Raw genomic sequence first — 72089 nt, forward strand, 5'->3', positions numbered from 1 at the left:
ATTGGGTTATTGGTTGAGGGGAGTGGAAGCATCACTAAAGCAACAGCCACAATTCTTGTCAGGGTGATTCACAAAAGTCATCGTAGTAACCTGTGTTTAACCCTCTGGTAGGTTGGCACAAAAGCAGTCAGGCTTTACAGAAAGGCAATGTGTAAAGTATTTATGCAGCACATGACCCATAATAAAGCGAAAGCAAAGCACAAGAAAAATCTCAATTTAGGAAATAGAGTAAATTTTAATAAATACAGTAACACCAAAATAAATGATATCCCTTAAGCAGAACAAGAGTTATGAATTTTAAGAGTTTTTAGTGAAAAATAGCACCAAAAAACCCAAAATGCTTGCCGTGGGTATCTGGTCATGCGGTACTGTAGGAAACCCACAAGTTCAGGTAGAGTGCAGTGAAATGTGGGTCACATACAAAGATCAGGTTAGTCCTGCTGAAAATTGAAATGTTAACGCAAGGAGGAGACTGAATGTCACAGATGTCTATCGCTGTAGCATGAAGAGCAGATTGGGCATCACAGATGATTATTGCTTTAGCATGAAGAGGCAGTCAATTTTTGTAGATGGTTGTTTCTGTTGCTTTACTTCACAGGCAGCAAGGCAGCCCCTCAAGCTGCAAGATTGTCCCCTGACAGTAGGGCAGTCCTTTTTCTGTGACTTTCACAGGTCCTGGAGTGTTCTGAACAGTGTCTTTGGAGATCTGACCTGGTGCCAGCCTTTGTGTGGGGACAGACTCCCTGTCCTATCCCCATTTATGGTTCTGGAATGTTAATCCCCTTCCCTGTCAATACTTCAAACTTTCTGAAAAAAGGCAGGGTAGACTTGGTGTCATGTTCCTTTGTGTGTGCTTGAGGCAAAATCCCTTTGCAGTGTAAGTGAGGCTGGGTACAGCTCCTTCCCAGTCATCCTGCCCATTCTATCTACATCTAAGCCCACTTTTTGTTACTGTGAGGACATTTTGCAACCTTGCCTTTTTATGACACCGGTCTTAATGGGTTTATCATAGCCCTAATCTTTCCGGTGTATGCGTACTTCCCAGAGAGGCAAATGGCATTTAATTTGGGACTACTGTTAGTCAATTACCAGTTTGGATGCGTGTAACAAGCCTCTCCTCCACTATTTTTGAGAGGTCAGCAATTTCCCCTTAACCACGTTTATTTGTTTATGCAAATCCCCATGTCTTGTTCAGTTAATCATTATTATATTTATTCTTTTTTTACTTTGACCAATTTACTTTACATTACATTGCTACCATAGCCACACCTAGGATCTGTACTCTCTTCAGTTCACGGACTTCGTCATTTCCTACCACACTCGTCACCTGAAGCCACAGCTGATCATTTTGTGAGTAGCACATTTTTGTCTCATATCCAAATTTCAATGTCTATGTTCAGTCTAACCCTGGGCATAGTTCGCGAAGTAGCACTACGCGAAGCTACGCAAAGTGCACTTCGCACTACGCGAGCTACGCGTAGCACTTCGCGAACTGCATCGTACCCTGTTCGCACTGTGCAAGATGTCGTTTTCAATGATTGCACAGTGCGGACAAGCAACCGGCACTGTGTAATCATTGAAAACGGCATCTTGCACAGTGCGAGCTGCAGTTTTCTGCTGCTCAAGTAGATTTTTACTCGAGCGGCAGCTTTCTCAACGCGGACTAGTAGTTTCTCCTCGCGAGCGTTCGCGACCCCTCGCAATGAGAAACCTGACCTCCTCGCGTTGAGAATCTCGCCGAGAGGTTTATTTTCCACGCTCGCGATCGCCAACTTGATGTTGCTGATCGCGAGCGAGGAAAAAGTCTCGTCGGGATGTCATTTTGCTTGCTCGCGGTCTCCAACTTGACGTTGAGGACCGCGAGCAAGCAAAAAATGACCGCTGCACTACGCAACACTACGCTACGCGTGTTCGCACTGTGCTACGTGCATTTCGTGTAGTGCGAAGTAGCGCAAACTTCGCAAACTACGCGAGCGTAGCGTAGTGCTTTGCCCAGGCTTAGTTCAGTCAAGAAACCATATTGGCATCCCAGTTTATTTTTCTAATTTTTTTATTGTCCTCAGCAATGTTTATGATCACTCGCCTTTTTATTTGATGCTTCACATGCTAGGTACAAACACCTTGTCCTCTATTTAACTTTTCACAATTGAAATACCTAGGATGACACAATAAGTTTTCAATAGGCTTTGTAATCACTTTTTTCAGATCCCTAATGAAGGACAATCACCAACTAACGACTATTTCTAGACACGTGACCAGCATATAGAATCTACTTGTCTAGATGGGTTTACTGATTAGAGTGTACATCCGGTACTGATTACTTTGCTAATAATGTATCAATTGAACAAGTATTTGGGACAATAAACACAGGTTTTTGGGACAGCTGGATCCTATATCTTTTCTTACTGAGTTAACATTCACCATTAGCTGTCACAAACACTTTTGTCATGATTTGGATGTAGCCCACTGAGATAATGATTGTATTGTTGGATTTTGCTACATGGTATATAAATATCCAAAAATCTTTTATTGAACCTGATTTTCTGATTTCAACAATCTTTACCCACTGCTTTTCTGTATGGGTGCTCTTTAACTCCCATATATTTTGCTTATATTGTTTATGTAGATATTGGACATGCCTGATGTTTGCTGAACTAACAGGTAGAGTTCTAACTTGTTTAACCACCTTGTTTAAATTTTACTTTAATAGTTTGATTTCCTGATCGAACCAAGTATTCGGGGGCTGAGTCCTTGAGAGAAGTAGGGTGTGCTTCTTACATTGGGTGGATAAGAGTGTAATAAGGAGTTTACAAAAGGAGACTAGATTACAGACTCATTTAGCTGGGAACCACTAAGTATGCATAAGACCTGTGTAAGAATAATAACTAACCTCTGAGCCGGCCTATATAATTTGATAGTAGATCTATTAAGATTCCGCATTACCAAAACAACATGCCAAATGTCACTTTAGAGTTTATCACTGACTTTATGTAGACATATAAATCTTTTTCAATATTTAAGTTAAGGAAAATCTTTTATTTTTAATAAGAATCAGGTCAGAATATATTTTTTTCTTTTCCGTTTTTTTGTATATATACACTTACATTTTTTTGTTGTGCAAACATGTCACATGATTGGTATGATAAACAAATTAATCATAACATCCTAGACATCCAAGACAATAAATACTACCACATCCTAAACAACAATGTGAACATTATTAATCATTCATACTAGCATTCATTCACAAAAAGGAAATTTTAAATATAAAAGGAAAAGCAAGAAGAGAGGGATAAACACCGGACCGCTTGGTTGGTCAGATTGGATTAGATTGACAAGCTGGAAATCAACAATCTTCAATAACACTGTGGTGGAAACAAAATCGCAGTCAACGCGCGTTTCAGTGGGAGACCACCTTCTTCAGGACCGACTGTTGTTAATTAAAATTTGTAATATGTACAAGGGAGGTCTGGATGTCTGCAAAGAAGACAAACAAAGTGGCATTGGCAAGCTGATAGGGAATGCATTTAATTTTGTAAAAAGTTTCCTTATTTGAATTAGAGATATTTGGTAGGTTTCAAATTCCTAAAGTGCCATAAAGATTACGTAGAAAAGCTCCAAACAAAGTTGTGTGAGTCAAATCAGAAAAAGGGTGGCAAAGCAAGGAACAACCATTGTTGTGAGGACCCATGGATGTTATTAAGGTAAGGTTTGAGGAAATGTGTTAGAAAAGGATAGAACATACACCATAGATGACCAAAAAATCTAAACAGCTGACCTTTTAATCAAAGAGGAAGGTGCACAAAGTGCATGGTGAAGTCAATCTGTACACGTCAGTTCAGTATTATTAATTTCTATAAGAGAGAATGTGTGTGTTATAAAGACTATTTATTTACGAACTTTGTTAGCTAAATGTTGAATGAAATTGCCATCGTACCTGAAAGTGTCCACCATATGGTAAGGACTCACAAAGTATGGTATATAATTTCTAGGTACGAACTGAGATCCCAGTCATGAAAAATGCGCTGTAAAGAAGGATATAAATGTTTTAAGCTTTTTAGACAAATGATGCAAATTACTAAAGTCTGATGTATACCGAAAAAAGAGGTTACCTTGCCTGGGCGTGTGGCCATTCAAAAAAAGCCAGAGTCTACTGTTTTCTATGAATCAATAGTGGGTTTTTCCTCTTTGTTTATAGGGCTAAGAAGTTCCTTAGTGTCTATGAAAAAGAGAAAAGGGAAAGTTTTTATCAATCTATTGTATATATGAGCGTATTTCAGAGGAACAGCTTTGCGCTAGCAGTCTATGTTAACATGAAATATTTTACAGTGCGGTCAGTATATAATGGGTCTGGTGCATGTAATACTTCTTGTAACTGTGGGGTTTAGTAGCTTTTCTAGATACCATTGAGGTTACTGATGGGTCTTGCTATGGGAGGCATTAAACCAGAGCAATAGCCTCTATGTAGCGACAGGTTATTCGTTGTGAGTGGAATAGAATGCGGCACATCTGATCTGAGGAAAACAACACTACATTTTCTATGGCAAAAGTAAACCATATCCAAAGATTTATATAGGTTTTTGGACAGGATCTAGCCATATGCGCCGGACGAATAGGGTATTTAGTGTTAGGTGGATGGGGCTGCCGCTCAAGGATTCCCATGTGGCGGTAAAATAGTGTGCCTTCTGGAAAGTAAACGAACTCACGTCGAAGAAACGACCCAAACATGTAAGCGTTCTTTCAGGTACGATGGCAATTTCATTCAACATTTAGCTAACGAAGTTCGTAAATAAATAGTCTTTATAACACACACATTCTCTCTTATAGAAATTAATAATACTGAACTGACGTGTACAGATTGACTTCACCGTGCACTTTGTGCACCTTCCTCTTTGATTAAAAGGTCAGCTGTTTAGATTTTTTGGTCATCTATGGTGTATGTTCTATCCTTTTCTAACACATTTCCTCAAACCTTACCTTAATAACATCCATGGGTCCTCACAACAATGGTTGTTCCTTGCTTTGCCACCCTTTTTCTGATTTGACTCACACAACTTTGTTTGGAGCTTTTCTACGTAATCTTTATGGCACTTTAGGAATTTGAAACCTACCAAATATCTCTAATTCAAATAAGGAAACTTTTTACAAAATTAAATGCATTCCCTATCAGCTTGCCAATGCCACTTTGTTTGTCTTCTTTGCAGACATCCAGACCTCCCTTGTACATATTACAAATTTTAATTAACAACAGTCGGTCCTGAAGAAGGTGGTCTCCCACTGAAACGCGCGTTGACCGCAATTTTGTTTCCACCACAGTGTTATTGAAGATTGTTGATTTCCAGCTTGTCAATCTAATCCAATCTGACCAACCAAGCGGTCCGGTGTTTATCCCTCTCTTCTTGCTTTTCCTTTTATATTTAAAATTTCCTTTTTGTGAATGAATGCTAGTATGAATGATTAATAATGTTCACATTGTTGTTTAGGATGTGGTAGTCTTTATTGTCTTGGATGTCTAGGATGTTATGATTAATTTGTTTATCATACCAATCATGTGACATGTTTGCACAACAAAAAAATGTAAGTGTATATATACAAAAAAACGGAAAAGAAAAAAATATATTCTGACCTGATTCTTATTAAAAATAAAAGATTTTCCTTAACTTAAATATTGCAAAGGATTTATATGTCTACATAAAGTCAGTGATAAACTCTAAAGTGACATTTGGCATGTTGTTTTGGTAATGCGGAATCTTAATAGATCTACTATCAAATTATATAGGCCGGCTCAGAGGTTAGTTACTATTCTTTTTTCATTGTCCTCTCCCTCCTCTGGGGCCTAAAAAGTACAGAGGGAGAACCTTTGCTCTCAATGTTCTTCTCTCGGTTTTTATCGAAGGTTATATCTTTTCCAAATTAATATTTTCTTTTCCTATTCCTCTATGTGCCTTTTAACGCTCACACAGTATGTGATTCCTCCATCAGAGGGTGTAGCATCTTGGATTAACATATAAGACTGAAAAATACTCACTCACCAACTCTTTGTCTCTTACTTTTCCTTGCTAGTTTCAGGTTCTGTCAAATACAGGGTAATACCCCTTACATAAAAATTAAAGTGCCTTCACATTACCCCTTATTCTACTCCCTGATAGGCACATTTACTTTGCCGTAAGCAAATACTTACCGTATACGAAATGGAAGGTTTGAAAACCTTTGGATTCACTGATGCAGATTTTTCAGCATTAGTGGGACAGATAGCAGGCACCATGGGCAACACTGGCAGCTTGGCCAAAGATAGTGGTGAATGGAACAAACTCACCAATTTAAAGAAAAAGGCTAAAAGAATGGAATCCCATGCCCACTATATGTTGGAATACCTCAAAGCAGGAGTTATACCCTCAGGCCTAAGGGTCAGAAACATCCCGCACTCTTTGTTCAGGTGCGCCAGTCCCTGGAGCGCTGGTCGCACATTGCTAACCGCTGCTCCAGGGACTGGATGATCCTGATCTTTGAAACGGTAAAGAAAATGATACAGGTCTTAAACCAGGAAATCCTGGAATTGGAAGAGAAACTTAAAAGTAACACCAGTGTAGAAGAAGGAAAAAACAAACTCATGACTATGAACCAAGAATTACAGGACTTTGAAGAGTATCTTATAAAGAAAAAAACAGAAAAACTAAAAAAAGATATTCGTTGGTTCTCTCAAGAGAAAATTTATCCTTATCTCCAGAGTAATTTTTACCAACAAGAAGAATCTGATGTTGGACAAACAAATATGTATCCCCAAAAGAGACAGAAAGTTGTCACTTTTTCAGACACCAACTCATCAGATTCGGACCATGAAAGTCCGTATCTGAATGAAGAATTCGAATACAATCCAAGAAGTCGTAGGGGATCAACTTACAATCATCAGCAATATGGCCAAACTTCTTTTTTAGAACAAGGCAGGGGGAGAGGACGAGCGAGGTTTCAAAGGCAAGGCAGGAACAATTACCGCCAGACAGAGCAAGTACATCCTCAGCCATACATGCGAACGAGAAACCAACAATATTGGAAGTAGCAAATTTGGTAGAGAGAGATAGTATACCTATTTTTAATCTCTCCAAACACCCACTGTCAGCTGCAGAAAGCATGCTTTTTAGCAAAGGCCTATCCTTTGTCCCCAGCACTTCTCCGGACATTTTCAACATGAATAAAGATCTGTTTTCCTTCTTTAGGAAAATTCGCCTACATAAATTCGTGTCGGACATAACTCCCCTAGGGGAAGAAACTAACTACTCAGGATGTAAACCACCATCCAGATTTACTCCCACCTTGGAGATGGTTGGACCTGAAGTCGCTATTTTTGAAAAAACAGTAATCAAGGAACTAGAGAAGATTACTAAATATGTCCGTAAACCCACACCTAATCTTACGAAACCGGAAATTAAAGCACTCAAGGACCTAAGTAATAATAATACCATTATAATTAAACCCAGTGACAAAGCAGGGGGCATAGTGATCATGGATAGTTGCTCATACTCTCAGAAAGTAAAGAACATGCTTCACATACCAGAACACTACCAACCAGCTCGGAGATCGGCCCTAAAAGACCTTCAGACCAGAATAAAAACTAGCACATCCAAAGCATTCATGGATGGTTATATCTGTCAAAAAGAACTGGACTTTCTAAATAAAAGAAATGTGGTTACTCCAGCCTTATATGGGGTCCCAAAAACCCACAAAAGTATACTGGATCCACCCTTGCGTCCTATCATATCATCTATCAATTCAAAGACAGAGCCCCTCTCACAATATGTAGACTCATTTCTCTGTCCTCTGACTAAAACATATCAGTCATACATCAAGGACACAGGTCATATGATCTCCACTGTGGAAGGTATGCCTTTCAACAAAGAATGTCAACTTTTGGTCACCCTCGATATAGAGTCTCTCTATACAAACATACCCCAAAATCGAGCCTTGGAGGCAGTGGCAGCCCTCCTTAATAGATCACTGGGTGAGAGACCCAATACCTTCATCTTGGAATGCTTATAGTTCTCCACTATAACTTTTTTGAATTCAAGGAAAACTTATATAAGCAAGTCCAGGGTACAAGTATGGGTGCTTCGTGTGCACCGAGTGTGGCTAATACATACATGGGGGAATTTGAGCTCAAGCATATCTACAACGAAATGGCTCCGTTCTATGAAAACATCAACACCTGGCATAGATTCATAGATGATATCTTCTTTGTGTGGACAGGAACAGAAGAAGATCTAAACCAGTTCATTGATTGGCTGAACCACAGCGAGTATAATTTGAAATTTACTGCGAAATACTCATCTGAAAAGGTAGAATTTCTGGATATCTGGATCAAAAGTGGCAATGAGAACATTGAGGTTAGCCTTTATCGTAAACCCACGGCAAAGAATACAATTCTGCAACATGCTAGCTTCCACCCCCCTTGTCAAAAGGATTCCATCCCCTTTGGGGAGTTTCTCAGGATCAGGCGAATTTGCACGAACATACACGACTACAACACACATGCGGAAGACTTGAAAAAAAGACTCATACTCAGAGGCTATCCCAAACGCCTCATTAAACAATCTATGAGAAGAGCCAAACATTACAATCGGGACACCCTTATCTTAGGTCAAGAAAAAAAGCCCATGGCACGACTAGTATGTGTGGTTAACCACACATGCTATAACCAAAAACTACAACAAATACTAAATAAAAACTGGAAAATCCTAAACACCAATGAAAGCTGCAAAACTCTGGAGAAACCCATTTTGGCCTTCAGAAGAAATACTAACCTGCGAGACAAACTTGTCCACAGTAGAATGAAACGAAAAAACATCTCTATATCACAGAACACCACTGACAGCCTACCACAGATTCTAGGAAATCACAGATGTGGTACATGCCATGCATGTCCCTCAGCAATCACAACGGAAACATGGACATATGGCACAAAAAGTGGACGACTTAAAAGCCACACTAATTGTAGAAGTAACAACGTAATCTACATGATCTTTTGCCCCTGTGGCCTGGGCTACATAGGTGAAACTGGACGGGAATTCCGAATCAGGCTCTCGGAGCACAAATCAGCCATCAGAACTCGAAAAGAACAAGCCCCCATGGTCAAACACTTCTTAGATCATAACCATGTGGAACATGATCTGAAATGGCTTATCCTTGAGAAAATAACTGTAAGACCAGGACAAGAAGTCAGCAAGGTGCGAAAAAACAGAGAGACTTTCTGGATTTTCCACTGTGACACAGTCCGCCATGGTCTTAATGAAGAGATAACTTGGATCATCACCTAATATCATCTTGGACTAGACAATGTTTATTTTTAGAGTGCCCTGTAGTATAATTTTTTTTTTTTTTTTTTTTTTTCTTTGCACCTACATTTCAGGTTTCAGATAAGCCTTTCCATTGCTCTGATACCACTGCCTTTAAGGCCACGGTATTAGGCCGCTCTAATCATAGCAACAGCATCTGTCCTCTTTTGTCTGAGCTATCAAGAGGAATGGGGATCTTTCGATGGCCTAACAACTGTGCTCTAGTTTGCACCCTAACTTGTGCCCTTTCCCATGCACGACGGTACAGTTCGAACACCTCTAACCAACTATACTCCCTGGCTGGGCCTCCCCTTATGCATACGTGGGTATCTCGAACTCACCACCTCAATATATAACCCATTCAAGGAAGTAGACACACATGTGTCTTATCCTTTCAAATCATATTAGTGCCCACCGGGCCTTTATTTATTTAGGTTCTTCCTACACCCTCTTGGTGTTTCAGAGATGGCGCCTACAAAATACACATCTTTGTACCATAAGCTATGCTCTCAATATCCTCTCTCACGTAGACAACCCTTACCTTACCTCAGACCGGCAATGATATTAAATTTCCTTCGAGGGCGCATTATCATTCTCTGAATTAATACTCATTTATATTTCCATAACACATAATATATATTCCGGCAAAGTTCGTTTTGCTTTGTAAATTATCTGGAATTCTATCAGCTCTCTTTATAAGATGGCGTTTAAACACAATAACGTCATGCACCAAAGTTAAAAACATGGCGCCTTCCAACACACACATTTTTTAATTTAGATCGACAATGCTACTCTTCACACTATGAAGGACTTTCTCTTCTTATACCATCTTGAAAGTCGGGTCATTACCCCTTCAATACATGTCAGTTCAACAGCATGTTGCCCGGGATCTCTTAGAAGGACAGTAGACCTAACTCCATTAAAAGATGGCGCTTAAACATATTAATAGAGATCAGCACCAGAGTAGGACCTCCCGTCATCTCGCGAGAACTAGATAAAGATATAATGCGTTCAAACTACATCGCACACTTCCGCTTGCCTGCCTGGCCTGTTTCTCGGCGAGACTTCGGTTTGCGAAAGGTATGTCCCACCACTGCTACACAGGGAATGTTGTGCCATAGCTTCATTCTATCCTATACTAGATTCTCTAGCCGTTCGGCACTTCTGCTAGGCCCCAGTAAATTATACAATTTTAAATTTAGACCAGGTTCACTTCTGTCGTAGCTAATGCAGAATTGTTTCCAGCAGACTAAGTGGGCTTTTTAGAATTTTTCTTGCAAGAAATAACCTGCCGTCACGTAGAGAGTATTGTTTCGGCCTAACGTTCCTCTGAACAAGACCTATCAGTTACTTGCGAGAACAGGATAATGATAGACTCAGCCTAACTCACACCCTGTTTCTCTCGCTTACATGTTTGGGTCGTTTCTTCGACGTGAGTTTGTTTACTTTCCAGAAGGCACACTATTTTACCGCCACATGGGAATCCTTGAGCGGCAGCCCCATCCACCTAACACTAAATACCCTATTCGTCCGGCGCATATGGCTAGATCCTGTCCAAAAACTTATATAAATCTTTGGATATGGTTTACTTTTGCCATAGAAAATGTAGTGTTGTTTTCCTCAGATCAGATGTGCCGCATTCTATTCCACTCACAACGAATAACCTGTCGCTACATAGAGGCTATTGCTCTGGTTTAATGCCTCCCATAGCAAGACCCATCAGTAACCTCAATGGTATCTAGAAAAGCTACTAAACCCCACAGTTACAAGAAGTATTACATGCACCAGACCCATTATATACTGACCGCACTGTAAAATATTTCATGTTAACATAGACTGCTAGCGCAAAGCTGTTCCTCTGAAATACGCTCATATATACAATAGATTGATAAAAACTTTCCCTTTTCTCTTTTTCATAGACACTAAGGAACTTCTTAGCCCTATAAACAAAGAGGAAAAACCCACTATTGATTCATAGAAAACAGTAGACTCTGGCTTTTTTTGAATGGCCACACGCCCAGGCATGGTAACCTCTTTTTTCGGTATACATCAGACTTTAGTATTTCGCATCATTTGTCTAAAAAGCTTAAAACATTTATATCCTTCTTTACAGCGCATTTTTCATGACTGGGATCTCAGTTCGTACCTAGAAATTATATACCATACTTTGTGAGTCCTCACCATATGGTGGACACTTTCAGGTACGATGGCAATTTCATTCAACATTTAGCTAACGAAGTTCGTAAATAAATAGTCTTTATAACACACACATTCTCTCTTATAGAAATTAATAATACTGAACTGACGTGTACAGATTGACTTCACCGTGCACTTTGTGCACCTTCCTCTTTGATTAAAAGGTCAGCTGTTTAGATTTTTTGGTCATCTATGGTGTATGTTCTATCCTTTTCTAACACATTTCCTCAAACCTTACCTTAATGACATCCATGGGTCCTCACAACAATGGTTGTTCCTTGCTTTGCCACCCTTTTTCTGATTTGACTCACACAACTTTGTTTGGAGCTTTTCTACGTAATCTTTATGGCACTTTAGGAATTTGAAACCTACCAAATATCTCTAATTCAAATAAGGAAACTTTTTACAAAATTAAATGCATTCCCTATCAGCTTGCCAATGCCACTTTGTTTGTCTTCTTTGCAGACATCCAGACCTCCCTTGTACATATTACAAATTTTAATTAACAACAGTCGGTCCTGAAGAAAGTGGTCTCCCACTGAAACGCGCGTTGACCGCAATTTTGTTTCCACCACAGTGTTATTGAAGATTGTTGATTTCCAGCTTGTCAATCTAATCCAATCTGACCAACCAAGTGGTCCGGTGTTTATCCCTCTCTTCTTGCTTTTCCTTTTATATTTAAAATTTCCTTTTTGTGAATGAATGCTAGTATGAATGATTAATAATGTTCACATTGTTGTTTAGGATGTGGTAGTATTTATTGTCTTGGATGTCTAGGATGTTATGATTAATTTGTTTATCATGCCAATCATGTGACATGTTTGCACAACAAAAAAATGTAAGTGTATATATACAAAAAAACGGAAAAGAAAAAAATATATTCTGACCTGATTCTTATTAAAAATAAAAGATTTTCCTTAACTTAAATATTGCAAAGGATTTATATGTCTACATAAAGTCAGTGATAAACTCTAAAGTGACATTTGGCATGTTGTTTTGGTAATGCGGAATCTTAATAGATCTACTATCAAATTATATAGGCCGGCTCAGAGGTTAGTTATTATTCTTTTTTCATTGTCCTCTCCCTCCTCTGGGGCCTAAAAAGTACAGAGGGAGAACCTTTGCTCTCAATGTAAGACCTGTGTAAGATCCAGAACACATTCATGATTGAGCCACGTGCCGATCTGTGAGCCTATGGTGAAAGACCTTCTGATGCGCCTTAAAATGGTCGGTGAAAAAACCTCAGCATCCCTCTGAGCAGATATTATTTCCATGCTACCCCTGAGCTGTCAAACCTTGATTAAGGGTTGTTGCCAGCCAATCCCAGTCCTCCTCAGCTGCTGAGATTTAGTCTGATGTTGATCAATTGAAACTCATGTCTCTGAGTCCCTTGTACAATTTATTACCAACTAATTGAATGCGTGTGATGGCTCTGTTGCACCTCTATGATTTTGTAAAATTGATATGGTGGAAATAATTGCATAAGTGCTTGCCATGGGAAAGTTTCTAAAATGGATCGGACACTTGACATCAGTTAGCAAAAATACAATGAATCCTTCGGCCTGTAATTTATCCTTATGTTTCATAACCTTCTCTAAATTGTCTTTACTCCTCCAAGTGACCCTCATAGACCCTTTTTTTGGGACCTCTACCCATGCACAAAATCCATAAAAACAATGCCTTCTGTAGTATTTGGAAAGGAATCAGATACATAATTTATCTGTTAAGAATGTTTCCTCTCTATAGTATGTCCTGTTGTCCACTTGTCTTGTATTGTTAAGTCAGGAGAAGAATGTAGAGCTGGAACTCTGTGGCACTGCAAACATTTTGCCAGGCAGTAGGGGCAGTAGTAATGTCTCTCTGAAGATGGTCCAGTAAACCTAGACTGGGGGCAAGGCTCTTGAGAGAGTAGAGCTGTCTTTGTTTTCGTTGAATACTTAACTTCCCAAGGTAGTACTAAATTAGGGACTTCAACACTCATATTTTCCATATGTAGGTGGCCTGCCGCTCCCCCTGAATGGCCTCACTTTTCAATTTATAGGGGATTACAAATTCCTTAGAAAATAGTGGTTCTGTAGGGACTTGCAACGGTGTTAAAGCAGCAGCTGCCTCGGGTTCCCAAACATCTGTTAACTGAACATTGTCATCTTTACTTGCTGAAGTTAGCTTTGCGGCTAATACAGCTTGTGGTCCCACCATTCCTGGAGTAATATGAGTTGCATATTCATAGGCAGGGTGCTTATAGATTGCAACTGCAAAGGGGGAGGAGTTGGGGAATTAGATGGGAGGCCAGTGATGGCTGTACTGGTGGAAGGCAGAGTAGAGCCTATTTTACTGTGACAGAAAATAGAATAGACATTAGCATTAGTTGTTATAGTTAATAGGCAACTTGGCAAGGTCTTCCCACAATGAGTCTTTGAGCGCTTGTGCAGTTTTGTCTTCTGTTTCCTTGTCAAAGGTTTAAAAACCTCACTAGGGTCTGCTGTGGAAGGTAACTCCTTATCATCCGCACATTATTCTTGTGAGAGGGAGCAGTCATAGCCATTGGGTCATAATCAACTCCTGTATCAGATCAATGTGATATTGAAGCAGCTGTACCAAAAGGTGACTGCTCATGGTCCCCAGTTTGGTTCTAGAGTCTGATTGTAATAGTGAGGGACAGTTAAGACTTCTCAGGTTTTCCACCAAAGCACCTATAAGAGTAGGAAACCCAACCAGAATGTCAGTAATGGGACAACAACTGCATGAAGGCTGTATGGATTTTGAATCAGCTAATGTCGATGTAATGAGGGAGCTCAAACTGGACATTCTGTCATCAATATACGCAATGAAGGTGGCCATGGTTTGCAACAGCTCAACCTGTACCTCCAACTTGTATGATTGCCAGTTTAGTGCTACATGGTGGCCTCCAAGAGTGGCATAAGGAAATCAGTGTATGTCTGAAATCATCTGGGGGGCTAAATCAAAGCTTTCGCTCCCCTTAGTGGCTTTAACACTGCTAGCAGAGCAGGTCATTCAGTCAAGAGAGATAAATCTAAAAAAATGATGGTCATGTGGAATGTCACCATCCTCGAGTGAGAGGCCTGAGCCCCGTAGGGAGCACTGTACAGGTGGGCCCCCTGGGGAAAATGCTGCATTAATCCTTCGGGGCATTGCATAAGCTCTTTGCCAATTGTTGCTAGTTGTTGTCGATTGCATGTGTCATTCACAGTTGAAGCTGAAGAGCATTATTGCTCATCTCCTATAGGAATTGGCACGGTCTCTAATAATATAGTTTTTTTGCTGTTGTACCGGCAAGGGAAGTCCAATGAAAAATAGTCATAGGGGCTCGGTTGAACATGCACTGTGGCCTGTACTTTCATTGGTATAGTTTGACAGGCTACCTGCCCCTCTAAGTCCTTGTTTTCCTGCTGCCCTAATTCTAGCCTAAACTCAGAGGGCTCAGAGTGCTGACTGTTAATCTTATTTCCTTAACAGCCTCTCCTGGATCCTGGAGAGGCAAATCAGGTGCAGCTCATGCTGCACAGAAGGAAGTAGCCTAGAAGTTTTTGCACACATCATAACTGATAAAGAAAGGAGCTAGAGGCAGTTAAACAGCAGGAAATCAAATAGAAATATTGTCTTTGATTACCACAGTTGCTTTGGAAAGTGTACCAGGACAAGTATTTGTATTTATGAGAGTTTTGTAAGGTTCATATTCAATACCTGGTCTAATATTAGGATTGGCAAAAAGACATTGAAAACTCTTAGCTTCTCCAAATTTATTTGGGGTCATAAATGATCACAACAAAAAAACTATTGTGAGGCACAGCCAACACGTGTTTTGCCCCCTGCGGCCCGTGAGCCGGGTCTTTCTCAAGGCTGAGATGAAAAACACAACAGAACAGAAACAGAATAAAACAATATTTCCACAGTTCCAGAATGTCACGTATGCAACATCACATAAAAGATTGACCCATGAGATATTTAGTATGTTGTTGATAATCAGAGAAACACAACCTATTATCATATGGCAGAACCAGGGAAAAGAGAGAAATCACACAGTTAATAGGTTAATGTTTTTATGTGATGTTGCATGTGTGACATTCTGGGAATGGGGACATATTGTTTTGTTCTGTTGTGTTTTTCACCTCAGCCTTGAGAAAGCCCCAGCTCATGGGCCGAAACATGTGCTGGCTGTGCCTCACAATAGTTTTTTTCTCGTGATCATTTATGACCCCAAATAAATTTGGAGAAGCTAAGAGTTTCCACCGTCATTTTTGGCAGTCCTAAAAGTAAACTAGACTTTGAATATGGACCTTACCAAACTCTCATAAATACAATTATTTGACCTGGCACACTTTCGACTGTTACTGAACTAATGGGTAGGGGGTTTCCTATTTCCAAGGACAAGTGATACCTGAATTATCCTCATTGACAAAAAGGTTGGGCAAAAAACTGGACCCATTACCCCTTCGAGCCATTACCACAGTTGTTGCCTCTGCCCAGAGTAGAAACTTAGAATTAGGAAGTTGCTGCTGTAATGATGACCTTGGTATACTTTATGAGGTGTTTACAAGTTCTTTAATTTATGTGTACGCCATCTCAAATCCTGGCTAGTCAAAGGCCAGTCTGTGGTTAGGGTACACAATACCACAAAGAGGCAAAATAGCCCCTTAAAAAAACAAAAGCCCCCAAGAACGGCCATACTGCACACTCCTACCAGGCCCGACTCCTCGAGCTTGTGGGAAACGGTGACAGATGGGGCAGGGTTTGGAAGCAGCTCCCTGGGGGCGTGTGTGGACTGCGGGCCTCCAAAGATCTCAATTCCCTGGCATAGTGTCCAAACCGCAATGGCCAAACTGAGCAAACAGCACTGAATCTGCTGCTTCCCAGTCCTTGAGGCTCCACTGGGACTCCCCAGGACCCCATGTGACTGTTCGGTGATGGAGGCTGAAATAGACAAAAACAGGAGCCAGAGAAACCAAAAGCAGGTAAACTCTACCGCGACTCAACCGAGACTCACCGCTGAAAAGCACTAGTATCTGTATCTGCAAAAAAAAAGCAGTGTATAAGGGAGTCAAGTTCAATTCCAGTGACAGACTGTGGGTTCAAGAGCTATAGGCCAAACTGTGGGTGGGCATGAGCACGAACAGCGTGATGAAGACATAGCAATGGTACTAGAATGTCAGTTTGGGTAGTGATAAAAAACATTATAGCAAACCACTTTACAACATACCAACCACCAAATAACCCTGGACAGTATTCATTTACATTTGAGAAACCTTGTGAAAATTATAAATTTCACATCATTTGAAACTGGTGAAAATACTTGAAAATGTTACGCAGATTTCTGTGGGAGGCTAGTTTGAGCAGTAATTGAATCACATACATTTTCCGCTTGTGGTAATCTCCTGCAGACATCTCATGTGATATTTGTACATGAGTTATGATCTGAGGAAAGACTTTGAAGTTCATCAAAGAATGGAGCGGAGGTGGAGGTGTGCACCTTATCTGTTATAAACATTATTTTCCAAGTTATTTTGTTCAATGAAGTCTTCAACTTCTGCTGCCTGTCTGGGGGTGAATCAAGTGCTGATGAGGATTAGTGTGAAAGACTGCAGATGCCACGGTTTTTGAGGAGTGCAAATCAACAACTCAGCTCTGGCGAAACCCAAGCGCATTTACAAAGTAAGGACTGGTGGACGCGCCTTCTCATACTTGGCGGCTAAAAGATGGAATGAGTTACCTGTGGACCTCAGACATACCACTAACTACCTCCAATTCCGCCAAAAATTAAAAACTCACCTCTTTCCAAAAAACTAACCCCCCAGCACAGTTTCAGTAGTCTTCTTTTCTTACAGCGCCGTGATATCCCATGGGATGAGTGTTGCGCTTTATAAATACCAAAAATAAATAAATAAATAAATGTGATGTGATATAAGGGGATTGGTATTTTGTGGAGATGCATTTCTTGTAGTGTTGAGTGAGTGAGTGCTTGTGCGCAGCTAAGAGGGTGGGGCTAGGCAAGGCTTTTGTGTACATAAGACACATTATGGCTTCTCTGGTTGCTCTTGGATAGGGATTCTAGTCTTATATCTTGTAAGCGATTACCGGGCCAAACAGAGCCTAGCATGAGCCTAAACCCTTAGCTCAGTAAACTTAGGCTTGTACGAGCTGGCTGGCTTGCCAGGGTAGACTCCCTGAAGGAATGACCTAGCATCAGCCAATCAGACAAATGTATAAGAGAATGGGTGAATGAGAAATTGTGTGAGAAGAATGAAGCTGTAGAGGGAGTGAACACAATTGACATTGCATCCTCCAAGAAGAGGTGAGTAGACCTTGTTAATTATCCTGCCGTTGCAAGGTTGAAAAAAGTTCTTTAGTGAAAGGTGAGCACATGTTCAATATGGCTACAAAAGAAGTAATAGTCACTGTTATGTACATGGTATTAAACACCCTGGGGCAGATTTACATGCCCCTTGCGACACATTTACGCTGCCGTAGCGTCACTTCTGTGACGCAGCGGCGGCATAAACCATGCGCCATGTTGCGCCTTATTTACAAAGTGACGCATCTAGGGAGATGCGTCACGTTGTAAAGCCCTGCGCCACATTAAACCTGCGTCAGGTTTAATGTATGCAGGGTGGGCGTTCCATCGATTAAAGCCTCGGAAAAGTGAGGCTGTGGAATCTACAAGATTTCACAGTGTCACTTTTCCGACGCCGCTGCGTCAAAACCCTGCGCCTGCTTGAAGCAGGCGTAAGGTGTGACGCAGCATGTTAGATATGGGCAGCCCCTGAGCATTGCTGGAGTTGCGTCGCTCTTGCGACACGACTCCAGCAATGCGCCGCCCTTACGTCATCAGATGCATCACGCATCTGTTTATCCTTGCGCCACGATGCGCCACATTGTAAATGCGGCGGATCTGTGGTGGCGCAAGGGTAAACCTGCATGACGCATCTCACCTGGCGCATCCCTGCTGATATGCAGGGATGCGCCAGTCCTTGTAAATCTGCCCTCCTGTTTATACTCTCCCAAGCCAAATGAGTCACATTTAAAACGGTTTAAAGTAACAGCAGCAGGCCCTTCATATAGTGAGCTATTGTCCAATGTTGTCAGCTTGTGATTCCATATAGAACATCAGACGCCATTTTTCAGCACCTGTCTTGTAAAAGCTGTTATATTTGGGACAAAGTACCCCTTTGCCAGGATATTGCAAGTCACTGAGGTGTTTCAAGACTATATAGTGATATGGGACTGAAGATTGAGTTCCTGTTTCAGGTTGTGGAAGTACAATGTGATTAGCAATAGCCTAATTATGTACGACGGGGGTAATTTAGCCCTTATAATACATTTTATTACCATCAACTTTCCCACAAACCACTAAAATGCTTGGTACCTAGCCCTTTCATATAAAAGATATGGAAGATTGCACACATGAAGTATAAAAATAGCGTCTCTATTGCAAGAATAAATACATTATGTATTACAAACAGATCACTTTACACTTGAAATATCTGGTGATTCCGACTTAAAGTGCTTGGGAAACGTCTTCACTTGTAGACTTTTTGCAGTAAACAAAAGACCTTTCAACAAAATATTTTTAGTACTTCAGATATCCAAACATTTACTTGTAGGTTGTTTTTCTTCACATAAAAGATTTTGAATAAACGTGTATTTTTTTATTTTCTGGAAATTGTTTATTGATGATCTCATTCATTACTTAACTCAAACATACAACTAAAAAGAAACTCTTTCCCCACGAGCTCACTAAAACCCATTCCCAATTGCTTGCAACAAACGTTTAAGAGTTAAACCATTTTCTTGTTACAGGACACAAAATATTTATACCCATTGAAGGATTGTTTGCATGTTATGCAAAGTTATTTTTGCTTTTGTAATTTATGTTTGTTTTGCTTATTTTATCTTTATACAATTTTATGTTTATATTGTTTCAAAGAAAACTGCTATAGAAGCGTATCTATTTCGTTATTTGTTTGGTACCTCAAGAGGATAAATTGCACATTTAGTAACATTAAAATATATATATTTTATCCTGGAGGCTTAAATGCACCGTATTATGGCCTGTATCTCCACAACACAAAATATAAAAATCAAGATGTTCGTCTTTTGCCCCAATGTAGTATAATCATTGATAAAGCCCAAATTTTCAAGAAGGTTTTGATCAGTAGTGCAGGTGAAATACAAAACTTTACACAGAACCACCGGATCCATGTATTTAATCAATTGTATCAAGAAAGGGTGCTCCACCTTCGATCACTTCCATGAGATAAGCACAAGTAAACTGCGCATGATTAAAAAAAAATATACACACCCACTGCTTTTCATTTTATAGCTTATCTATGTCTCCTAGCAATGTCATCTTTGTACTTGGCTGATCTGCATACTTAATCAGCATTTCCAATCTTAATAAATACAGTGTCTCGGATGCATGTCATCTTCTGGCAAAAATAAATGACGTACATATTTTTAATGCTACAACCACCAATGCTGCATATTACCAGTGGCACTTAATAATGTATGCAAATGCTTGGAGACGGAATAAGATACAGAATAATAAGCACAATAGACACGGTCAGATATCAGCCCTCTTGGCAAGAAATGAATTAAACAGCAAATATATTTACCATTCTTAAAAATCAAATAAATCTGCCTTCTCCTTCCGGTTATTGATAGTAACCATATACTCAGCTTTTATTAAAAAATAAATATATCTGGAAACGATACATATGCCTAAAAATTAGCATTTTTACTAGTAAGGCCTGGGAGGAGCTCAGGGGCATATGTACAAGCCCCTATCGCCATGGGAACGTCACTGTTTGTGACGGTCCTGTGGCGATAGGGGCCTTGCCTCATGTACAAGGTAGCGATAAGCTACTTAACGTGGCTTAACGCTGCCTTGTACATAAGGCACCCTTTCAGTTTAGCATGGAAGGGTCGTGCAGTGGGTGTCATGGGGGGCGTTCCACTGCAACACACATTGTATTTGACGCTGCCCCCTGTGTACAAGGGTGGCAAACATAGGAGGCAGCGCCAAAATTAAGACCAGGAAAACCATGGTTTTAAGTTGGCGAAACGATGAGAAATGCATTATTTCTCCTCGTTTTCCTTTTCCATGTGTGCTTCCTTGTGCAGCACACATGGAAAAAGCAAAATACCATGGTTTGTTTATGTGCAGGAAAGTGTCCCTTTCTGTACATAAACAAACCTTTTTAAATAATGACATTTTGTAACTTTCATGTGTGCTGCATGAAGCAGCACACATGAAAGTTACAAAATGGCATTTTAGGATTGTTTATGTACAGGAAGGGACACCTTGCTACAACATATCTGATCCTCCCCTGCACACAGACACCCTCACACTCTGGTGCAAGGTGGCCTGCCTTGGCGCTAAGTTGTTAAACTTAGCGCCATTGCAGGGGAAACGCAAGGCTGCACCACATTCTTTTAAATATTGTGCAGCCTTGTGTTTCCGGAGTGGCGGAGCGTGTCGTTAAGCCGAGGAGGCTAACGACATGCTCTGCCACTTCTATTGTACATATCCCCCTCAATGTCTAGATTAACTATCATTTATGTAAAGTGCTATAGCAAGTGAATGAATCTATCACCGACGAACATCTAGGTGTAAACCATAGAATCAACCATTCATGAAAAATTCAATGAAAAATATTGACCATACACAATTATTAAATGGAAAAATATATATGTATGATATTTATTTAGTCATTTTTTTATATATATATATATATCATTCATTAAATGTTTTGATATTGTTGATTATTCTTTTTTGTACAGATATATATATCATCACTTAGACAATCAGACAGACAATATATACAGATACAGTTGATACAAGCAATGCGGCAGATGGAGAACTACGCGCGTTTCGGCAATGTAGCCTTCGTCAGGAGACCGTCTATTGCTTTGGAACTGTATAGAATATATAAAAAACATACAATATAATGATTACATTTTACACCTAGATTGGAGAGTTTAGTCTTTTTTTCGTTTTTTTACATATTAGATTAACTATCATAAAATTCCAATGCATGAGACATTTATTAAACAGCCATTGAGGAGCAAGTTGGTATATTTCATTCTAATTGGAGTGCTACAAATGACACATATATTTTAAAATTCAGTAGAGCAGCCTGTGTACACATGCCAACCTTTTCCCCTTCCTAGTACCATGACCCACGACATTCCAGGATTGTATCAAACTGAATCAATATCTGATTTGAGGGAATGTGTAAAAGGCACCACTTGATAACTAATTGCCGGACACAATTTAAAGCATATTTAAACAGAGTGGGATGATTGCAAATAAATAAAAACCTCCCAATGACTGGGCGTGTTCTGCCGGTAAAGCTCTCTTTACCTGCACAGATAGCAGAACTATGCAACAGCTCAAGTGTTTGACATACCCAAGGGTGACCAGTGTGAAATACAAACTCCTTCACACTCTTAGCTGACACGTCATTTCATTCACTGAAAGTTAACAGATCAATTTATAATATCCCATCAATTCCCAGAGATGAACCCCTCAATAAGAGAGTGCATGCTTTGTGTAAACCTGAATAATATATGTATGCTATCATGGAATGTCATAGGAATTGGCTCTATACTTGGCAACCCTGATTGGGAATCTTTTATTGATCACTACGATATATGTCTTTTTCAAGAAACTTGGCATTGCTCTCTAATAGACTGGTCGGGGTATGTCTCTTATGGTATCGTAGCTGTAACAGGTACTCGGGGTAGGCCATCAGGAGGAGGCTTGTTGACTAGGGTGGGTATGCATGTTGGATGTTTGGTGTTGAGTTCTGAGGAGAAGTCCAAAGACATATTGTATGTTACTATCAAATTCCCCTCCGGTCTTCTCTTTAGCATAAATAATGTGTATCTGAGACCTTCAAATAGTAAACAGGAATCACCCCTACTAAGTATTCTTGCTTCTCATATGATGAAACTACCCCAAGATATGGTTAAACTGGTGGCTGGGGACTTTAACTGCCAGTTTGAATAACTAGATATTTCTTGTTGTGCTTGCCTTTCAGAAGAAGATAGACTCTGGGCTTTTCCCAGTCTTAATTTCCGACCCATTATATAATGATCTCCGCTAGCAATTCAAATGAATGCCCTAACATTGAATCAGGGCATACGAGCATGGAATGGAAGGACGAACTCAGATATGGTTGGGAAACCTACCTTTAACAGAGCATCTAGTTCGAGCTTAATACATTACATCTTGGTGGATGTCAATTATGGTATTGCTTTTCAGGCATGACTGTTATCAAAAGATAGATAGCGACCACAAGGCACTGGATTATTATTACATTATAGATGCCAGTTATCAAATAACAAACGAAGAATGGAAGACTGTGAGTACCTCAGAGGAACCTATGAGGCACATATACAGCTTATTTGAAAGGGGCCTGGTAGCTTATTGTAACATTGACCTTGATTTAAATCAGGCAAATTGTTTAAAAGCAATAGGAGAGATTCACCTCAACCTTTTTGAGGACCTCAAAAATGTTTTTTACACAGAAAAGAAATCCGGGTAAAACAAAGGAAGTACCTACCTGGGACAACAGTAAGCAATGCAGATTGGCCGATAACCCCTGAGAACAGCTTTAAAAAGAAAGGATAAAGGGGAGATAAAACAAAGTGGAGCTGGCTACAATAAAATACTAAAACTCGCAAAAAAGAGTGGGACCATGCTAAATGGGAGTTGCTCTTGACTGCAACAAGGGGAAAAAAGCACACAATTTTTGGGAACCTGGTTGCCAAGGGCAATGTAGATGGACTTGTCAAAATAGTTAACAACATAGTAGCAGAGGTCTGGATTTCCCACTTTTCGAGTTTATACTCAACCCCCAAAGGAAGTGGACCCCAACAGGTGAATGCCTGGGTTCCTACTGTTACAAAAATAACTAATTTGAACAGTTTTTATGTTTAAAGTCCCATTACCTGTGAAGAAGCTGAACTTGCCATCAGGAGGTGGTTCCCCACAAAGCCCCAGGTATAGACAAAATTCCAGCAGATCTATTTCTGCCAGAAATAAAAATATGGGGCCCCTACCTCACTCTGATATTTAATGCTATCCTTAAGGGTTTACAGGTTCCTCACTCTTGGGGTGGAGCAGACATTTTTTCAGTGTAGAAAAAGGGTTCTCTTTCAGACCCTGTGAACTACAGGCCATTAAACCTAATCGATACTAACCAGAATTTGTTTAGCAGGGTCATTTTTTTCCGGCTCCAGCAATGGCCAGATGAGCATGAAGTTTTATGTCCATTTCAGGCAGGCCTTTGCCCCTGTACAACAACCATAGATCACATTTTTATGTTTCCATTTATATACTGGAAGACTGTTACAATTGGTGATGGCAGACTTTATGCTGTATTTGTGGCCTTCAATCTGGTGCTGACGGCTACTCTCTGGAAGGCCTTAGCAGCGATTGGCATTCCTGATTATTTATGTAGAATTATAGATGGAGACTGCATGAGTCAAACTTTGCCCAGGTTCGATGTGGCAAACTGGTTGAAGTGACTGAACCCTTCCCTGTAAACAAAGGTGTACGACGGCGTTGTGTGATGGCCCGACCCTCTTTGCGTTATTTATTAATGGTCTGGTTAGTTATTTAAACAAATGTGATAATGATGTGCCCAAACTAGCAAACTTTAGGGTTCCTGCCCTTACATTTGCAGATGATACTCTTCTTCTAGTTAAATCACCAATGGGGATCCAGAAACTACTGGGCCAGTTTAGCAGGTTTTGCTCAAATATGGGGCTGGAAATAAATGTTCCCAAGACCAATTACATGGTTTTCAAGCCATGAAAATCAACTCGGTCAAACCCAATGTTTAATGGGCTACCCCTAGAACAAGTCCATCTGTTTGAATACCAGGGTGTCACATTAAGTGGGACGATGGATTGGGCTCACCATATCTCAAAACGAAGGATTAAATTAGAGCAACAGATAAGAGGGCTGTTAAATATATATCAGGGACTTTATTTTAAACCATACTCACTGGTCAGCGAGCTCTATTCCTGTCATGTCTTCGGGGATGGCCTTATACAGGGCTGAACTATGGGGACCTAAAAATCTTAATACCCTAGAAGTGGTGGAAAACAGGTTCTTGAGGCAGGTGTTAAATGTGCCCGTTAGTACTTCTTTGATTCCTTATAGATTGGATGCCGGCCTCAGACTAATCACGGAAAAAGCAGCGGTCAGACCCTTAATATTTTGGAGAAGATTATGGGATACTCCTGAATTGATATTTTAGCATATTGGTCCTAAGGAAGTGCTTAGATACACTGCTGCGGTTTAAATTCTGTGGTTAAAATATATTAGAGATACTTTTATTGAAATGGGTTTACCCAATATGTGGGAAGATCTGGGGACCTGCAGTTATACTATTTCAGCCAAGGAATAAAAAATCCGGTTCAGATCATACAGGCTGAATGAGCTTTTAACTTCAAGGACACCAGGCAATCTAACAGGCTCCTTTTTATGTTAAAGGATATTTAGAGCTCTGAACCCTTTGTAGATGATATTGAGTCGATTCTGGCAAGAAAACGCCATCTGCACTTACGATATGGCACCTTGTCATTATGCACCTTTACTTCAAGATGGGCAAAGTCAATAGATATAGCTGCAATGGGATGGCCAACCTACGGACATGAAAGGGAAACCGAAGCCCATATGCTGTTTATCTGCCCAACCTAAAGTAGGACTAGGGCTACGGGGCTGATCCCTGTATGTAGGTGTTTAGGAGTTACTAGACATCTGAAAGTGTGTAGAATTATGCAGACTGAGTTGACAGCCCCTTTGGTGTTTGCTTTTTTTAGATTTTTATTGAGCAAGTGGTATGCTAGGAAGAAATATGAAGTAGTATAATCCAATGCCCCCCTATTATTTTCTGATATATCTGATTTTACAGATTTTAGTATACGTATTAGGAAATTGAGCATATTGTTTTTAACTTTTTATTTTTATCTAAATTTAGGATTACATTTATACTTTTTGAAGCTCTTTTTGTAACATTTAATGTTTTGTGTTTTATTGTAATTGTTTGTCTCTTTCATGGTATTTTACCGAAATAAAAAGTATTGAACGGAACTGAACTGAATATTTTTACAAAATTGCCTTCTCCTTCCGATTATTGATAGTAACCATATACTCAGCTTCGATTAAAGAATAAATATATTTTGAAACAATACACATGCCTAAATATTTGAATTTGTTCTTAGTAAGGCCTGGCAGGGACTCAAAATCTAGATTGACTATCATAGAATTCCAATGCTCAAGGCATTTATTAAACAGACACTGAATGGCAAGTTAGTATAGTTCATTCTAATTGCAGTGCTACAAATGGTACATATATTTTAAAATGTAGTAGATCACCCTGTGTATACATGCCTACCTTTTCCCCTTACTAGTACCATGACAGACGACATTCAGAGATTGTACCAAACTGATGTCAATGTCTGATTGGAGGAAATGTTTAAAAGGCACACCACTTGATTATATAACTACCGTGACACAATTTGAAGCATATTTAAACAGAGCAGGATGATTGCAATCAAATACAAGCATTGGCATAGCCAATAGGTCTCGCCTTTGGGACCTTATAAGTGTTTAGCCATGAAACAGTTGCATAACTAAATACTTTTAAGGTCCCAAAAGCGAGACCTATTGGCTATGCAAAGCGGCCGTGCGGCCGCGAAAGTGAAAGTAATCGCGGTAAAGCGCGGCGTGCGCGCCCGCGCACATGCACTGTAGCTCTAGGCTGGCCTGGTAGCACTTTTTGGAGCCCTCTCAATAAGTCTCGCCAGACCAGCGCATGCGCTGGGTCAGGCGAGATCTAAAAAATCACTCAATGACTGGGCGTGTCATGCGGATACAGCTCTCTTTACCTGCACAGAAAGCAGAACTATGCAACAGCTCAAGTGTTTGACATACAGAGCCAAGGGCGACCAGTCAAAGACAAACTTCTCCACACTGTCAGCTGACACATCATTTCATTCATTGAAAGTTTACAGATCAATTTACAAAATCCCGTCCAATCCCAGAGATGAGCCCCTCAATACGAGAGTGCATGTGTTGTGGAAACTAGAATAACATACGTTTTCCACTTATTAAACTGCCAGCTGATCACTTTTGAACGCTTCTCTAAAATTTCTATTGCAGTTAATATACTGGATTTTATAACTGCAAAAAGCAAAGCCTTAACATACACATGTAAACAGATCCTTGGAAAAAAAAACGCATTCACATTACCTGTAATCACGTCGAACCTTCAGGTAAAAGCCTCGGTCGCTGTCGCCATGCCCTGCGTTTCCCGTTGCAGCAGTGGAAATGGCTTCTGCTGCTCGTGTCCTGCGTTCTTTTAATAAACAAAAACCTTGCGATTTTTATACACTGCAAACCTTGGAAGGTCTTTTATAAGAATTTACACTATTGTGTCTGAGGACTTGGTTGAGATGTTAGCTGCCGATCACCTCAGCAATGACTTTTGACTAGAGGAATCTTGCTTTTAATGCAAAGATGCATATTTCTCCTCGCACTTGTTTATAAAAAGTACATGTTTTTGGTCACTGAATGCCTAATTGGTGTCTGCACATAGTACTTTCTTTACTTGGACCTTGCCTTGCTCCAACTATGTTTGCATTAACTGCACTCATACAATTGTACCACATTTTGCATTGTTGTCTATATCTATTAACTTCAAGCAGCAGGGACCAATAGTCGATGAACATGGACTTCTTTTCTTCAGACTAATGGTCCATGCCCATGAGATTTCTCTACCATCAAGTGGCGCCCCTATTGTTCCACACCTGTATTGTCCACAGATTCGTATTTACAGTCATTCTTTGATCTTATTTTCTGAGTTTCTTCTCTCGAGACTAAAATATTTAGTTCATTGGGGTGCTTTCTCCTCCTTCAGGTTTGTGGCACCTCGCATACGTCGCCTCTTGCTGGACTTTTCTGTATCACACCTGTATTATTACCAAGTGTGATGTGTAGTCACAGCCACAGCCACATAGGAGCAATCTAGGCTTCTTTCTTCATGAGTCCTGTGCTAATGCAAACCTGGAAGCAATCAGGAGTTCATATTTTTTCAGATGAACATGGTTGAATTTGTGCGGCAAAACACTGCAACATACTGAGATTCATAGTAAGGAAGCGATAAAAACATGCAATATTACCGTCAGTCGTGGGTGGGGGTTCGGGTGGATCCCGTGGGGAGGTCGCACGGGGGGGTGTCATTTAAAAATAATTCTAAAAAAACTCAAACTTACCTTTCTGTCGGCTGGGTCCTGATTTCCTGCCTCCGGCAGGAACAGGAAGCAGGCAACCAGGCTCCCTCCCCATGGCCAATCACAAAGCTGCAAGCAGCGTTGTGATAGGTTGGGACGCTGCCCAGCCAGCGGCTTTTGGGGAGGCCATCTTCTCCATGAGGCCTACATGGAGAAGGGCAGAGTACACATGACTGGTTTGGGTCCCAATATGGATTCGAAGAGGGAAAAAGAACAATAGACCAATGCCTGAATCTGTCATTGATCATGGATAGATATGTCAGAGCCAAGGGTGGGAAGATCTATCTTGCCTTCATGGACTTATCCCTCTGGCAGATAATGGAGGAGATGGGAATAGATCAGGCATTGGTTTACTTCACCAGGCAGTTGTATTCTGACGCCTCCTCCTCAGTACGCTATGGGAGGAACAGAGAGTGTACCCGCTCATTTAAGATCCTGAGAAGGGTAAAACAAGGCTGTGTCCTGGCACCATTTTTATTTTCCATCTACACTAATGGTGTGGGAAACATCTTGAGGGCATAGCCTTGGATGTTCCTGTGCTTGCTAACCATCAACAGTTACCAATGCTAGCATATGCGAATGACTCCATATTGATGGCGAGAACTGGGAGGGGGCTACAGTATCTTATATCTGCCTATGCAACTTTCATGGAATCATTAGATTTAAAGGTCAACCAGAGCAAATCTTTTATTATCCTTGCGGGGGGAGGAACATGACAGACCTACTTCTTTTTTATGGACTCCGGTAAGATTGAGGTGGTGGACTTGTTCCCCTATTTAGGAGTCCTTTTTTATAGAAACCAATCATGGTATAAATTACTAGAGGGAAGAGCATTGGGCATGCAGAGAAGCCTTATGGCACTGAAGAAATTCTCTGGGAGTCAAACCTCTGATCCCAATGAAAAACATTGTCCATGCAAAAACTAAGGCGGCAGTAGTATATGGTGCAGCGATATGGGGGTTGGCCCCCTGTGATTCTCTGCAGTCCATAGAGGACAATTTTTTTAATCTTTTACTTCCGTTCCACAGTCATATTCAAACTATGTTTTACATATGGAATTGGCTTTACCATACATCATTGACATTATTAGAATGCCATCACTCCTACTGTGTCACTCCATCTGACACAGGGTGACAGCTCCCCTCACGCAAAACTTGATAACACTCATTCTAAAGTCAGATAATTACAGTAGGGTTAAGTGGCTACAGTATGTGGAGTCGGAATTATCTGCCATTGGTTTAAGCTGCCTTTTTAAAGACCCCTCTACTTGTAAGTCCATGTCTAAGCAAAAACTGGTTGAGATATTCATTTTGAGGGGACAATATCTGAGAAAGGAAAAGAACTCCCACACCCAGATGGCTCGTCTGTATGAACTAATACCAGTGTTGATGGGGGCAAGTTTTCTGTATGTGGCTGATGTCATACTCTCACACCACAAATACATTTAATTGAGATTTTGCTTAAATATGATCCCTTTGATGATAGGATTTCCAGGGAAGCAATATAAACATTCCGATCTCTCAGTATGTCCTTGTGACAAGTCCCCACAAAATGATCTCCACGTTTTGTTTTTTTAAGGTTTTTATTGTCAAGAACGACACAAATTTATTGTACCAATTTGCGAGTCATAATTTCAAATTTTGCCATGTAGCTCTCTTCTTCCTCAAATCTTTGCAGAACCCTTATGTCTATTTTTCTCTAGCCTCATTTCTCTGGGAATGTCTGAAAAAGAGAAAGCAGCTGGGCCCTTAAGATATAGCAGGATGGCTTATCATGTTTTTTATTGTATTCATATTGATGAATTAGATGTTATGATATAATGAATGTTTGCATTCTTTTTACACCTGGGTTTATAATAAATGTTACTATGTCTTTTATAAACTTTGACTGTAAACACTTTTATGATCTTATGAGTAAGATCAAATAAAGGACATTGAGATTTTGACTGGTTTGGGCGGCCCAGGGGGCCGACCAAACAGTCTTTGCGCACCAAGGAGTGGGCAGGCACACCACTCCTCCCTTGCCCTGGTTGCAGAGCAGCCCCGCCCACTTTCCCGTTTGCAACCATACATAAAATGGTAGTAACTGGAAGTTATTACCATTTTATTTTACTGCTTCTCACGCTGTGAGAAAGCAGCGGGGTGAAGCTCCTCCCCCCTTAGAGGAGGAGCCTCCCCTGAGTTACTGTGTTTTTTTCCTTTGAAAGGTATGGAGCTTGGAATGTGGAGGTAACAGTGGACAAAGTAAATACCACACCAAGTGGCATCACCATTTACTGGGTGCTGCTGTATTATCTATCAAAATACAGGGACAGTCATTATAAGGCCTTAATAGCTGTAGGCATATTATTGATTGTCCCAATGCACGCATTATTCAGGAGCTTGTTAATAAGATAGTGTTAATATTGCAGGCCTTTTCTTCAAACTTTTAGCAGGTTTGGCAAACAATACTCTCTTTAGCTGGTTACAATCTGGTTAAAACCTGCTACTGAGACATCTTTCAATTTATAATGGCATTATATATTTATTGTAGAATAACCTAGAGTTTCATCTGCAATTGAGACAGCTAGCATAACCTCTGGTAAAAAGTAGTCAAGAAAAAAATCTATATTTCCTATGCCAAATTCCACACAGTTCCCCCACCACCTTCATCCACACAAGTGTTTTTTGTTAACAATTATATTACATGCATGGTACACATCCGTATCTCAATTTATATGTCTTCGCCCAACCATCCTTCTTTTTTTGCAGATGTGGTTTTTCTGAAAAAAAATGATCCAACAGCTATTCCAAACTTGTCTCATGTGCTCTGTCTCCTCAACCCAGTCCCATTTACTTATGTTCTTATTCTACTCTTAGTGAATTAAGGGCCATATGTATTCATACTTTGTCCCAAAATACCAGTCGCAATTTGCAAACAGTATTTCTGAGTCATGGATTTTTTTTGGAGTCTTAACTTATGTAGTAATAGTTCGGTTCTTAAAAAAAAGAATGGTAGTGGATTGGAATTTGACAGTCCTCATGCATAATGATGAGTTAGATAGCAACTTATGACTCACTAGGATTGGAGGAAAGGGGATGGAGGACTGCTGGGGCAGCAGACCAGCATGTCTGTGATTGCTTTTTCATAAAGTATGCTTCTTTATTTTTTAACCGCAGCCCATTTTCAAAATGGGACTGTGTTTAAAAAGAAAAGTTTGTATTATTTTTTTAAGAGGGGGACTGTGGTCTTTGGATCACTGCCTCTTCTTATACAAACTTTGAGGCATATTTCCGAGAGGCTTGTGCCGGCATTCCATTACAAATTTTGATGCAACAGTGGCGCAAGCAGTACTCCATATTGATAAGACATTGTATTTACCAAAATACGTCCTTTTTGAAGGATTGCTTCAGACAAAAGCTGTGCCTAAACCAGCTGCACCACCCACAAATTAAAACAAGCAAGGTATTTAATGCAGTGATATATATGGGTTTGACAATGTGTGACACATCATTGGAAAGCGGTGTGCAAATTCTGAAATGCACCTAAAAACCTGCGCATCCAATATGATGCAGTGGCTGTAGGATAAAAAGAGCAAGCACTCAAAACAATTTGACACGCTTAACATGCCATGGAGGTCGTCATTTTGCAGCTAAGAGTCATGAGACCAACACCCCAATCTTGGCAGCATAGGAGGAGGGAGCATTTGTTCCGGCAGTGCATATCCCTCATTTACCTATGGGAGGATGAGGTCATCAAACTCCACAGACTCAGAAGGGAGTCTATTATTAAATTGCTCCACAAGATTGGGCCACCAACTGTCAGGCCCAGTAACATCCCGCCACAGCTCAAACTGATGGTTGTGCTCCACATGCTGACATCCAGTTCCTTCCAGATCACAACATCCAGAGAATCTCACAGGCATGATTTTCTGCCTTGCTGCCCTCTGTTCTGGATGCCATTATCAGGCTCACTCCTCAGTACATCCTCTTCACCAAAGCCCAACAACAACAGGACACCATGCAAGGCTTCTATTTCTTTTCAGGATTTCCCCATGTCTTAGGTATTATTGATTGCGCACATGTGCAATTGGTTCCCTCTGCTGAAACAGCCCGCCTTTACAGAAAATTGTAGCACATGTATTCCATCAACGTCCAGGCCATAGTGGACCATCTGGGGATGTTTATCAGTGTGCTGTCCAAATACCTAGGAAGTGTGCATGATGCTTACATCATTAGGCACAGGATCATCAATGAGTGCTTACACAATGGGCAATATGGAAATAGCCTACTTGCTGGTAAGAAAATCTGAAGTATACAACATGGCAACTCAAATTTGAAATGTATGACAATATAGCCCTCTCTGTGTTTGTCCATTGAGTTAGGGGCATAAGAGGGGTGACTCATGCTTGCACCATGCAGTGAGGTACATGCGTGATGCAAATCTTTAAGTCCGATTATTGAAGACACACAAAGCCAATTTTTGTTGCTTTGAAAGCTGTCACAAATGTGGTGTGATGCAATGCAGCGCAAGATGCTGTGTTGCATTACAGTGTGGAAGGGAGGTATACCACAGGAGTTTTCTGGGTATTTATATCCAACTCCCATGGTTTATGACGAGTATCATGTATACCAAACCAGGTAAACCTGGCACTGTGTCAAATAAATATGCATCCCCAGGTGATGCATAACTCATCCATTTTTCTTTCTCTTCCAATGTGTGCTGCATTCGGTGGCACACATAGCTGGGGGAATATGCCTCTAAGGATTGTTTTTGTGCAGGAAAGCAACCCTTTCTGCACATAAACAATCTTGCATGAAAGGCAGGCACCCTTGCACTATGATGCAAGGGTGTCTGCATTTGGGCTATGCAGTCCATTGTGTGCCAACGTGTTAGAATTGAAATGTATTATTGCCATATTACTCGTATTTTACCCAATATTATGTTAGCATTTATGTAGCTAATTCATTATATATTCTTGCTGGATGCATATACAACTAGTAAATGAATATGTCACGTTAGTTAGGTTCCTATCTGTGCCACCATTTTACCACTCGAAGACGCGATTTTGTATTATAATCGAAACTGTTACTGATCATTTACGAGAAATGGTCCGTGGTAAGTTTTGTTGTTTCAAAGCTGAATCTTGCTCATTAACGCATGCCTTTCCTGTTACATAGAGGCCTTCTCCCACCTGTCTAGCAGGGAGGATAAGACAGACGAATGTGGGCAGTAGATACTTTGTGCCAGGCTGTTGAATTGAAACTTATGTTCTGTACCCCCATTGTATTACGACAGCTACCAGTGTTTTTCCATAGTAGGCGGGTCTTTGTGGTCTCCGCAACATACATAATGTAACTTTATGTTTGTTCGAGTAAGTCCCTCATCAGCCATCATAGGAGGCGGATGAGATTGGACTCCACTGCAGTGTACTTTGTGAATAAACTAGTTTGCTTATTTTCTCTACTGTGTCATCGACTCTTCATTTCTTGGAAGGCTAGAGGAGATCAAGAGTGTCCTAGGTGGCCCTAATCAAGTCACTTCCTTTAAACCCAAGGTGAAAGGACAGAAATGTGCTGTATGCCTGAAATACTTTGCATTCCTGCCCTTTTCAGTGACGCAGCACAGCAAGGTGACTTGCTGCACTGCACTGTGCTACTTTGCCAAATATCTGGACCATAATAATGTCATGTGCACATTCTGGAAACAACTCACTGCCACATGAAGACAATTATTTGCCATTGTGTCATTCCCTAACTAATCCTGCAATGGCAGCAGCAACATGACATCTGTGCCAAGCATTGTGTCGTCTCACTCTGTGGGAATGGACCGAACCACATCATCTGCACTGGTTAACAAATCAAGACAAAAATCATGTGGTACACAAGAAAAGCCAATATGAGACAAAGGGTAGATAACAGCTAAGGGTCCGATTACGATGCAGTCCCAGTCAATGGGAGTCCAACAAAATCGTATCTGAAAGCCCCCAGAGGCTTCATACTCTGTCAGTCGGGCTCTCCTGATCTGAGTCGGTCGGTAACCATTTCAATACCGATTAGATCGGAAAGATTTCCTAACTGCATCATAATCGGGCCCTAAGTGTGAGATGAGTGTTTCCTCCATGGCGTACCTACTCTCTGTATCAGTTAAAGTTCCAATAAATTAAATGTGTTTGAGCAAATCCTGTGTTCATAAGTAAGTGTGTCACACATGGCAGTATACTTGTATGTTGCCCAAAGGTTCTGCAGCAACACTGGAAGAAGTAGATGCAACTTCCATTTGTGTAATTCAATGTAAGCATATGCTCCTAATTATTTGTAAAGGTCAATTTTAAGTATCAATGTCATGCCAACAGTACAAAACACATATATGCCATACTGACAGTCTGGTTACACACATACACATAGGCATCAAGCCACATTGACATTATGTAACCAATGGATATACATCCCCGGTTTTGGGGTGCAAGTTGACCAAACGTCCTGATTATGAGTCCATCAATTTTAAACACACAAAGTCAAACACAATACTGTCAAACATTTCATACACCAGGAACTACCATAGAATGAAATGGAAATCAGGGCAAGGTATCACAGTCTTCTCATGATCCCTATTCAAAGTTCTCTTGCCACATCAATGATGACAGAATGGAGGCATAGAAGTACAGAATACCCTACAAGTTACAATCAAATACATACACATGAAAACCTATAAAATTGTGGCGAGGTCTGTAGTAACAAAGCTACCTATATCTACATCAGTGTGTCCTAAATAAACATGGCCAATGTTGCCATACCTATGTGTCAATCTAAGTTCAGCATTAACTTGTCGGACAAAAACCATTAGCTCAAGGCTGACAAGAAAATGTGTAACTATCCATGTCACATGTTGAAAATCCACTATATGTACGCAGAAAATGCCCAGGCTCAAGTAAGGGAACTAAACAAAGGCTGTGTCAATGTCATGTAGGCAAGTAACAACATCAGAGGTTTCAAATGGACATAGTATGTGTGAGTGTCAAACATGTTAGCACTGTCCAAACCTACCTAGGGCTGAATATATGGCAGAAAATTAGATCATTACTTTGTCATTTTGCACATGTAGTGATTGCAAATAACTTAGAGAGGTCAAGAGCTTTTCGAAATACATTTCACATGAAACTACTGCTTGATAATGAAATTCAGCATGTAGAAGTGTCCAAATTATCAGGACAGGGTCAACAATTGCACTGACAGAGAGACCTGGTAAAGACATGTGTTAACCAATGGTCAACTGTATACGTAACACATATAGTTTAATACTATAATAAATGTGCATGAGTGAGTCAGTATACATAACATATATGGACAGGTATATGTCTCTAACAATGTGCATAATCATTAACAGTTGTCTTTGTCCTACTTTCATGTGACCAAGGATATGGTTTTCTGCCTTGGGTCATGAACTTAATTGTTTCTCCCCCAACGGAGTCAGACAAATGGTACAACCAGGCGCTGATCAAGAAGAGGAATTTTGTCGAACAGACACTTGGAGTAATGAATTGCAGGTTCCGATGCATGGACATGTCAGGGGGAAGATTGTTATACTCCCCTCTATGGGGTGCAAAATAAAATCTTGTCTGTGCGATCCTCCATCATAAATGTAAAAGAACAAATGTCCCAGGGGACTTGGAGCCTGAAGAGACCGAGAAAATGGAGGAGGATGTTGATGATGGAGGAGAGATCCACCACACAATGGCAGGTAACCGGTGATACAACCACTTGTGGCCAATTTCTTTACCTAATGATTTTGACTTGATGGACAAATTGTCTGCAAGTGTCTGAAATGTTCAACATGAGAATAAGTGTTTGAACTCATTCATTGTGTTGTTTTTATAGCACAGTCAATGTAAACATTAAGTCACTCACATATCAATAGAGGAGACAAGGGCAGCAGCAAATTCCACATGCGCTGCTGCTAGCTGCCCTCCAGTGACCTCACTCTTCACTATGTGCGGCAGTCTGCTTTCGGGTTGGAGGTGATATGCCGCGAGGACAGCAGCACTTCGAAAGAGGTTCGCTCCCCTTTGCTGCTTTGGCTGCATCGGGTACATCGGCTCGCTATAATTGCCAAGACGGGGGCAGCATGGCCTGAGGGGGTGCATTCGGCCATTCGCCTCTTAGCAGTGTTGATTAGCCAGGAAATCCAGAAAAAAATAAGCCGCTAGGCCGAAAGGCTGAGGCAAAGACAGAGACTGAGGACCCTGTTGACTGGCATGAGTGAGCATGGAGAGAGCCACCAGGTTTCTCGCTGGGGTGCAAGTGAGGCATATGTTGCACGGGCCATGTAGCACGCTTGACATCACCCAAGTGGGAGGTCGCTGGGCAGGCACTTTCCTACTCCATCTTTTTATGTGCCTTATATGCCTTGGACTACGTTTTCTCTGGCCTGGAACTCTCTTCTAGCAAATCTCTGGGCGAATATGAGGAAGCTACATTGTAGAGGCACCAACAATCCAGTTGCTAGCTTAACACCTCAGCTGTAAAAAGTCAGAAGACTGTTAGCACACACCACTGTATCTCAAAGGGAAAAATGGTTAGTAATCACCAAAGTACCATAATGGTGAAACCTACACTGACCACTGATCCTCTAACCCAGTTGCGAGAGACCATTGAAGCATCATTAAGTGCCTCCCTGGATACTGATTTGTGCCAAACCACAGATATTGCATTACTTCAGCTAGGTGGTGGCTCCCCCTCCCCATCCCTCAACATAGATATAGATGAAAGAGGGCTAGCCCAAAGGTAGAGGAATGATTTAGGAGATGGGGGGACCCCACTGTCACAGGATGGTCTCAATTTTGGGAGCCTGATAAAACCAGCAAAGGGGGAGTATCAGCTCTTTGCAAGGTAATCAAAGGGTGGTCCATATCCTGCACCCTTAGAGTCATCACATAGTAGCAAGGGTATGAGAGACACTCAAGATCACTTACCAATCCTGTCTACAGCAGAGGAGTCATTAAATGACCTAAACTTGAAGTCGGGAGAGCAGCTCTCGAATCTGCAAACGGGCTTGGGTGAACAGCTCATTGTAGAAGTATGTAAGCAGCATCTACCTTAGATTACTGGAACCACTGAAGGACTAGCGTGTCTTGAGAGTCTGAGGGTCCATGGGGAAGCTATCGAGCCACAGCTCCTCTTAGAGATGATTTTGCTTAAAATTCTCAAGTTGAAAAATACCCAGTCTAAGGAAATCTCTACACTCTATCAGAGATTGAGTAAAAGCAAGGAAGTAGTATGCCGAATCCCAACACGCTTGAAAGCACTGGAAGAAGGGGTATCAGATCAAGAGGATCGTTCTTTCATGTCGGGCAGGTAGATGAGCAATACTAAAAATAAAAGCTGCAGGATTTGCAGAATAAAATTAATGACATGGAAAACTATGCGAGGAGTTATAACCTTCGATTTCTTGGATTACCGCAAGGGGTGAAGAGCATGGGCAGCCACCAGAACATGTTGCAATTCATAGAATCATTGATCAAATCACATATTTTGCAGGATCTTCCTGAGGACTTCTCCATTATGAGGGCCAAATGAGTCCCTGCCCAGCAGCTCACAAACTCATAATGTCCCCATACTATCATCATGAATTTGCAGATTACCATATAAAGAAGGTGATTCTGACCACAGCGATACATAAGAAATCATGCAAGCTACTGAATAAAGCGCAGGTCCGGGTGTTCTCGGATATGTCCGCCACAGCAGCATTAAGACAGACACATTTCATGGACCTGGTGGGACAATTTAAGGTGGTGGGGGCCCAGGCCTTGATTGTCCAACAATCTAAACTAAAAGTGTTGTTCAAAAGTCAATTCTATCTATGTTCTTCTCAGGAAGAGGGACAGAGCCTTTTGAAAACAGTTCAGAACTTAAGGCGGTATTAGTTTATTCCTAATTCTTTTCTTTTGCTCTCCTTTTATTGGTTTCCTGAGTTCAGTTGTGTTTTTTTGAGTGTAAGAAGTGATTCAAGTAGCCAGAGGGAAGAAAGCATTTTCTCCTTTATGGTACATGGTAGGGTGCAGTGACAGGGCACCCATTTAGTAGGGCACAGTTGAGGGTATGGTGGGCAATTCCCTCTTCGGGGTGGTGGAGCACTTACGGTGTATGGAGTTGTGAGGGGTGAGCACAGGGGGTGGTTTGTTTATATAAAAGAGTAGATAAATCATCAGGAGATGAGTTGGGGCTCAAGTATTCTAGAAAGGCAATATTAATGTGAGACTGGGGCAGTTGGCTTGGTAATCAGAATGTTTGAATTAACTCTTAGAATGTGAAGAGTATGATGCAGAATATGTGAGTAATCTTGTGCAAAGTTAACGGTAGTTTAAAGAGGCAGAAATATGGGGCTGTAATGAATTGGTTACCTTCTTGTAATTCAGAAGTTATTTTGATGCAGGAGAACTTGGGAGGAAATACAAATGCGGCTGGGGACTGAATGCCATATGTTTTACAATAGCTTCTCACAGATTGCTAGCTTCTTGCCAAACAAAATTCAAGTAATGAGTGAATCGACCAAGGCGCTGATGAAGCTTATAATTACTGACTGGGAAAGGCCACTGGTGTAGGGGTCTTAGGAAGTATTCAGATTCTTCCCTGGTCAGGGTTTATTTAAACAAACTAGAATGTGTTATGGGATGTCGGATGACTATTGGAGAATGGGAGCATATCTCTTCCTTAGGGTATAAATACCTTAGAGTGAACAACTTAAAAGAAAGGGATTCCTTGAAAGGTGGATTGCATATTCCACTCCACTGGCAATACATAAGATGTTTCTGACAATCCTGAATCAGTTCTTTAGATGTGCACAAAGCGATAAAGGGACTGGTAGCACATTTTGTTTCAATGCCTCAAACTGTTTCAATTCTGGAATTAGGTTTTTCAAGTTTTGAGTGACTGCACAAATTTCAGATCAACCAGAAGCAATGGAAGTGTTCTTTGGGAAGTCGGGTGCTACTCTAAAACAAAGTATATATTTCCAATATTTTATCACTGCAGCAGTAGCTCGATATCTGATTCTACAATATTGGTGCTCAACCAATGTCCTAACGGCGAAGATCTGGCTTCATAAATTGAAAAGGTTTAGTTTAGTTGCAGGATTCTTTTTTATGGGGATCCAAGAGCTTTACAAATACTGGACAATTCCATTTTTACATTTAGATCTTTGAATTCTTTCTGATTATTGAACTTTGCATTAGAATTCATTAGACTTGCTTCTAACGCCAGGCCTTAGTTCTCATCATCAGCAACTTCCATTGCATCTTTGCATGCCTCTGTTCGGTGACAGAAATATAATCTTTGAGTATGCCTCTCTTTGACGTTTCAGTTGCTTGTTTAGCGAAATCAAGGTAACCATTAGACTCTCAGTGGGAAGTGAAGAGGGAAGCACATAGGGAAATTAATTCCATAGGGGCATATTATCAAGGTCCAGCGTTAAAATTATCGCCGCCTTATAGGCAGAAAACTGCCGCTAAAGCGGCAATAATGGTCTTGAAAATATGCCCTTGAGAATTCCCATAGAAGCCAAGGTTCACACCAGCACATGGGCTTCTATGGGAATTCTCTGCGGCATATTATCAAGCCCATTATCGCCGCTTTAGCGGCAGTTTTCTGCCGATAAAGCGGCGATAATGTTAACGCTGGACCTTGATAATATGCCCCTTAGTTTCTAAGCAATCTTATAAGATTTCATACATTTGATCAAATCCAGTTGCTATGAAAATTTGGGAAATGTTGCATTTGCCTGAGCTAATTCTCTCAGAATTGATGGCAAATGTGCGGTAGTAAATAGCTGGACATTTAAGACACTTTTACACTGTTAATAGCGAGTATATGCTCTTAATTTGGTGTTCTCCAACATATTAACCACATTCAGCAAAACATACCACTTACATCACCCACATTTAACAGCAAGAAAAAATACTGGGATTGTGGAAGTTTAAAATATACCGAAATATATATATTCCTCTTTTGCTTGTTGTTTGATTTAAGATTTCAATTAGAACTAATGCCCCCAGGAAATAATTTCGCAAAACATTTGTCTGTACATTATTGCTTTACCAAATTAACAATTTGGAAAATAAATGTTTTAAAGCGCTGGGCTACTTAGGACCATGAAACTGGATGCTATTTCTGTCTCTCGGAAATTTCATACCATGCTACCTTAAAAGGACCTCGCTTAGAAATGTACCTTACTCTGTCAAGCATTTTATTAACTGCCCGTGTTCATCAAATGACATAAAAGCAATACTGTCAGTAAAGCAATGCAAAAAAACCGGAGCCTTTCAAAATAAGTTATTCGAGCTTGTGAGCTCAATCTGTTGATTGAAATGTAGACGGGCATGGCACGCGGAAGCTCCCAGTCATAAATCTCAATCAGAGGGAACAGGAGACAGATGGCTTCACTCAGCCAGGAGTGAAGGCCAATCATAAGAGTGGCAGCAATGATACAGAAGGGACAAATGAAATCCCACCAGCACAAAGTGGAAGGAGTGCAAGCTGAAAAAAACAAACACAAAAGCGGCATGAGAAGATTGAAAAGGAGAGCCTGGACGAAAAGTGCTTGTGATGCATATCGGATGTTTGTGTTGGCAGAGGGATTCCACAGGAAGACCGAAATCAGTGTTCATCTACATAAGGAATACGACACAGACTGTTAGAAATTGGGTTTTTGCTTGGCAGAGGTGCGCACCCTATCCAAGCAGGAACCACAATCCTAGTCAGGGTAAGTGACAAATACACCTTAAATAAACCTGTGCTCACCCTCTGGTAGCTTAGAACAGAGCAGTCACACTTAACTTAAGAGGCAATGTGTAAAGATTCTGTGCAACACTTCAGGTGCATAATCAGGTTGCTGAGTACCACGCACACACTTTTGCGCCATAGTGCAAGGATGTCTGCGTGAGTCTAGCATAGGTTTTGTACTTGAAGTGTCCCATTCCAGGACAAAATACTATACCTATGCCTATGCCTACTTTCCGAATTTGTCTGTGTGCTTTACATGCAGCACAAATGCAAAAAAGGAAAAGAAAGGAGAATTAAAAGTAGTTCTCTTTTAACACCTGATTCAAAGTGGCATTATTTTTTCCACAAAACCCTGTCTACGCTATTAGTATATAGAGTTTTGCACCAAAAAGCATGGGTGGTAGCACAAGAACATCTATGTACAACCTTGTAGCACCCCTCTGACGCAGAATAGCACAAAGCACAGGCAGGCCCAACAGCCAAGCCACTATGAGCAAGGCCTTTAGTAATGTGCAGCTGTGGTTGACTGTGGCATGCGGCGTCGGGTTCTGGGCCTGACTATAGACACATGGCTGAATGCTATCCTCAGCTGTGGCTGTGTGCCCTGTGGAATTTTGAGTGTCGAGCCATAACAAGTGTCCAAATCACGCTGCACATGGCCAAAGGGCATGCACAGAAGGGGTTGGATGCCCTGCGGTAAATTGCAGTCCAGGCTTGGCCAAAGTCAAGGTTCCACAGCCAACTCCTGATGTACACAGACAAAGGCTGTACAAAGTGGGGACTGGCCTCTCTATGGAGGGTTGGGTCAAAGGACTGCCACAGGTCAGGCCCTACAGCCAACCCCTGCTGTCCATGGCCAAAGGAATGAGAGCCATGGGGGTTGTTTGCTTCATTGGGAGGTTGAGGGCAGTGTCTGGATGCCAGCAGCCAGACCTTCCATCCAATCCATGCTGTGCCTGGCCAAAGGTCATGCACAGTAGGGGTCACCCCCTCCATTTCTGCGTGGGGGACCAAACACCATGTGCAGAGAGGGTTGGCCCCTCCATTGTGATTTGGACGTAGGGTCTGGCAAGAGGCCAATACCCATGGCAACCCCCACTGTACTCACCCGAAGGCCATTCACTACAGGGGGTGGCCATTGCATGGGTTATGGGTGCAGAAGAAGGCCCTTGACTTTCGACCTTGCACAATGGATGTTGACCCCAGAAGCCAGGCCCTGTACTCAACCCTTGCTGTGCATACCTCAAAGTCAAGCATAGTGTAGGTTTGCTGCCCCATGGAAGTTTGGGCACGCTATAATACACCCTCGCTGCACATTGGTGTGCACAGCAGAGATTGACTGCTCTGTGGGAGATTGGGGGCAGGGTCTGGCCACAGTCACAGCACAGAGTTTCATGGGGGTTGGGTGCAGGGCCTTGTTGCAGGTCCGGACCTTTTCGTAGGCAAGGGCCGTCTTCCAACCCCCGCTGCACATAGCTGAATGCTGTTCACATCAGGGTTAGGCTTCCTTGTGGCGGTTGCAATACAGGGTTTGGCCAAACCATGCTGCACATGGGCAAGCCCTGTGCCCAGTGGGGGTTGATGTCATAGTTCTGGCCATGTGTCCGTGGTTCTGCCCAGCTCAGTGGTCTAGTTATAGGTAGTGGAGGAAAAAAATCAAGATCCAGTACACTGTTCTGGGGGTTGGTTTGCATGTGCCGATGCTTGTTAGGCTGTGGGATTGATGTATGTATGCAGCATTTACCTTAAGCCTCCCGAGCTGTTTCCTATTACCATGGCAGACCCCGACTTGTCCATGGGTCCTGTTATGGTGACGACACGTGTGGGATATTCGTGGAGCATTCTGAAGACAGACCGCTCTACAGTCAGCGGCCCACTCGCTGTGCTGCCTAGATCCCCCACGACCTTGGCAAGTCACGGCGGCCTTTCGAGCTGGGGCACATTGAGACATATATAATCTGTGTGCACAGTCCCGACGCCGCTCTCGCCTTGGTTGGTTCCCGCAGGAGCAGCTTCATCACGCATTGAAGGGAGAAGAGGAATTCTCCCTTTTTTTCGAGATGTCGGAACCAACTCGCCACCTCTCGTATCAGGACTACAGCCACCCACAGTTACCACCGGATATCAACTCATGTACAGGTACCTCCGGATCAAACAAGAAATAATAAGCATTGAGTGCGATTCCACTCAAAAATGCGTTCGAGTCAGTTTCTATATTGACAGCACATGCAAGATGTTAAAATTTGCGCATACATGACTTTCATGTGTTCTTAGCATCTCCAGATGTGTTCTTCATATTATTCACAGCGCATGCGAGACTCTTGATTGCAAATGCACACGCAGTGCGCTTCTTTGGGAAATCAAGAATCAGTGAGGTTATATCTTATGTTATTGTTATTGGACACAAAGAAATCAAATATTATCCTACAACGTTTAGCTAAAGGTCATTATTAATGTGTGTATTTCTTTACACATAGCGCATGTTGAAGTGTGCATGGTTCTTCCCTGTGTATTTGGGTTGTCTATTTAGAATAAAACATTCCTGGGTCGTTTCGGGACCAGTTGTTTTCCAGCACACCAGTCAACCCAAACCAACCACTAGGCGAGCTTGTACCCATTTAATTCCAGTTAGAGATTCAGGGATATTTCAGGATGGGTTTTATACTGGGTGGAATTCATACTCCTTCTGTCATTAACATTGTCCCTCAGTCTTTCAAGTGCACCAGATGTATGTATAGAAGGGCTTCCATTGCCAAACACCCAGGACATCCCCTCCCATGCCCCATATTTCTTCCTTGTCCTGTTGAGAATAATACAAGTATCTATCTATCTATCTATCTATCTATCTATCTATCTATCTATCTATCTATCTATCTATCTATCTATCTATCTATCTATCTATCTATCTATCTATCTATCTATCTATCTATCTATCTATCTATCTATCTATCTATCCATCCATCCATCCATCCATCCATCCATCCATCCATCCATCCATCCATCCATCCATCCATCCATCCATCCATCCATCCATCCATCCATCCATCCATCCATCTATCCATCTATCCATCTATCTATCTATCTATCTATCTATCTATCTATCTATCTATCTATCTATCTATCTATCTCTGTCTGAAAGTACAATTAAAAAGCGCAAAACATTCATCCACATTTGAATGTATCTTGGTGCTATTGAGCCAGATCCAAATGTTTCCGTCAAGTTAGTAACAGAGTAGGGTTCAAACTGGCTGGTCTTCATCTTCTTTCTAAAGCTCCTGTGGTAAAGAGTCCCTACTGTTGAAAACATGTCTCCCCATTGTAGATACATAAATAAGTCAGCTAGATGTTGATCAAAGATTGCAAGGGGCGCATACTTCAGGAGTTTTTCTGTTAGCAAGGATGGAGAAGCAATGTGGTAAACCTGATGCATAGAGGAGGCTGGTTTAAAAGAAGTCTTCTACACTTAATGTTTCTCAGGTTGAAGACGACTCTGGCAGTGGTATTTCATATATGGTGAACCCTCTCTTCGATAAATAAATGTATAAATTCATTGACAATCATTATTCTGCATGAATTAAAAAAAATGATCATGTAATTGGATTCATAAGTAAAAAAAAACAGGCTACACTCGGCTCGCTGCCGTTCGGACGGCCTGAGATCTGGGGTCAGAGAAGGTTGAGCAATTTTGTGGTACAAGTCTGCAAGTGCATCGCATAACTACTTGGGCAAGGACAAGGCAACATGGTCCATGCAGCAAATGAAGATGGATCGATAAACTGCCCCACAAACCAGTAGTGGTCAGCAGCCAGCGGAGGAGGTGCCAACCCCAATTGGACCAGAACCAACAGCAAATCAGATACTGGCTGCCATCAAGGCATCCAGCCTGGCAGTTCAGACAAAAGTTGAAGCAATTGCGATTTACGTGAACCTGTTCAGAGCAGACCTACGTATGGTGGTGGAACATTCCACAGACATGGAGAGCAAGGTAACTGAACTCAGGGAAGAAGTCTCCCAGCTTAAGCGGGCATTGGATATGCTTGAGGTCCTTTCAAACGAGTTGGAGGCCAGGATGGAATCGGCAGAAAGGCGATCATGCAGATGCAATCTACTATTTGTAGGATTTCAGCAGGGTGCAGAAATGGGCGGATCTGCTGTGTTTTTGGAGGAATGGATAAAATTGATGCTCCCCTCTGCCCGGCTCTCCAACTTTTTCTCTGTGGAAAGGGCCCATAGATTCCTGGCCGCCGCAGTTGTATGGGGCTCCCCCCAAACAATAAGTGCCAAATTTCTGAGCTACAGGGACTGGGACAAAATTCTACAGATGGTCCACAAGCAGGGGGACCCGACATTCTGAAATGTCACCATCCAAATTTTTCCAGACTACACCAGGGCTGTGCAGCTTCAGAGGCAATTGCTCCGAGGTGTCAAACAGAAACTGGCAGCCAGGGGATTATAGTATATGTTGCTGTATCCTGCCAAGTTGAAAGCGATGCATAACAGCTGGACCTTTTTTTTTACAACGCTGGAGGAAACATGGGACTGGCTGGAGATACGAGGTGGAGACCAAATTCAAGCTCCGCCTGCCGAGGGGAGACAGGGCACATCTAGCACACAGGCGACAATGGGACCGCAACTGCAGAAATGTAGCAGATGCAGAAGGAGGATACGGTCCGGTGCAAATGTGGTAGTCAGGACAGATGGCACTATCTCCGAGTTTCAGCAGCAGGAGAGAGCAGAGGCCAGGGCATTGGTCGAGACGGTTACATCAACGGCGTCCTCCAGTGCAGGTTCGGAGATGCAGGAGGAGTCTGGTGGCTTGCCATTGAACACTGCAGAGGTTTGAAGGGAGTAAAGAAGTGGTGCCTGAGAGTTATAAGTATGAGACTGCACCTCCTCCAGCTGGTAAGAGACATAAACCTACCTCGCATGGGGTGTTTGAATGTGCCTATTGGGCAGGCCCGGGCAGAAGTGGCGTAATGGCGCTACACAGAAATCTGCCCTGTGGCACAAAAAATCTGCTGCGCTATGCAGAGTTCTGCATGTGTGCGTTGTTCCCTTGTCCCACTCGTTCGCGTGATGTTTCCTCCATACGGCACAGTGAATTGTGTTTTTGTGCCAAAATATTGCGTTAACTGCACCCCACTGTCTCACATGGACGCGACCATCTTATTTCTCACTCTGTTTATGGTGCTCGGGCCGACTTTTTGATCCTTCCTCAACCTCTGTAATCCTCGGGCCCGATTCACAGAACTAACTTAAGACAAAATCCTAAACTTACTACCATTTTGGTATTCACAGAAGGCACTTACTCATTTCGGTATTCACAGAAGTTAGGAGTCCTAACTTTAGGACTCCTAAATGCCTTCTGTGAATACCGAAAGTCTTAAAGTTAGGATTTTTCTCAGTTTAGGAGTAGTAAAGTTAGGACTCCTAACTTTAGGACTCCTAAATGCCTTCTGTGAATACCGAAAGTCTTAAAATTATGATTTTTCCCAGTTTAGTAGTAGTAAAGTTAGGACTACTAACTTTAGGATTCCTAAATGCCTTCTGTGAATACCGAAAGTCTTAAAGTTAGGATTTTTCTCAGTTTAGGAGTAGTAAAGTTAGGACTCCTAACTTTAGGACTCCTAAACTGAGAAAAATCCTAACTTTAAGACTTTCGGTATTCACATAAGGCATTTAGGAGTCCTAAAGTTAGGACACCTAACTTCTGTGAATACCGAAATGAGTAAGTGCCTTCTGTGAGTACCAAAATGAGTAAGTGCCTTCTGTGAATACCAAAATGGTAGTAAGTTTAGGATTTAGTCTTAAGTTAGTTCTGTGAATCGGGCCCCTTGTCTTGTAAAACTTTGTTCCCATCTGTTTTTTTTTTTTTACCCTCTGTCTTTATGAGTATTTTATTTTTTTCTATGTTTTTGTTTGTTTTTTGTACTTTATTTGTTCATTTTACTTTCTTCCTAATTTTTCTTTTCCTTCCTTCTTTCTTCTTCCTGTTTCTGCATTTTCTCTCTTCCGCCCCTCCCCCAGCATCATGGCAGATAATTGTGCCCCAAAAAGGCCCACAATAAGGAGGAGCCTTCCTTGTGGAAGGCGGCGCCAGGAAGGGGTTCAGCCCCATGCCTTGTTTTCTGAGGTGGAGGTGGTAGCACTGTTTGTTTACATTCAGCACCACCTCCCCTCCCCCCTGGCAGCAGGCGACAGGCCTGGGTATGGACTCTGGGAGCACCTGCAGCACTGGGCAAAGGTGCGCTGGGCAGTGTATCACTGCTCTGGGGTCCGGCGCACCCATACTCAGCTGGCGCACCGGTGGTTCGACATCCTGAACCGAGAGCAGGACCCAATGGACCTGCCTGGGGTTGAGGTCGGGGGCTCGATGAGTAGCTAATTATAAATATTATTATTGTATGTGTGTTCTATACTATTGATAATATTTTTTTACCAAATAGCAAGCTTGATGCTCACATGCAGGTAAGGTTTGTTTGCAAATGTCATATTATGTGATTGTTACTCTCGACAGGTGCTCGGCGCTACCTATTCGTACATGTTGGCGCTCGCTTGGGCTGATTATGTAAGAAGTACTGCAGAGACTGCTTTGTCCTGTAACTAAGATAGTGGTAGCTAGTATTAGTAATTTAGTGGTGTGCATCCCCTCACTTCAGTTCTTAAAACCCTTTTTCTAGCAACCAATATGTCCATCTATGCATTTAAAGAAAAAATGCAGACTTAGTAAATTGGCCTGTCAAAGGGAGTTGAGATTTCAAATGAGATGAGAAGAAGCGAACATCATTTGTTGCAATTTTTTTAGTACTTCTAAAATCTAGTTTACTAAATTTGGAATAAGGATAGATAGGCTGAGGAAATTTGAAATAGGATACTACTATTCGATGTGATTTAGAAAAGTTCAATGCTATTGCGATTGCCTTTTCCTGTAAAAAAGCTTTTTGGAGAGATTATTTATTTACCACCAATATTTTTTTGTCTTTATGACTTACATCAGCATACAGGGGCATGAAGAGGTCTGAGGTGGGTGAGGCAGTTGGAGGGGCCTTCGAGTCCCAACATTCCTCGTCCAATGGCTCTGCTGGCCCCAGTAAGTCCTCCTGTTGTTAATATTAATATTTATTTCCCTACATTTTACCACTCCTTATTTTGAATTATTTCTATCCTGTTAGAATTGGGGATCTCTGGTTGGCACAGGTAGGTACTTGTGACAAGCAGGGACCCTCTCCTCTAGTCAGGGTAAGGGGGTACACTCCTAAAATAACCCCTGCTCACCCTCTAGGTAGCTTGGCGCGAGCAGGCAAGGCTTATCTCAGAGCGTTATAGCTTAAGCATTTGTGACCATATACAGTAACTCAGTGACAACACCACAAATGGACACCACACTAGATTTATATCAAAAATAGTGATCTTTTATATAAGGACTTAGCACAAGACCAAATAACGACAAAAAGGACATATACAGTTCAAGAATATGATTTCAGAAAGAGTTCTTAGGTTAGCGACAAAATCATTCACCTTAGCGTCAGTTTTAATCCACAGTACCTGGTGATGCGATAAAAGTTCTTAGCGGCGCTCCAGCGTTGAAAATCAAGGCGTAGCTTATCCGGTAGAAATTTATTCGCTAAGGCACGATGCGACAAAATTCGGCCCGCTAACGAGCGGTGCGACAATTTCACCAGCGATTATCTTGGTTGGGCCTGCGATGATTTTCGCAGCGATAAAATTCCTCACGCTAACGAGCGGTGTGATGATCTTGGCTGTTCTGCGACGATTCCACACAGCAGCGTTCCTGAGCACTTTTTTGACATGTCTCTGACTTTCCATTCAGGGTGCAGGGCAGAGACATCAGACGCTCCACAGGAGGTGGAGCCACCATTGTGGTGGCAGAGCACAGCCCTATTCAGAGTCCAGGTGCACTCCTCCCACCCATCTGGATGCAAATCTCTCTATTCACCACAAGGCTACCTAGCCCTGCCCTCCGGAATCCCCCAGCCCTGTCCCTCACAGAAACCAGACAGCAGATACACATCATAGCAGAGGCGAGCTGAAATGGTTAGGCAAGCAAATACCAGCTTTCTAAAAGTGGTATTTGCAAACACAGAATATTAAAATAAACTTTACTAAAAGATGTATTTTATTATTCTGAGTTCAGGCATACTAAACTCGAATTTCTACCATGTTCCCTGGGTCAGTTAGGATCATAGAATGTAACAGTTCTAACAGCCCATTCTGGCCTATGGGAACAGGTAGCCTTGTAATAGTGAAAAACGAAAATGGCTGTAATCCACTATTAGGACATGCCACACACATCAGGGCTTGTCCTACCGCATGCTTACAATGCACCCTGCCCTTGGACCTACCATAGGGGTGACTCACATGAAGTAAATGGAAGGTTTAGGGACTGGCAAGTGGGTGCACTTGCCCAGTCAGCATGACAGTACCAGACTGCATGCTGGTTCTGCAATGGCAGACCTTAGACATATTTTACAACGCTGCTTCTGTGGGCGGCACAACCAGTGCTGCAAGCCCACTAGCAGCATTAGGATTTACAAGCCCTGGTTACTCCTGGTGCACTTTACTGGGGTCTGACAGTAAACCAAATAAGCCAATCAAGGAATCCAACCAACATATACATTTTATACAGGGAGCACTTGCACTGTGGCACTGGTTGGCAGTGGCACAGTGCTCTGAACAGCTAACACCAGCAAAACACATGAGGCACAGCAACAAAAAAGTGGAAGGGAGACTCACGCCAAGGTGCCAGGTCTAACATATCCATTTGCTAATTTTTTCTAAATTCTTGTTATCCCTGCATTATTCTATTTACTTATTTTCTATATTCCTAGTGTCTGTACTTTACTTCAAACTGTCTCCGTACTAGTCTATCTGTAGCTTCCTTTTTTCTGCTTTGTCAGCCAGCATTCCCTATCCCTTATATTATATTTTGTGGACTGCCTAGTACTGTACTACTACTATTCTGCCATGTAGATTGCATGCCCAAGTAAAGTATTCTATGCATGTTTGTTGAGATATGAAGGGTTCCTTTTACATTCTCATGCTCAATCAGTAAAGCGAGAGAGGGGCCATGGTCACGTTGGACACTCCAAAGGTGTGTCTTGTTAGCTAGGTCTAGTATTATTAGCAGCATTTGGTGATCTGATGACCAATGCTGTGAACCATGGCTTGAAGGAAGTATGAGGAGGATGGCCCCATTGCTTTTGCCAATAAAGACCATATGTCCAATTGTCCACTCTTTTATTTCTTTTCAAAAACTCAGATTCGTCAATAGCTCTAGCCATTCCTTTACAGTTTGTCTTGAGGCTTTTCAAAAATTGCCACCAACAAAATGCCCAACCTGATATGTTTGATAGAAGATACTATCTGTATCCAAATTGTGGTAATGTGTATGGTGTATTTTGCTGTAAAAATAAATAGGGGGAGGTGTATCTGACATCTAAGAAATTTGATCACCAGTGCTGGGGCCAGAAGTGACGGCTCCAGCCAGTCAGCAGATGCGTTAGTGGGTGAGCCAGCGGCTGTGGTGGGCAGTGGTTATTGCTTGCCTATTGACAATTAATGATATACTCACTGCAAGGGTGTACTGTTGGTTTGTAAACAGTTGAAGCCACCCCTCTTTACTTAGCATATACAGTGGGAGTAGAGTTGGGTAACTAATGGTCTCTTCTATCTTCAACTCAGCAGGGAAAGTTTCACAAAGACCTTCAACTATAATAGGTTGATTGAAAAGGGAAAGAGGGATAGAAGGAGAAAGGACGGGTGAAATGTAATATGACTGGAAGAGAAGAATGCGTAGGATGCCCTGGAAGGGCTTTTTGTGCATTTTACCAGCCCTCGCGGAATTAAGGGCGTACGGTGGGGCCCGGACGCTGCACACACCACACCACCCAAATGAAACTGTTTGTATTAACTGTAATCTCGCTGCAATGTCATTTCTTTGTATTTCAATTGTTGAAAAACTGAATAACACATTTTATTTTAAAAAAACAGGCCTATAATACCACTTACAATTTGATATCCCAGGAATATTGAGAATCAATTAAACTGTAACATTTTGATCTCTCCAGATGTGAAGTACAAGGTATCATTAAATAAGGGCACAGATTGACCAAATGCTTTGGGGAATTTCTTTGACTGAAGAATCGTACATTTTAAGGTGTTTGGTTTCAAAGGTTTTACTTTTGTCAACTAATGCACTGTGTACTGTCTCCAGTCCTAACAGGAGCAACTTGGCCAATGAATCCTTCTAGCTCTGAATTTCTTTTTTTTAAACCGTGCATCCTCTACATATGTGTAAGAGGAAAATCCCAGTTCATGCAGCAGATGTGCCAGAGGGGCTTGAAAAACATTCAGTAAAAGGGAGTTCTACAATGAACCATAAGAAAATGTTCAAATTACTAGTTCGGCACCAATGAGGAGGAACCCTATTCAAGCTTTTTGTTCTTTCTGGCAGGAGAAAAGATATCCAATCCAGGGCTGATCCTTGGTTTCTCACATCAGAAAGGTGGTGCAGAGGATGAGATTTATTCATTTATTTTATTACAAAACCTATACAGTGGAGGTCTAACTACGTGGGCAATGGGATACTTTAGATGTAACAAAAGACTAATCAAACTAGAGTAAACATCAGAAGAGGGGCAAGGCAAGGAGAACATTGGTCTTTGGTCTTCAAGCATAGTTTGAAAAGGTGAGAAGCTTGACCCTTCCTGTAGGCTAGCAAAATCAGTTTGAGTCTAAATTAATCTGGAATGCAACCCAAGAGCCTGTGAGCTTAACAAGAAACACAAACTTAGCTGCATTTTTTATGGCCTTAGGTTCTGATTGTTTGGAGTCTTCTACAGAGTATGATTCTTCATGTAAAATTGCCTTCGGAGGTGTCAAGGAGTCTTCGGGGCGGTCAGGTATGAGAACATTGTCACCATCAAGATATGATAAATCCAAGACTTGTACCACTGCTCAGAGAAAAGAAGGAAGAAAAGGGGGGTTAGCATTTCTCAAAAGGGAGAGTTAAAATGAGATGGTTTGAGTGTGTTTGGAAAATTGGGTTAACACAGTCATTTTCTGGCAAGTGATGAAGATAAGTAATTTAGCTTACAGGACCAATGTAAGTGTATGCTTGATATGCTTCAAGGTGAGAGCCAAGTTTGTACAAGTGAGATACATTCTTTAGAATAAAGGAGGAACTCTGTTTTGTTTATTTCTTTAGTTATGCAAATTCCAGAACAACAATGAACAAACCTGTTGCACACTTTTGACGTTTTCTTATTATGCCCTTTCATTTTATATACAAATAATATCATGTTTTCTATGTATTCCCTCCTCTCATACGTCCTCCACCCTCCTCCCTATTACCATTCCTCATCATTTGAGCTCACCCAGTGTATGGGTAACCACAGCTATCAGCATTAATCAGCCATAAGCGGTGCACCAATTGCATGAAATGTGTCTATCAGCAGGTGCAGATTTTATACAAGCTCATTCCATGTTCACCTGCCCAGATGTGCATTTAATGTGTGCCCTGAGTGTCCACTGCCCTTCAGCGTCCCCTCTCTCTGCAAAATACTCCATAATGGCTCCACAAGCTAGCAAGTCAACCTTCACTTTTTTGTCCATTCTTGTCATTATGTATATGTTCTGCGAGGGCCCATTTTAGCGTATCTCGCCCCCATAGCTCAGCGATGGGACGGCTGAGGAACTCTGTTTTTGCGGCATTTACTTTTAGAAAGAAAGTAATTGATCGGTCAAGTGGCAATTTTTTCCTAATGTGATATACAACATTTTCTTGAAAATTATGCATAGTATAGAAAATAATTCACTGATCTTCTGTGTGAAAATGGTATGTGGGGGGTACACCTGGCCTGCAAAAATCTCACAAGATTTCTCTTTTAACCAAGTCTGGCAAGTGGAATTTATACAAAGAAGCATAACGAGTAGCAGAATCAATATTATATTAAATATGCTAATCCACACTAGTGATAATTATGCAAGATTTTCCTCATGTAAATATATTTGATTAGCCCGAGAAAAGGAGCTCATTACGTTCTTAGCTTCCCCCAGAACATCTTTAAATTTGTTGCTTTTAATGGGTTGGGTTTTTTCAGATAGAGTTCCTCGGGATACCGATGGATGTTAATTCTCTCTTCCTGAATCATCGTGGCAAGTGGTTCTATGTACTGATTAAATAGATAGGGAGATAGTGTTGATCTCCAGGCAACTCCTGGTTTTAGCAGTATTGTTGACCTGAAAGAGTCAATTTGTATTACTTAGGATGTTGTAGACATGTAAGGTGATGGAACTTAGTAGTGTTATTTTTCTTTTTTCTTTTTTTTGCGGCTCCTCAGTGCATTGGATAATTGTAAACATTAGCGGGAGAAATGATTGGCAATGTTAGTGGTAGAACAGGTTGACAACAACGTGCTGAGTTTTGGGCTGAGTTGACACAGTGTTTGATGTTTTGGAACACTGTTTAGTGGTGGTTTGTGGCTTATTGATTTGTTCCTAAAAATACTGGCCTTTGGTAAGGAGTATTAGGTCTTTATGATTTGTTCTCTGTAGCTTTGGAGGTTTAAATGTGCACTCAGTTTGTGTTTTTCTCAGTTAAGTTCCAGTTTCTACTTACTGCCAAAAAATGTTTTGAGTAACAGGCATTGGAGGTATTTTGAAAAACTAGATTTGCAGTGGACTGATGAAACTCAATGTTCGACCCAATGACTTTGAGATATTCAGAGTTCTGTAATAGAAGGTACTTTTCGGGGGACATCTATTCATTTTCTCAGGTTGCATTGTCCTCTGTTCTGATGCTTCAGTGGTGGAATACAGAATGGGTGAGAAGGGTATCTGATGCAGCATAATGGGGTTTTCATAATAGGTGTGTTTCGGGGATATGGTGATAAGTTCAAAGGTGTCTCCTTTTCTGTGAGTTGGCAATAGTGTGTGTAGGGAGAGGTCATGGACAGAGCACATTTCCAATAATTTGGATATGGTACGCCATGAAGCTCAGTGAGGACTGTAATCTTGCATGGATGAGCGTGAGCAGATGTTATATTAATAATGCACCTTATGATTATATTTCGTGCAGATGGTCAATTGTGTCAAATGCTACTGCAAAATCTAATAAAATATTGGCCCTGACACCATGTACATCAACAATTGAATGTAAGTCATCCACCAGAGACGTCTCCACAGATTCAATTCCCAGGCACGGATGAATTCCGACCTCCTGGTGATAAAGAAGTGCATTTTCTTTTGCAAACCTCATCAGTTGAGCCACCAGTGCCCTCCCCAGCAGTATAGCTGTGAAGGATATGAGCAAAACTGGGTGCAAGTTGGTGCGTCCTCTAGGTTGAGCAATTCTTTTTTTAAAAAGGACATACACCTGATGATTTTAACTGAAGCTGAACACTATCTGAGTTTACTGATTTAACAAGAATGCTTTGTAGTGCCTACTTGACAATAGAAGCTTCTCACCCTCTCTGAATGAAAAGGGGAAAATATTGAGCAGAGAGATGCATCTCTAAATTATGAGATCTTAAAATAGAAAAAGTTGGGCTGGAAGTCCACCAATTACTGCGGTGGTGCAACGTAATTCGAGGACATTGTTAAAGGTGCGAAAGATTCAGAAGACAGAAAGTGCTCCTGCATGACATTGTCTGTATTTACAATTTTCAGAGGAAAAAATTGATTATTCTTGATTTGATAAGATAGTCATACTTTCTCAATTGACAATAACAGGGAATATGAAAAGCATTTCATTATAAATCATTGAGAAAATCTTAGTTTTACATGTATCATTTTATTATCTTAACCATTTTTGAGGTATTTATTTTTATCACTGAGTTTCTTTAATAGTAATGTTTTGACATTAAAGTCTTTAAGTTGCATGGTAGATACTGGCATTAGGTAAGTTTTAGTTTAACGTTGACATGTCTGATTTCAAAAGAACAGTGTTGGGGCAATTTCTATCAATTGTAATTAGCCTTAATAAAATAGACAACAGGAATGAGGATAAATAATGAGCCATGGCTGACTAGGGAAAGTCAATCTTCCATTTTCATTAATAACTGAGTAGTCTTTCCACATTTCATACACAGGGGCTGTTCATACCATCTTTGTCTGTTGAGTTGCGGTTAAAGTGTAGGTGCCTCCCTTTATTGGGAAATGGAAGACACTTAAGGAAAAAGAACTGAAGTTCCCAAACAGAGGACCTAATAAGGGTAGGGCATGGGTGAATATGAGGAAGAACATGCAGTGGGAACATTTGTCAGTGATCAGCTAGGTGTAGCAAGAAGGAAAGAGCTGGGGATTTTATTTTAGACTGGGTCTGAACCCCACAAGATTTTTGGATTTCCACTTTCAACAAGTCTTACTTTTTATGATGCACACATAACCAGTTATCATTATGTTAGAGATCCGCTAGGTGTAGCAAGAAGGATGATGGGCAGTGAAGAAATGGTCTTGGGAGCTTGGGTTTGGGCCACTGAATGTGGTAGGTATAGGAAAGAAGTCAAAAAGGCAAAGGGTGCAGCCAGCACGGAGAAATGACATGTGAATAAAATGTAAGAAGGTTGGACAAAAGATGGTGGAGAGGAGGTGTTGTGAGGCAGGAACTTTGAGATGCTCAAAGGCACAAGAAAAGGAATGGAGTAAGATTTAGAAGGTGCTAGATATTATTAAGGCTCCCACTGTCTCAGTAGGTGTGTGAAACTAATGCAAAGGCACAGGGCTCGTAGTAGGGATGTACACCAAACATCAGGCAGTGTAAGGGACCCTGGGCGTTGCAAGGAGTTCAGGTTTTGTTGGCTTCAGTAGTGATGAGGCTAGGCTTTCCACCATGAAATAATGGACACCTCTACCTTGGCAAAGGCAACATAGAGGCTTCTTGAAAGTTTGACAGAGTGGGAGCCTTGCAATAAATCTTTGGAGCGCCCACCCCAGGCCTCATTCAGAGGTGGTAGAATAATTGATTGAACACTGTTGGAGTATCAACAGTATTAGCTGGTGCAGTCATTGGCAGCAGCACGTCTGCCACAGAGACACTACCATTAGTGCATCAGTGGGTATAAACAATTTAGGGTGGTTCTGTTTTCCCTGGCTGGTTCTTCCATAGCTGGCAGGGAAAACAAATGCAGGGCGACAACTCCCTACGTGTCAGGGGCATTGTTTTTTTCAGAAACAAACCTCCACCTTAGAGTTAGTTTCTGAAAAACAAAAAAGAATCCATGAGGACACAACTTAGTCAGATATGAACCAGAGCCGTGGCATTTAACACTGAATATGGTGGTCTGAGGGGTGTGGGGCCTTTGCCATTCCAGCATGGTTCGTGAACCCTCCAGTGTGGTCCTCCTTAATTACTACCTCAATTGTGTTAATTTTATCTGCATTCAACCAATGCCGTTTTATATCAAATGTATTTGTATTAATTGTTTTTAATAGAGTGAACACTTTGTCAAAATATGGAGCAGGACTGCAGAGCAAATCCAATAAGTCAATATCATACATGAAACCTAAAAGTGAATAAAAATTCAGTAAAATTACAAAACTAGTTTATATTTCATCGTGCCAAATGTGTGTTAAGTTGTGCTAACATTTTAGTTTTGATTTGTCACACTTGTAGCAGTTTGGAAGCAAGCATCATTGAGAAGTCAGTGTCTCTTTAAGAGCATAGGTGCAATGAATAAAGACGGCACCCCTGCATCGTAGCTTTGGTAGATCAGATACCATAGGTATGAGTGTCAGTATTACAGATGGCAACTTCCAGTGAAGTCACAGGAGCTGAAATTGGATACACACTAGGTATATCAAAAAGAGAATTGCAGACGACTTCGCAGACAGCTTGATCGCAGCTATCAAATATGAAGCACACATCTGCTCTCAAAAAATGGAAGATACCCACCTTTAGATACCTGGGGGTGAGAGTACACCATAAAGAAGTGGATATTAGAGCAGGGAATCTGGGTTACATGATGCAACAGCAGTGGCTGGCCCGAAGGCTTGATGGGAAATAGTCTGTAGAAATAGGGACAATGGTGAATAGACCTAATCAAGGGTGATTGGTAGCACTGCTGACGAAACTACGCAAGAGCCCCACAAGGGGCCCTAGGCTACTCAGAACAACAGTGCAATGTTGAAAATTACTACATGTAAAGACCCCTCAGTACCCATTGTATGCCCCATCACTACCTTTAATATGACTGCCAGTTAGGCTGAAGAGAGGGGTAATTATGGCAATTCTACTGAAAGCCTGGACAGAAGTTAAGTTACATACAATAGGAAATTGCTTTAAGGCTGGGGAATTCAAAAAAGCTTCAAGACATTAGAGGAGGAAGAGTTACTCCCCAAGAACCAGTTTCTCACCTATAAAGTAGTGATAAACAGACTAAGAAATCAATGAGGGGCGGGGGCGAGGAACCACCAACACATGGGGTGATACAAACATTGCTCACTCATGGCAGTGCATGTACACTGGAAGACAACCATAGAGTATCCCGGAATACTAGATTTAAATATATGCAATTTAGTTACCTCCATAACAAATATATGAAACAAAACTGAATAGAATAGTGAGGACTGGGGATAAAACCTGCCCAGGATGCAGGCAAGCAGCCAGTGACTTACAACGTGTGCTGTGAAGCTGTCCACATATACATCTATTGTGGAAGGGGCTCATGGCATATACAGAACAAACTTTAGACAGAATAGATTTATGTAAACCAGGAACATGTTTATAGGATTGTTCCCTCTTCCTAAAACCAGAAAAGCAACCAATAGGTTTTTGGGATCTAGGCTTAGTGTTGGAGAAAATAGTGATGCAATGGAGATCTCCAAAGGGACCCTCACACAATAAAGGGAAAAAAGAGGTCAAATGGTGGCTGAGGAGGGGGTTATTGTTTTATAAGGAGGGGAGTTAAAAGGTATACATAGGCGTCCATTCACAGGATGGTGGTATGATATTTTGATAACATTTGAAGAAGATGAGATACCTGGGATTAATGTTGTTCAAGACATTACCATGATTGTTGAGATCAATCTAGCCGGGGTGGCCAAAGAGTGTCAGAGGCTGTTGAAGTCTTGGGCTCTGCTTCCATTATCCATCTTAAGTAGGGTTTACCTGGTTAAGATGTCTATACTCCCTAAGGTTACCTTTCTTTTTAGCTGTATTCCCCTCCATTTTGAAAAACCAGCCATTGATAAATTACAGCGAGATATAAACTCCTTCGTTTGAGCATACAAATCACCAAGAAGAGCCTGGAAGAAGTTGAGGTGGAGGAGAGAGAAGGGTGGCCTTGCCTTGCCAGATTTCCAGTTTTGTGCTTGGGCTTTCCAACTCACGCACTTGCGTATGCTATTGAAAATGCCGGTCAATACCAGAGCAGGGGCTTTGTTCCTAGCTATGCTTAGAGGTGCCAATCTTGTTGAGGAGGGTTTTTTGTTCAAATTCGGGGACCCAAATTTTTTTAAAAGATCAAGCTGAAGGTCCTACAAGGATTTGCTAAAACCTGGGTGAAACTTAGGGGAGTGACCGCACTCAGTTACGTTTCCAGCCTGTCTCCCATCTGGGACTCTCCTGGTACTCCGGAGTGTTTAAGTGATATGTTGGCAATATCCTTGAGAGAAGCAGGCCTAATCGTTGGGGGGATCTAGTCCCCGACGGCACTCTTATCTCATGGGATCAACTTAAAGATAAAGTTGGAGAAGGCCTCTCCAGGTTTAAACATCTCCAGTTGAAAAGCTGGGTCCAATCAAAATTATATCAAATTAGATCAAAGGAACCCGGTAGGAAATGGCAGTTTTCTAAAACATCAGCTGTTGGCCAAGCCCCGTGGGAGAAGAGAGGTTTCATTTTTGTATCAAGCTATAGCCGACTCCGTGGATGGCGAATTCAAGCTCGCTGAGGAACTGTGAGGGGGTCTACTACCTGCAAAAAATTGTGATCATCTTTGGCAGAGTTCATGCAAGCTTTTATATGAGATGGTAAAGCCTGCATTGTTGAAGAGAAACCACCTGTTTACTATTCATAGGACCTACTTCTCTCCACTAAAGCTCTCCAAAATCTCTACCGGCCCCCCGGTCTGTTGCAAGAAATGTGGGTTGGCCTCAGCTCCTGACACCCATATGTTCAAAGTATGTCCCGCTCTGGAGATTTTTTGGGACAAAGTTGGCTGTTTCCTGACAAGGGTTTTGAGTTGTCCAATTCATATTGATTTACCTCTGATCATCTTCGGTTTCACAGACGAAGTAACGGGCCCTTCTAGATCATTACTTTTCTATCTCATCTTGCTGGCCAGGAGAGAAATCTGCAAAAGATGGACAGAATCTTCCCCTCCTACTTGCTCAGACAGGCTGCCCTCAGTTGTGGTGGCCTCTAAGCTTGATCTCGCTAGATCTTGGAGTAAAAAGAAACTGGCATTTTGGGACTTGTTGCAACATGGATTGGACACAGGAAGTGTGTGATTTTTTTTTTCCTGAGTCCTATGATTATGCTGCCTCAATACTCTCCGGGCCAAGTTGTTTATTTCTAACTTTACGGCGAGGGTCCCCCAGCTCTTGGAGCCGGTAGAAGAGTTATCTCAGCTGGTCCTTCATTAAGCACCCAAGTAGGTTTCTGGTACCTGTAGGCGGGTCTCCACCTCCAATTTGCCTACCTTCTCCCAGTTCGCTGAGTATAGTATAGACATCTTGGGTGCAGAGTGAAGTGAGATTGGTGGTGAATGAGGATAAAAAAATAAAAAAACATTTGAAGAAGAGGAGGGTGAACTAACCAACCACAAATGGAATCAGAACTGAACATGGAAGACTGGTTCAGGCATCAACCAGTGCATTGGGAAAAGAAAATTGACATGTAATTCAGAATCCCCCTTCCCCATTAGAATCAGTCCGCTTGCAAACCCAAAAATGCATTTCCTGATGTCAAAAGCACAAATTGTGACTCAGGGCCAGATGTACTAAGCATTTTACCACTTACAAACTTCCCATTGGGCCGTTTGCGACCGGTAAAATAGTTTATGGCATGTGCAACCCTATTTTGCGAGTTGGTAACCTATTACCGACTTGCAAAATAGGGTTTGAGAGTCGCTATTAGGAAGGGGTTTGTTAAGGGCGTCCCTTCCTAATAGTGGGTCGCACTGGTATGTAGGAATGTTTTGCAACCTGGAATGCGATCACAAAACATTCACAATCACCACCAAATTCAAATTGGTGGTAACCCATTCCCAAACAGGAAGGGGTCCCCAAGGGACCCCTTCCACTTTGTGAATGTGGGCACCAACATTTTTGAAGAGCAGTCAGTGGTACCACAGACCACTGTCTACTCTTAAAAAATGAAAAGGTAACTTTTCATTTTTATTTTTGAAATGCATCCTGTTTTGCTTTTAGGGAAATGGGCTGCATTACAAAAAAAGTATTGCTTTATTTAAAAAGCAATCACAGACATGGTGGTCTACTGACCTGAGCAGGCTGTCATCACTGTGATTGTAGCCATTCACAATGGGTCGCACATTGCGGCCTGCCCCATGAATATTGAAGAGGCAGGTCTATTTGCGAGCCACTGCGAATCGCTAACAGTGTCAAATACACTGTTATACATCACAGTTTGCGATTTCATAATAGCGAATTGTTAAAATTCGCTATTAGGAAATCGCAAACATACAATTTCATACGTCTGGCCCTTAGTAACTTGTTACCAAATCGCAATTTCGGTAGTTGAAATGTGCGTGTTGAGGGTGTCCCTTCCTAATACTGATTCACAGTGTTATGTACAAATGTTTTGTGACCGAATTGCAATCACAAAACATTTGCAATTTATGGCCAACTGAAAGTTGGTTGTGGCACTTTCGCAAACGGTAAGGCGTCCCTAAGGAACCCCTTCCCCTTTGAGAATGGCTGAAAAAATAATTTTTAAGAGCAGGCAGTGAGTGGTCCCACGGACCACTGCCTGTGCTTAAAAATTGCACCTTAAACGTTTCATTTTTTTTCTTTTTCAACGCATCTCGTTTTTCTTTAAGGAAAATTGGCTGCATTTAAAAAAAAAAAGATTGTCTTAATTAAAAGCAATCAAAGACATAGTAGTCTGCTAACCCAGCAGTCCACCTTGCCTGTGATGGAAGCGAACCCTAAGGGGTCGCAGATTGTGACCTATCTCATTAATATGCATGAGGTAGGTCTATTTGCAACCCACTCCAAAAGAGTTTCATGCATTAGGAATAGCTTCTTCCTATGCAATTAGGTAATCGCAATTTCTTTCTTCGTACATCTGGTCCCTAGAGTTTAGAATTCTGATATTCAATGCAGAATATAAGAGATATATAAATGGATGAAAATGGCAATAAACAGCCGTTGATCATGTGTATTTAGTTATTATGAAAGTTATTAAAAAAAAGAAGTCTTAAGTAGTCATATATAGTCACCGACTTCAAATGCTAGATGTATGTGCAAAACGGCTATACGGCTGGAAATGTCGTAACATAGTGAATTATAATGTTCAATATGGCAAACAAAGCAACAAACACATTTAACAAAAAATAAAAGGTAAAACACAAATGAAAGTAATGTTTGGTATCATCCATACATGCCAGGTAAAAGTACTGCTAAAAGGAGCAAGATCCATCTTCACATCAGTAAGTTCTGCAGTTCTTTCCAGTCGCAATGTTGCAATCAATCAATTGATGCTGTGTTATGGTGGACCTATCTCAAGTATATTAAGTGTACACATTAAAAGAGGAGGGTCCATATCCCAAAGCTGTTTACGCGTGTTAGCTCGTCTTAAGTATACATACATTATTTTGTTTAGGACTGTTAATCTACATTGGCCTTTCTAAAAATACATACTCACTCGTAGATTGTCACGTTAGTAAATCTCTACCAGGGTTTCGTAATGAGATGCTAGTGAAGGAATGACCTGAGAGCTTGGGAACATCCAGAGACATACCTTTTTACAAGTATGGTTAAATATTTTCTTGAAAAATGTCAGCAATTTACTTGGGCCAAGTAAAATCCATGTCCAGGGTGAGAACAGTCCCAGAATTAACGAAGATGTTTTGAGGTTTTCCTGGTCGTCCCCTGCTAATTTTTGAGTTTGGCTCTGTTGGCTTGGTTGGGGGGCATTGCTGGTTATGTGCTCCTGCCTGTATTTTTTCTTGTGGCTCTCCCTTTAGCTTCTGTTGGGTGCCGCTTTCGGTGTGGTGTCCCTGATGTTGGTGGGAGTTCGGAAGGCCGGGTTGTTTGCTTTAGTATTCTCCACTTTGTAAGGAATGGTACGAGGACTGGAGGGACTGGGAGGTAATGCCCTATTACTTACCTACTGATAATCTTCATTACTCCTGGTCCCATTGTCCTCGTCCCATTCCTTACAAAGTGGAGATGTCCATCTCCATGACAAAAAAAAGAGCAGGAGAATGCCGGGATACCTAAACCCACCCCATCCCACTGGGAGTACATAAGCTGCACTATCCCAGCATACAGCCTGAAACACCAAGCCACCAACCAATCAATCAATCAATCATAACACTTGTATAGCGCGCTACTCACCCGGAAGGGTCTCAAGGCGCTTGGGAGAAGGGGTCCGCTACTGCTCGAACAGCCAGGTCTTGAGTTGTCTCCTGAAGGCGAGGTGGTCCTGGGTCAGCCGAAGGTGGATGGGGAGAGAGTTCCATGTCTTGGCCGCCAGGTAGGAGAAGGATCTGCCTCCGGCGGTGGCTTTTCGGGTGCGTGGTACGGTGGCGAGGGCGAGGCTGGTAGACCGTAGCTGGCGGGTGGGCGTGTAGAAGGTCAGGCGGTCGTTGAGGTACTTGGGGCCCAGGTCGTGGAGAGACTTGTGTGCGTGGGTGAGGAGCCTGAACGTGATCCTCTTGTTGACGGGGAGCCAGTGCAGGTCCCTCAGGTGGCCGGAGATGTGGCTGCGTCGGGGGATGTCCAGGATGAGTCGGGCGGAGGCGTTCTGGATGCGTTGGAGTCTTTTCTGTAGCTTGGCTGTGGTTCCGGCGTAGAGGGTGTTTCCGTAGTCCAGTCGGCTGGTGACGAGGGCCTGGGTGACCGTCTTCCTGGTTTCGGTCGGGATCCATAGGAAGATCTAGCGAAGCATGCGAAGGGTGTGAAAGCATGATGAGGAGACGGCTTTGACTTGTCTGGTCATCGAGAGGGAGGAGTCCAGGATGAAGCCCAGGTTGCGTGCGTGGTCTGTTGGCTTGGGGGCGGTGCCCAGGGCTGGGGGCCACCAGGAGTCTTCCCAGGCGGAGGGTGATGGTCCCAGGATAAGGACTTCCGTCTTGTCTGAGTTCAGTTTCAGGCGGCTGTTCTTCATCCACTCGGCGACGTCTTTCATCCCTTCGTGTAGGCTCGTTCTGGCGGTGGCGGGGTCTCTGGTGAGGGAGAGGATCAGTTGGGTGTCGTCGGCATAGGAGATGATGTTGAGGTTGTGCTGGCGTGCGATGGCTGCAAGAGGTCTCTTGTAGACGTTGAAGAGGGTGGGGCTGAGTGATGATCCCTGCGGGACGCCGCAGATGACTTTGGTGGCCTCGGATCGAAACGGGGGGAGGCGGACTCTCTGTGTTCTTCCGGCGAGGAACGAGGTGATCCACTTCAGTGCCTTCTCTTGGATGCCGGTGTTGCTGAGGCGTTGGACTAGGGTGCGGTGGCAGACAGTGTCGAATGCTGTGGAGAGGTCCAGGAGGATGAGTGCTGCTGTTTCCCCGTTGTCGAGCAGGGCTCGGATGTCGTCGGTGGCTGCGATGAGGGTGGTCTCGGTGCTGTGGTTGGCTCTGAAACCGGACTGCGAGGGGTCGAGGGATCCGTTCGTCTCGAGGAAGGCGGCAAGCTGTCTGTTGGCGATCTTCTCGATGACTTTGGCAGGAAAAGGGAGGAGCGAGGTGGGGCGGAAGTTTTTGAGGGTGGTGGGGTCCGCTGTTGGTTTCTTCAGTAGGGCGCTGAGCTTGGCATGCTTCCAGCTCTCCGGGAAGGTGGCAGTGTTGAAGGAGGTGTTGATGACGTCCCGGAGTTGGGGTGCGATGGTGGAGTCGGCCTTGTTGAAGACGTGGTGGGGGCAGGGGTCGGTTGGAGAACCGGAGTGGATGGTGTTCATCGTGCGGGCTGTGTCTTCGGTGGTCACCGTGGTCCAGGTGCGGAGGGTGGCGGTGGGGTGCGTTGGTTCGGTGGTTGGGTGCGAGGATGGTGCGCCGAAACTGTTGTGGATGTCGGCAATCTTGCGGTGGAAGAACGAGGCGAGGGAGTCGCAGAGATCTTGTGACGGGGTGATGTCGTTGTTGCCGGTGCTGGGGTTGGAGAACTCCTTGACGATGCTGAAGAGTTCCTTGCTGTCGTGGGCGTTGTTGTCCAGTCGCTCCTTCAGTGATTTCTTCTTGGTGGTGCGGATGAGCTGGTGGTGCTTGCGGGTGGCGTGTTTGAAGGCGGTCATGTTGTCAGTGGTCTGGTCAAGGAGCCAGGCTTTCTCGAGGGTGTGGCAGGTCTTCTTGGAGTCCTTGAGTTCGTCGGTAAACCAGGGGGCTTTCTTGCTTCTGGGTCTGCTGGGAGGGTTCTTCAGTGGTCGGCCAGCCGCCCGAGAGGGCCAAGGAACCAGCAGCCGAGAGGCAGAGGACCCCCAAAAGATGACCAAGCCACCAAAAAGTAACATAAGAGGGGAAAAGGAAACTACAACAGGAAATCCAAACCACACCAGCCAGTCAAGCGAAACACAACCCAGCACTAGGCAACAGGCAAACACCAATGCCAGCCAGAAGGCACACCAGGGGCCCCACCAGCACAGCCCCAGAGCCAACAGCCAACCAAGGCCAGGGGCCCCGCCAGGACAGAGGGAGGGCACAACACCCCCCCAGGCAAAAATGGAACCCAGGAAACTGGAAGGCCGGAGACCCCAAGGGCCTGACGCAGGACGCAAGAAGCGACCCAGCCACAGAGGAGCAAGAAAAACCTCCACAGGCAGCCGCCCCACAAACCGACAGGCAGAACCACAAAACCCAGCAACCGGGAGGCAGGAAACCCCAAAAGACAGGGCCACCGAACAGGAAAGCAACCCCAACAGGGCACCCACCACCGGGGCAGGGGAACAGCCAACCATCTGCCTGCCCCGAGCAGCCAACCCCAGTGAAGGGAAAGCAGAACACCCCCAACAATGGAGAAGGAAAGCCAACAAAGACCCACACACTGACCAATGGGACACACAAAGGCCAACAGCCACAGCGATCCCACGGAAGGATCCAAGAAGAAGCAGGGCACCCCCGTGCAGGGGCCAGGCAAACAACCCAGGAATGAACCAAGGATCACACAGCAACCGGAACATCCAGGCCGGAAACCAAACAGGCATGAACCAGGCCCGAACCTGCACACAGATTGAGAACAGACTAGGCAGCACCGGGGAGGAAAACGCCACATGCCAGGAAAACAAACTGTGAAGCCCACAGCACCCGGCAAGCACACAGGCGGGCACCGATCCAGAAGCCCACCATGCCCGACCCAATCAAACACCGCCCAACAGACAAGACCAGGAGCCCACAGGGCAGAATGGCCGCAGGCCATCGAAGGGAGCACCCAGGAAAACAGTACACCACCAGAAGCAATATAACAATTCCCAGGGCAGGGCAATAATGCAATGGAAAACAAATCCCTAGGCAATTATAGGATTACAGTTGTTACAAATCTCAAATAACACTCATCATATAATACATAGTGCTCTACTATGAACTCAGTGTAACACTCAAAAATATAAAAAATACAGTTTTAATTTTGATTGGTTAAAAACGGGGTTTATTACAATATGGAGACCATTTTTAAGATAAACAATACATATAATACCAGAAGCGCAGAGGAAGAAATGCACCACCGGAGCACACCGAGGCAGGACAACCGAAGAACTGACCCAAACATCTGGGACAACCCTGGACAAGACCTCCTCAGGGAACGAGGGTGCACAAAGGGCAAAACTGCCAGGCAGGTAGCCCCAGACGGAGAGCACTGCATCCAGAAAGTCCCACCAGCCGCAGAGCAGCACAGACAGACCTGCAAAGAGAGAGAACATGCAGCAAACAGTACAGGAATGCAGTAAGGCATGTAAAAGAAACCGCTCCGCAGTACTCACCAAGGGGGTAGTCAGACACCACCACACACTGACTGACCCCCAAGCACCAGCCCAGATGCCGTCTTTCAACTAGCACCGAGCAAAGAACTAGGAGCAACCGGTACCCCCAGGCGACCACACAGCATCAAGGGAGGAAAGGCCGAAACCCAGCACCAACCGGCAGCCAGGAACGCCTGGGGCACCCCCAAGACAGACCTGAGGCATCCCCAAAGCAGCAGCACGTCTTCCTGACCGGCCCAGCCACAGGAATACACTGACTTCAACCCGGAACAGACCGGGAGGAGTGGCACCCCAGCCACAAATGACCGGCCTCCCATCAACGCAGCTCCCGGCATCGCTGGCAGACCGGGAGACCGCAGAACATGACGTCTAGGACAGCCCAGCAGCCCGACGAGACAACCAAGAAGACACAGGTAACAACCAGCAGATCCATGTCTCATTCTGTCAGAATACAGAAAAAAAGGACAGGCTGGATGCTGGGCTAGTGCAGCTTATGTGCTCCCAGTGGGAGTGGGTGGGTTTAGGTATCCCAGCATTCTCCTGCTCTTTTTTCTGTCGTTCAGATGGACATCTCCACTTTGTTAGGAATGGGACGAGGACTGGAGGGACCAGGAGGTAATACTTTCCCCTGGATGAAATGAAAAACAGAACTGCAATTGCACTTGTGTGAGACATGCTCAAGTGTGTTGTACGCCATGCACAATTACATATATGTAAGTGGCTGTGTATTTGAGAAAAAGGAATTCACACACGTCCTCCCGATGTACTTGGCGAACCTGTGACTGCCTCAGCTTTCCATGATTTCAACTTTTGGAAACATTTGTGAATTTCAAATCTGTAAATGTGACTGAAGACTATCATTGTAGATTTATATTGTCAAAAACAATATTCAATTCATTTAGAATGTCCGGTCTTGCTCTGTTATCTCTCAGGCAGACCATACTTTTGCATTTAATATATATCTTTAAGTAAACCATTGCCTTAGCAACAAGACCAGGCTTCCTTTTATTTCCAAGTGGGGACCAAAGTCAATTATTAGCAGAAGATAGGCCCGGTCTGTTTAATAATATTATTTTTTCCAGAAAGAAGAACTGTAAAAAAGATTCAGCGCATTTGAATATAAGACCAAATGGCCACTAAGGCCTCAATTATGAGTTCTTATCAATTGTATCACTATTTATTATTATTTACCACATACGCCGGGGTTTACTATTTTTAAGACTGGCTAAATAATGGCTATTACGAGTATCGCCCTGGAAACTGTGCATAAAATGCGAATTGTATTCAGTAGTGCACCACAATCTGCATCTCCCCTTACTTTTCGAATCTTTATTACCTGGTACATTTCAGGAAGTTTGGGCTGACAACATTTATCAGGTGAAAAATCCGACTTCATGATTTATCCCACATGCTCATAATCCCATCACTTGGTCAAACAGAGGTCTGGATGGGAATCATTATTTTATTTATTAGGCACTTATATTTGAGGCCTCAGACAAAAAAATAAATTAAATTGTTAATGTCAATTATTTGCTATTTAAGTGTCGTCTCTCAAGGACATGGATGGCCCTGTATGGATCTGCCAATCTGTCATCTCAGCAGTGGATATGTGTCTCTGGTTTTGGTTTAGTGTAGGTCTAGGGTCTGCTGCCTCCCACAGAAATCTCATCTGGACGGTCTAGTTCAGCTCAAGGTTGTGAGGTTACTGGAGGTCTACCTAGATGTGCTGGAAGAAAGTGCAAACATCTAAGCAACATTCAGGGTTATGAACTGATATTTAGACTACCTCCACCATCACTAATCCAGTCCTTGTCTTCATGGAAGCCCCTTTGCTAAAGGACTGATTTGAAGAACTCACTGATTTTAAAACTCAGATGGGATAGTAGAATCATCAACTACTTTTCTAAAAACAGTTGAGAAGGATGCAGAAACTGGGAAGCTGGGAGGGTTGCACAACCTAGAGACAGAACCCAAGTCTGGTGTATGATTTCTAATTGAATAATTGCTGCATGTGCCCTCAGGATTTGACTGGATCACTGACAGTCATCATTGGCGCACAGAAGTAAAATAAATAATGTCCTGTGAGGAAGTAAGGTGGAGCAGTGCACTTCCATGTGTCTCTGTAACTCGAGCCCATGGATTTTCTAATGGTGCGCCTGCACACTGCAATTCCTTTACCTCCATTTGCAACTTGCTGCTGCTATGGAAATACAAGTAAGATTGGGGTTTGAGACTCCCATGCAAGGTGTTATGGGTCTGGTATCTCAGCATTGCCCAGGATTATTGCCAAGGTTAGAAAAAGCATTTCACCCAAGAGTAATGTGAAGTTAGAGATACTGTTTATTTTCAAGGAGGGCACTTGACTTATGCACCAATATACAATTTTAATTCAGAATCTCTATTACCTTTTATCATTAATGCCCAAACAAACCTTGGCTTCTCAAGTGCTGGTCTGCTGTGTCATCATTATTTTCCATTGTCACAGTGATCAGCACCACACACCACCAAGGACCCCAGACAATATACAACAACTAATTAAGTCTAGTCTCTGGGGACTAGGAGTGCACTCTGGGGAAAGAGCCTAGCATCACTGTCTGATACTTGTATATAGTGGAATGTGTTTGCTTATGTTTTCAGCCTCAAAGAGGAATAAATACAGAACAGTTTTTCATTGTTTTTAGTCCCTCTATACAAAGATAATATGTGTACTTCTGTTTAATCTTACATATGATAAACTGCCCTGTGCCAAGTATAGCTCCTGCACCTTTGTCATTTTATGATTGTGTGACACTCTAATTTCACACATCCCACATGACCAAGGTCATTCCAAAGAGGCCCTTTGCTTTACGCCTGCTAATTTCTTTTTTCTTCACATTTACCAAACGTGCTCAGGGTGCTGATCACTCAATGAGCTCTGTAGTTTCACCTTGGATAAAGGCAGGCCTGTTTAAAAAACGCCTAGCCACTCGCAAATATACTAATTAAATGAAATAGATTGGTGGTGCATGACTAGAAATCATTGTTGTATCTAGATTTAGTAGAATACATTGTAACAAGCACCATCTATTTTTTGTTAAATAAATAAGTACTTGATTGGTATTTAGAATGATTGCTTACGTCATTTGTGGGGCATTTACCGTGGCTTATATCTACAGCACAGTAATAACTGGTTAATTTCTGGTTTAATGATGAAATCTGAGGCATCTATGATGTGGTTAATGTCTCCATTCACTACCCCAAGATTCATAGAACCAATTGAAATGACTAGAACAACATTTGAACTTTTTAAACATTAGTCAACAACTAAGAGTCGCAACTGACGTAGAAACCTCCTCTTTTAGTTGCTAAATACATTTTCTGCGGTCATTATTTCTACAAATGTACTAACAATATTGAGCTAAATTAGCTACTGAAGAGAAGGTGAGCTTAATTTTATTCATTTGTCCAAAAAGATAATTGAGTTACTCGTATACAGAAGAGCACTTAACTAGGCATCAATAACTTTTCTTTCTTCTTTCCTCCTACTGGTGCACAAAAGAATGGAGTAGTTTGCACGAACAGCAGCCGCGGTCCGTACAGGTAACAGTGGTGGGGTCGGGTGGGGGAATTTTTGAGGGACGATGCTGAGGGAAAATTAAATAAATATTTAATTTCCCCTCAGCATCGTTCCTCGAAATACACCCCCCACGCGGCCCACCTGCCCCAACGCTGTTACCTGCACAGACCGCGGCTGATGAACAGATAGTACACGCCGAGTATAAGTGATGTGCTTATCATTTAGTTGCTCGATTTTTTCAACTGATAAATCCAGTATTAGGAAAAAAACTGCCCGGTCTCCTTGGGAACACATCTTAGATATATTGATGAAGAGACACATAAAAAGCCTATTTTTTTCCATGTAGGCAAATTTCATTTTTAAATGTTAATGATAAATTTTGTTGAAAGATTATTTATTGTATGTAGACCACGTAAATACAGGACAAGACCAACATTAAGTGCTCACCAAGGATCACTTTCCACCTGTTTGCCTTAATTCACACAGTACTACATACAATTAATGCAACAAACAGAAATCTATTGTAAGGAAATTGCTCTTTTTGCATGATCATCCCCAAAGTTTTGGACTGAAGCTGCTTGCTTTTCGACTCTGAGAGTCCACTGAGGCCAGCTAACCAGACCTCGGTGACAGTGCTCTGATCCTTACAAGGGTAATGTGTGAATGACTTATACCCAATTGGCATACAATAACTGACTTATAAGTCCCTAGTGTATGATACCAAGTGTACCCAGGACCTGTAAGTTAAGTTGTTCCACAGGGTTGCAACATTTGCTGTGCCACTCTGAGTGTGACAAAGTAACACATGTCTAGCAGCCTAGAATGGTGGAAGCAGTTTTAACCTGCTAACTCATCTGTGCCATTTAAACTAATGACAAACTCTAAACCTCCTTTTTAAATATATATAAGCCACCCCTACAGAAGGTCGATTGAGTCCTAAGGCAGGGTGCTGTATATTAAAAAGTAAGGCATGTATATCAACATATCCTACCAGTAAAAATCCCAAATTGTTTTCATTGTGGAAAAGCTAGTAGCCCCATTGGAGAATACAGGGTTACATACTGACAACTCAGCTGTGCCACCGTCTGAATGTGATTAATAAAGTTAGTAGTTTAAGGTATCAAAATAACCATCACATCAAACCCAACTTGATGCCCAAGTTGAAATTTAATGTGACTTTTAAATAAGAAAAAGTTTTAGAAAGTTGTTGCTCTGTTACTCAAGGTTTCTAGTGGCCATTCACAGACACTGGCCACAATGAGCCAGCCTTCTGCCTTTCTGGGCAGAAGTGTGAACAACTCCCTGGAAAGGAAACAATAGAGGCCTGCCTGCTGCCTGGCAGGAAACCACACAGGGTGTGAGCCAAAATGTGAGCTTTAAAAATGTAGCTGCCTTTGAAGGGCAAATGGGATACATACAGGAGAGGGGCTTCTATTTTTGTTCTGGTGGACATGTTGACACTGGGGACAGAGAGGGATAAATACTTGCCTACTGGTTTTCCCAAGGGCATGTAGCCAGCCTTCAGGTAGCAAACTCCTAGGCTGGGCAACTAAGCTCCACACACCAAGAGAGGGACCCTGCCTTCTTGGGAGTGGGTAGAATGCTGCACTCTTGGATTGTTGAATGCCACACATTGCAGGAAGTTGTCATCAGGCAGGAAGGGGTCTAAAAAAAAATTGGCTAGTGACCGCTGCATCCCCGAGGGCACCTTCTGGGCACTAGCATGGCACACCTGCCACCCTGACCTCAGATTATGTCTGGACTGGAGAGAGGAACAAAGATGGACTGTCCCGCTGTTCCCTGGACCTGGCAAGAGAAGTTTCGCCAATCACTGGACTGTACCAGCTGATCCATGGGCTAGCAAAGAGAGGACTGTGTCTGTAGTGCCTGTCTAATGGAAAAGTTGTCATAGACAGAAGAGGTGAACTCCAATACTCAGTTGACTAACTTCCTGTTACAGCTCCAGGGCCGCAAAAGGTGAAGAAGCCCTCCTTGGCAAATGACTAGCCACAGACGCTTGATCGCCACTCACCACTGATATACAGCGGGAGACCAAGTTCTGATGCTGAAACCATGGTCTGTTCAACTTGGGACAGTTGTCAGATTGCAGTTTGGTCGCACAAGGAGGACATTAGCCCTTACCAAAGGAAACTGCTTGTTTCGTTGTGACTGGAGACCAATAGGTCAGTGGCAACTGGACTTTAGCTGGACCCCCCAAGATTTCAAGGGAGATCAACCCATGGGGTCAAAGTTGCCCCGCCGATACCGTGGACCGTACAGTAGCCTCAGGAAGCCCCCTGTCGACTGCACAGTATCCTCAGTATCCTACAGAATCTTCAGCATCCTGTATCCCTTGCATCGCGACCACTCCATTGATGTCTATAGCAGTTAGCCCATAGAAACTGCAAATGAACTAGACACTGCTTTGGTGACAGGGTAACTATCCTACAATTTACTACTAATCCCCTAGTACTGCTACCTGCTGGAGTTGGTCACCCACAGCAGGGCCTGGTACCCAAACACAACACTTTAAAAGTTTTACAACGTTTTCAAAGTTTCCGCTAACCACAGTAATTGCCAATACTTGATTGCATTTCGAGTGAAAAGCTGTGATTTACGTTTTACTTTAAAATCTATATCTTGGGATCCCTCTGGCAGATTTTGTTCATTTAGGTATCTAAACATTCATAAAAATAAGATCTATTTTTATAAATTGGTTTTGTTTTGGTACTGCTAAATGATTTATACTTGTTTATTTGTTTAAGTCCGACTGCTCACAGCCACATCTACCCAGGTTCGAGCTAAGGTTTAGCAAAGAGCCTGAGTGG

This window comes from Triturus cristatus, chromosome 5_1, assembly GCF_964204655.1.
Source record: "Triturus cristatus chromosome 5_1, aTriCri1.1, whole genome shotgun sequence".
NCBI lineage: Eukaryota > Metazoa > Chordata > Amphibia > Caudata > Salamandridae > Triturus > Triturus cristatus.